Source organism: Mytilus trossulus, chromosome 11, assembly GCF_036588685.1.
Source record: "Mytilus trossulus isolate FHL-02 chromosome 11, PNRI_Mtr1.1.1.hap1, whole genome shotgun sequence".
Taxonomy (NCBI): Eukaryota; Metazoa; Mollusca; class Bivalvia; order Mytilida; family Mytilidae; genus Mytilus; species Mytilus trossulus.
Window position 1 is genome coordinate 9,102,232 of NC_086383.1, and position 63,812 is coordinate 9,166,043.

General features: G+C 31.4%; 1 protein-coding gene across 5 annotated transcripts; it reads left to right on the forward strand.

The window, feature by feature from the left end:
- Positions 1-3,318: 3,318 nt before the first annotated feature.
- Positions 3,319-49,670, forward strand: LOC134690711 (neuroglian-like). 5 transcript variants are annotated; one of them, XM_063550738.1, is made up of 15 exons: positions 3,319-3,448; positions 15,734-15,850; positions 16,831-16,942; positions 18,641-18,819; positions 19,709-19,894; positions 26,094-26,225; positions 33,236-33,335; positions 35,673-35,869; positions 36,350-36,508; positions 37,137-37,319; positions 38,471-38,827; positions 39,817-39,948; positions 40,234-40,312; positions 42,281-42,441; positions 44,691-49,670. In XM_063550738.1, exons 2-15 carry the CDS (start codon positions 15,787-15,789, stop codon positions 44,705-44,707), a joined length of 2,058 nt encoding a protein of 685 aa, XP_063406808.1. In that variant the 5' UTR covers positions 3,319-3,448; positions 15,734-15,786; the 3' UTR covers positions 44,708-49,670. The 5 variants fall into 5 exon arrangements, with proteins under 5 accessions (XP_063406808.1, XP_063406803.1, XP_063406806.1 ...); XM_063550733.1 differs by having other exon boundaries at positions 42,281-49,670; XM_063550736.1 differs by lacking the exon at positions 3,319-3,448 and adding an exon at positions 3,501-3,844 and having other exon boundaries at positions 42,281-49,670.
- The last annotated feature ends 14,142 nt before the right edge of the window (positions 49,671-63,812 follow it).

Genomic DNA, 63,812 nt, shown 5'->3' on the forward strand with positions numbered 1-63,812 from the left:
TTTCTTTAGTCAGAACAGAAAAAAAAAGATTTATGGAAGGACGTCTTGATAGTATTATTTCCTTTACAATTTTACCCAAAACTAAAAGAAATATAGTGATGAACAATTAAAAAGGTGTTTGATAGGAATGAAGTCCTTTATTTTTTCGGACTACAATGTGTACCGTATGTGTGATGGATTTGAATGTAATCAATAACTTTGAAATGTTTTCTCAAATGTATACACAAAAGGGACTGGTATGTGTACTTCTGTTAGAATATGTCTTCGTCCGTTTCACATGCCAAACTTTTTTCTAGTACAGTTTAAACAGGAAAATTTTGTTGAGAGTCTTTTTTTATATGACAAAATAACGAGCAAAACTATTTCTTGCAATGGCACACACAGAGAATAATTTGTTTAGTAAAAATCAGTAAAAAAAAATCTCCAAAATATACCATGGCCAGGACCTGGCAGTTTTTAGCAGTGTACAAATGAAAATCGTCCGGAAAACTCCGCTTGCTGTCATTTTGAGGGATCATGCAACATTTCACCTATTACCCATAAACAACATAGGTTCGCAATTACTAAAAAATATCTAAACTGAGATAATTTCAAATCAGAGTAAACATATTAACTTCCTTATATACAGTCGAATTTGTCTAAAGGTTACACAAAGATGGTTCTTCAAACGTTTGTATTGGGGAAAACATTTTTCTTTGACTTTTGAAACATATAATATTCCGTATTTCTGACTTTTTTGTTCGATAACGTAAATTATACGACTTTTTTTATGACTACGTGAACTTGTGCCATTTATTTTTGCTGGTCTTTAGGAAGACAATTTACAATTGTGCAGTGAACGGAGGCACTTATACATAACCTTATAATTCTGTTTGGAAGCAAAAATAAATTCCCAATATATAAATATACATGTATGAATATACAGGTATTATATGTTATGTTCATGATTGGATTTTGTAGATATAACTACCGCACAGAAAAAGTATCATGGATTTCGAGGCTTTCATATTCAAGGTTTTCAACCCTTGTTGAAAACCTGTGGAGACCAACATCAATATTTTTTTGGAAATTGAGTGCCGTCTCCCTGAACATGCTAACACTTAAGTCATATCTTTTCATTTTCATATTTTTCCCCCTGTTTGTCTCTGTTGTCTTGATTGTTGGAACGATTAGTGGTATCTAACAATATTTACGAAAACTTTCTGAGAATTATTCTTCTCTGTCAGATATGGACAATTACCAATGATAAAATGAAATGCCGTACATCACATCTTATAGAGGTTTAAATTTCAAATATTCGTCAATAACTTAAGATTTAGAGCAATTTTGTCTTCAACATTTCAAAGGTTAAAGGGTACATTTATATATTTTTACTTCGATTTGAAGGAAATTTATTTCATTTTTTTCTGCGACAAAGTACAAGCATGTCGGTATTGCAACAATGTATGATTGGGATAATCCCGGGGACATAATACAGTTAGGTATGAAAAAGAAAAGATATTGGATATTCTGTATTAGACGAAAGAAAAACTATTACAGTGTTGAATCCCATAAATATTCAGAGTGCAAGCAGTATATAATATCTACATTGAGAAATATTATCTTTACTGTTAAAATGAAAATGCCAATGACAGAGGTTGATTATAAAAAATGTTTTACTGTGTTAAAAAAACTTCGACTTAAACAATGAAATCTTACACGTTGGACATGAACTATTTTGTCGATGAAGAAAATTAAATTATGTCACTTCTGAAATAAGTTTGTCGATAACGTAACTTATTTTGACGGTAAAGAAACGCGAATTCGATCACTACTCTGTTACGGGCTGTATAACCAAATATTGCCTGTTGTTGTTAGCTTGCTTTCAGCCAGTCGTAACGGTTTTGAAAAGTTTCACCACCTTTGCACCACCATTGAATATGTTGAGTAACAGGATGGTCTGAAAATACTTTATTTTTAAATTTAATTCCTTTACTATCCGTGATAAAAGCACTGGAGTATTTATAAGCTCTTGTATTTGATGGAGATATTTCTGGCTTGCTAAGCCAGGCGCGTAGCTCCCTATACGCCAACACGCAGTTGCGTGCACATCGGTTCGGCATGCAAAATATTTTTTTGCAAAATTAAAACTTTATAAATCAAATTTTAAAGGAAACACACATGTTGTCACTTTTTTGATTGATGAAATGTCATTAAATAACGGCATTTGGTTTCAAAATAGAAGTTTTATTGGAGATCATGCATGACAAAATCGGACACTGTAACTTGTATCTTTTACACGATTTGAATTTGTTATACTCAGTCTAGTACATGTAGTTTCGGAGCACATTTTACAGAGTACGGTTTATCTGTTTGGAATGGGATGTACCGTAGGTCAATCGGCATTAGCTTTGAACCCTTCGATATCGTTGAAATTATGCCACGGCGATGTGTTCGAGGGACTATCAGAGCCACTCATCCTGAAAACACGCAAAACATTATTGGAAAGTCTCATTTTATTTTGCGTTTATAGACCATATGATAATGGAACTGGAGAGTGGAGTCGCGTCTGGTATTATCAGAAAATCGCTTCTTTGTGCCGTATCTGCTTCCTCGTGTTGTAGGAAATATAACAAACGAACAAATCTCAACATTGTCTGAGACATACAAAACTGACCTGGTATGTAATTTTGACGAATTCAATTGGGAGGTCGCTCGATGGCAAACACGTACACTGGTTTATAACATCTCGCGAGTGCTACCGTGGTGGTCTATCAGTGTACTACGTCTGTTGAAATCAAATGTACGATCAACAATGAACAATGACAGGTTATCATCGCTAGCATTACTGCATATTCAACGAGATTTCAGTCTGAATATTGACAAATAAATAGAGAAGCTCGTTTCTGCCTAGACCCGAAGAGCAGATTTTGGACAATTTTGAGTAAATTATGTATCAGAAAAATTTGTAGTTCATGTTTTCAATTAACCATTATTTACTTTATTCAGAAGCTTTATGAATAGTTTTACAATCATAAATTTTATTAGTCCTATCTACATGTAGCTCCTCTTTCAACTGTCCTATGACCGAAAACCAAAAAAAAAACCATTTTCCTGCATAAAAGGGTCCCAAAATTTTTTCAAAAGTTTCTTTCTAGCTACGCCCCTGTAAGCTGTTTGTGAATCCTTTCATATCTTATAATATGTGACCGTGAACAATACTAATTAAGTTCATTTATTAGTCCCACTTATTACTAATGTATAATTATATCATTATTTGTTTTGAGGATCAAGACTTGAAGTTTAGCCTTAAAACTCGGATTTAACCGTCCCTTTTTACGTGCCTCTCATTGATTTGTGAAAAACGTCACAGATTTTGGACTACCGGAAATACCCGGATATTGCAAGGTGCGAGAATACCTGTGAGGAAAGATGTTTTGAATTCAACTTCCTTTTGTTCTTTAGACAGGTAAATAGTTTGAATATAAAATACTTAAATGGAATATTGGTATACATACTTACGTCCATGAACAAATGCATTTTCTGATTTCATCTTTGATGATCGAATCGCCACATGTTTGAAAAGTTTATACGGATTTACCTGTATACACAGGTACGCGGCATATTTGATTGAACTTAGCGTTCCCTATTCTATACACAGGTTATAATTAACAGTACTACAATTAGCAACTAAAGGAATTTGACAGCTTTCGCTTTTAATAGACTAATTGAGTTCACTCCACCATTGTCCAAATCAATACTTTTATCATATATAAATCAACGATTTTAGTGAGGATCTGCAGTACACAAGGAAATATAGACATTTTATTTAGAAATTTTGTTAGACTTGAAGGGTTCAAAAAAGGTAAATATTTAAAAGTAGTTATATTTATGTTTATGAATTTATGAATGTTGTCAAATTCATTTTCAAAATTAAATATTGAAATTATGTTTCTGAAATAACTTTTTCAAACTAAATTTTTCATGTACTTAAAAAATTTCCAAGTGAATCGTCTTTTAGTATTAATTATTCCATATGTCTAAATACTATGTATATGAATATTTACAGGGGTGGATCCAGACATTTTAAAAGGGGGATTCCCAACCCAGAGTAAAAATGAGGGGGGGGGGTTCAACTATATGCTCCTTTTCAAATGGATTGATCTTTAAAAAAAAAAGGGAATTCCAAACCCTGGACCCTTCCCCCCTTGATCCTGGATCCGCCACTGATATATATATAACTTAATTTACAACATATCAGAAAACCAACTGTGCAAGGGCTGTATAGCCAGTCAAGGTCATTAAAACCTTCCATTTGTTGTATATCAGAAATTTATTTCTGGTCAGCTACAAACATGCATGTGCATGGTTATTGCATACATATGTAGACCTTTTACAAGTCCCACTCATAATATTGCCTTGTTGATTGGATCCCCCCTCTTTTTTTTTAATCTTTTTTTTTTTATCAAACTCTGGATTAGAAGTAAAATGTAAATATAAATATCTTGTCAATTTAAAAATTACAGACTTAGAACTGTAAATTGTAGACTAAAATTCTAAATCACCTGTTAATGGCTCTCACCTGTTCGCCATAACAATCTAACAATCATTCAATATCCAACATAACAATCATTCAATATTAAATTATGTCATTTTATGGATAAAAGTAAACATTGAATTAAACAGATGTGAAATAACATAGAGTTATGTCCCCTTAGGATATTGTACATCAATCAATGAATTTAAAAGAGATTTGACTTGTCATATAATCTGATAATTTAATGAACTTTATGTTTCTTTTGTCCTTCATTGACTTGTCTAATGCATTGAATTTGATCAAAATGATTGAAAAACATTCAAAACTTGTGGATTGAGTTGCTTTAAGTACAATTTTCAAAGTATAAACTGGTTGAATATTTTTGAAAATGTAATCTACTGTATTTCCCACAAGGATTTGTAAAATGTCACTACAAAAATCATTGATTACCTATATTCTGGTGGTGAAAAAACCAAAATATAATGTTAATTTGAAATTACAAACTCCGTAACTGACTATAATTGCTATATTATGTAATATCAAATGTCATTTCAAATGAAGTGGTACATTTACTGCAGAATATAAAACGTGAAATATGTGCAATTTTAGCTGTCTTTTTGTTTTTAATGAATTCAGCTTTCTTTAATATGAAGTACTGTCAACCAACTTATTTTCATGAGTAAAAAATTAAAGCTTACATAAGTCATCATGAATATATGTATTTCTTAGATCCTTCCTTATTCTACTTTTTCAAGTCAATTTGTAAATTCGAGAAATTAAATTGCTACAAAAATGGATAGAGAGGGCTTAACACGAAATAATCTAAGTATCTGGGAAAATAAGTTGGTTTACAGTAAACATAATTGGATGAACCACTTTATTGAAACTGAACTCCAATTTTTTTTTAATGTTTTTACATTTGTTCTATATATACACTGATAGACCAATTTCATAAATTTAAAATTGATTGCACATTTGTTAGTATGAAAGCATCATACATATCCTTTATTCAGTTGAAGCTCAACGTGTGAACTCTGCTTCAAGTCACTATTTTGGACTACTTTTCTAGTCCATATAAGATATACAACAAGCCAATCATTTCATAAAGTCAAGGTTAAATTGTTGTAAAATTATCATCAGTTTTGTTATAAAAACAAGCCAAAATTTGATAGGTGTAATTGTTATTTTTGATGGTTATACAAACATTTTATGTTAGAAATGTCAAACATTAATTTAACAAAACATAATGATTCAAATTCAAATTTGATATTTACAATTTTCTGATTCACGGTTTTACAGTATGCATTTGAATTTGATCTAGGTTTATTGTACTTCAGGAGAACTCATTTGCTAGCGTGAGAATACTCCTAGATATTCAAATATATCAGTGGCTCCTGGAAACAGATTAAAAGATTTCCATAAAATCATAGCACTTTTATGTTACATACCAGCACTGGACCATCAGACAATCTTTTAAGATCATGCACTGTGGCATTGCGCTAAAATGGCCTTGGGAGAACAATAGGCATAGACTATTTCCAAACTGCTAAAAGTACATGCATGCAACCTTTTAAAATTATTTTCTGGCATTGCACTATAATGGCCTTGTGAGAACATCTTAAGGCATAAACTATTTCTAAACTGCTAAAAGTACATGCATGCAACCTTTTAAAATATTTTTCTACCATTTACTGCTTTCTGGCATTGCATTACAATCAGGCCATGGGAGAACAAAAGGCATAAACTATTTCTAAACTGCTAAAAGAACAAGCACGCCAGACTAAATGGGCACATTTAAAATTATCTTCTACATTTGTATCATTTGTATTGTTTTTGCCCATCGCATTAAGGAAGTTTTAGAATTTAGCCTTAGGAAAGTCTCTCATTACATATACATGTATTTTCCTGGCCCAAACATAGTAATTGCACATTTACGTGTAGGAGTATATCGGCATTTAAGTCTGAATATTTTACTGGTTCCAATGTTTATTGTGAAAGCCATAATTCCTTTATACAATTTAAGAGAGATGAGAGGACAGTGATCTTACTAAATTAATAACATTTAATACAAGAATTGAAATAGAAAAAGGAGACTCCACGATTGTACAGTCAATGGATTTTAAATAGACTATAAATTTAAACCTAGTCTTTTGTTGCCCTGAGATTTATATTTAATTTAACAACAATTTGATGCTCCGATGACATTTTGATGTCCAATATAATTAGCATCTAAATATTTGAACATTATATAAAGATAAAACATGTGAAACAGGCAGATGATTTCCATAGAGTATAAATGGTATGTAATGAAATAGTTTTACAAAGATCAAATTTAATTGAAAACTATCATAATTGAAAGGATCCAAATATATCATATATATATATATGTGTGTGAAATTGGGAGTGTGTCAGATATTCTCGTGAGAATTCTGGGAAACCATCGTTGATTCATTGATTGGATAAGAAGTGACGTAGTCGACATTACACTACATTGTCTTATTGTGAAGATTCCCTCAATTGATATTTACAATTTTCTAATTTATTTCCGCAAGGAATAATTACTGGATTACGACTGCAAAAGGATAATTCTAATTTGGTGAGTTTAGTAATGTGTTCATCCTTTGTAGAATATTGTTAATTGTTTCAATCATTGTTCAGAGACTGACACATTACTGGTTATGACTTTCAATTCTTACTATTTCTTAATTGAATACCACATTTTATTATGTAAATCCCTAAAATGATTCAAATTGAACACTTAAATCAGTACCTATGTCTCTCTCTTATTGATCTGATTTCAACAGCAGTAATGGTTTTGAAAGAATTCTTAGTGATAATTAAGACCACATAGAATTATATATATAATGTAGATGTGATTTAGGAAAGGACTTCAAATAGACCAAGAACATTGGTTAGGATAAGGATGATAGTGTCCTAAGTATGGTCTGTGAATAGGGAGACCCTGTATTTATTAAAAAGTTAGTGTCAATGTAACAAGCGGTTGTCATTAGTCTCACTGTTATTCTAATTGTGCATTAAGTGTTTGAAGTGGAGAGATTTTTTTGATTGTTTTTGAGATATATTTATTCATACACATTCAGTGCATCGATTTATTGTTGAATAATATTAACCTCTATATGTCTTATGGTTTGTTGTGTAACTCACTGGTTTGGTGTCTTATTGATGTACAAACATATCAGGGGGGTTCCCAACCCAGGACAAAGGGTTCCAGCTATATGTCCCCATTCAAATGTATTGATTGGCCATAAAAAAGGGGGGTGCAACTCCCTCCCCCCCTGGATCCGCCAATGCATTCATGTATATTCATATATCATGTATATTACTTAGATCTTTTATTTATTTTATACATTACTAAGGTTTTTAAGTACATCTTTAGAGGCAGATTTGGGGGTGGGTGATAAGTGGGCATGGTCAATAAATGATGCTCAGTGACATAAAGAATGAATGCCGTCAATTTTTAACTAGGATTATTCCTAACAATGGTCTTTCACTGACACCCCTTTTTCAAAATTTATTGTGGGATTAGTGCATGAATAATTGATACCTTTTCTATCTTTTATTAAAATAATATTAACTGTATTTTTTTAATAATTATGTAATTGTTTCTTCGCTATGTCGAACAATTGACAGGAAATTGGTTTGTAAATTAAAAAAACAAATTTTATTAAAACAGAAAAACAGACATTGTTTTCTTAGTCCACTGCTATATCCAGTATAGAATGAGATATAATTAACACACTAAATTACTGGAGATAATTTAATAGGAAATAACTAGTCCATATTTGTCCAGTAACTTCCTAGAATTGACAAGTACGATCTGACTGCCTACAGGGATAACGTAATTACGGTTGGTATATCTAATTACTTCAGTAACTGTCTATCTCCATATCCCTATCTATCTACACTATCCATAATTATTTTTTAACTGTCAATTAAAGCCCATCATTGCCCAAGAGGAATTATTTTTCAAAAAGTAGAAAAAAATAAAAAGATGAGTCAGGGAGAATATTTGAAAAAAGAAGTTTAGAATTGTCATAATTGACAGGTTTTAATTATTTAGGAAACAGATTTGTTTTTTGGATGTTGTGCAGATGGATATTTTGAACGGGTCAATTATAATATGGTAATTTTTTTGTTAATTTGAACACTGTTGAAGTCACAAAACATCCACATCTTTTCAGTTGGCCTTTAATTGAAAAAAATGATTTACTGGATTGGTAACGTTATCAAATTAGTTGTCCACCAAATATTATACAAAAAAAAGTAATACAAAAATAAATTTGTTGTACTTTTCCAAATTGTCACTTCATTTTGTCTAAGTTATTGAGTAATAAATATTAAATTTGATAGAATTTGACTGAAAAATTCATTGTTAAAATCCAGAAAAGATATATATAGATAATGTCTGAAATATGAACCTACTGTTGTAATTAAGGTTGTTAAACACCCCCAAGTATGAAATTCAAAACATTTGTGCTGGCTTCAGCAAAGGAGAACAGCTCCATTAGCAAATGCTTTTCTTCAATCCTGTTTCTAAAGCTCGTTGAAATATATTTGTGTATATATTTTCTGACATTTATTGTATCAACTTTCCATAGAGACCATAATGGACCAGAAAATGAACTCTACAGTTCACAGAACGGTCATCCAAAAGTAAAGATACAAATGAAAAAACAAATATGCTGATCACTATATCTGAAAATAATTAAAAAATAGACTTTTCCTGAAACAAAAGTGCATGTGAAACATAATTTGATATTTTATCGTCCCACCACTTAATAATTAACAAACCATTGATTGATTCATATGAATTAACTTTAATGGCCAATTTGTAGTGTGCATATGCCCTATAAATTAATATTGCCAGATACCCCTTTCATACTCATCCATTAATCACCAAGATAGAACAAAAATCTGTATTCATCTGACAATCTAAACTTGATTTACAATAAAGATGATTAATTCAATGGGCTCAGTTTCTATTATTATAATTGAAAATTTGATGATTAAAAGACAATTGGAGTAATGAATGAGATATGATTTGTTAATAGATTTATTGCATGTATATATTGGTAAACAGGGGAGGTGACATGAAGAGTTCAAGGGGAGATAACCAGGGAAGGTACATGCAGAGTTCAAGGGGAGATAACTTTGTTTTCAAGTTCATAAAATTATTGTATGACAGATTTTAATCTTTTAAAGTAATTTATTTGTACTTTATGTTTTCCTCAATATTCCAGACAGACATGAATAGGGACTGCACTTTTACAATGTGATGAAAAAAAAGGTTTGATACATTAATTTACGACAATATGTGGATGCTACATTTGCAATTCAAATTTTAAAAAATAACATATGTACATTGAGTGGGAAAAACAAAACTGTTTAGCAGTAACAAATACCCAGAATTCCTATATTATATATACGTGGGACAGTATGGGGATTTATTTGGGAATGTTAGGTCCTTTTAAAAAAGTGTATGTAACCTGGATATTCTGACATTCATGAGGGGGATAGGACCTTTATTGGGACTCCGGGATTGGGTGTTTTCAAGCTCTGGATTTCGGAATTGACCCTTTCAGGATCCGGGAATTTCTTTTTTTTTGGAATTTCAGGACCTCTGGATTTCAAGATCAGGTGTATTTTAGCCCGGGATTTTGGGATCAGGACCCCTCCTACCCCCTCTCATTCATTTTGGAATAATGAAAAATAATGTCTTGTAAAATCTGTAAAAGATGCACATGTATTGTGTATATCCATAACATGCATATAGGACTTGCAAAGGGAAATTTGAATTAGAACTAACATTTAAAACCATAAAACACATATTTGTAATGGGACGTCGACTACGTTTATATTAGTATTAAGATTTTAAACCATAAAACCCATTTTATTTGTAATTTAGGTTAACTCAGGTTTTTTTTGTCACTAAGAACTTATATTGGCTTGTCACATCTATCAGAAAATCTATCCAATTATCAGCCGGTCACAAATTATTTCACCCTTACCAAAACTTAACACATAATTTTAACATTATCTGACAGGTTTGTGAAAGACGCCCACATCTAATTTGAATTAAAATATATTGAACAATTTTGACATGCTGTTAAAGTGGAGAAGTGACACTGCAGCCATAGAATTCCCTTTACATGGCACTTTGTGTCTTTTTCATTGTGACAAATTATTGATCTATACATTAGGATAATATATTGTCTTTGATATAGTGTAATCAGCTTATACAGTGAAAGTCTCCCCAGTGGGTAGTATAGTGGCTTTAAAACATTTTTAAAACTTTTTTTTGAAATTGTCATATAAATCATAAGTGGTTTGTGACTTAATGCACTTTAATGCACTTCATCTCAAAATATGCCCCTTTGCCCTTAAGTCATAGCTAGAACACTGAATAAATCATATGCAATCAATCTCTTGCATTTCAATACTGTGAGGTAACTTAATTAAAAACAAAACAGGTATATGACAAATAATTTTAAAAACTTTTAACACAACTTTCATCTCAAGCCATTTACCTCAAAAGTGTTAAAAGGCTTAGGGTTCTTTAGCAAGCAGGCATTGAAGAATTGAGGGCAGGGGACTCTTAATTCCTTAAAATTATCATAAAGACTATTATGCTTTCATTCTTTTACACTTTAAAAACAACAACTACATGCATTATCAATATTTATCACTGTCAAATAAAGAAAATTTATACTGTCACATTGTATTGGATTCTGACATTAAAATTTGTCAGAGCAGTGGCAGATCCAGGGGGAGGGTTCCGGGGACTATCAATGCATTTGAATGGGGACATATAGTTGGAACCCCCCCTTTTGTCCTGGGTTGGGGACCCCCCCTTTTAAAATGGCTGGATCCACCCCTGGAGAGTAATTTTGAGTTTCTGTATTAAATATTTTCTGCTTTTCCTTTCTTTTCCATATATCTTTTGGTTTTCAATTCTAGTGTTTATATTTCATAACCTTAGATATATTTTGTTACCTGCCTGGGTTTTTTTTATATTTAGTTGTAGTATCACCAGGACCAAAATGGAGAAAAAAAATAATTGAAGACGAACGGCCAATAATTTTTTTTGGGTGGCAGCGATTTTACCGGGTCGGTCTGGGGAGGGGAAACTAACAATACTTTATTTTTGGCCTTATTGTATAGTGACTATACTTTGTTGTATTGTATTAATTTTCTTGTTTGAAAAGGGAATATTTTACGATGTATAACAATAAAGAAATGTAAAAGTTAATGTCTTTTTGTGTTCACAGCTTTTTCCAGATTTTAATGGGATTTATTTTTTTGTGCTTAAAAATTATTTCTTTTCCTTCGATCAGTATTAATGCATTGTGCAGAGCTTATCACTATAAGGGCGTAGGTTAGAACATTAGTGCAGAGTGGAGCGAAGTAAAGGACAAGGTGGGAGCTTTTAAGGCTAGCTTAAGGACCCTGTTATTGTTTTGTAAACACTGCTTTAGGCTCCTTCAAATCACGATACACAACTTATTATGAAGACAGCTAGATATTTAGAAAATGTATTTAACTATTGGATAGGAAAAATGTAAAGCATTCATAAATTATTCAAAGAAAACAGTTCAAATTGAAAAAGAATCTGCAAGTAGGCTTCAGATTTGAAAAAAAACTGTCACATATTTATTGATTTTACCAAACACACTCTTCAAGTTTCCAAAAGCCATACATGCCAAATAAGAATTATAATTAAAATTGCCCCAAGGAAATTGATTTTTTCACCCTTAATTTTATCGTATTTGTCAATTTGGTGTTTGCAGCATGGCCATGTTTGGCATATTAATCGATACAGAATTGTTTGTCTTGAGAATTATTGGATAAACTATGATAATGAATATTCATGATTGTAAATATGTGAGAGTTAATAAACAATGCCTTATTAAGTACATGGGATGTCAAGGGTATGTATAGATACACGGAAGATTTACTGAACTGCATGTCATACTTAAATGTCATATAGGTATTTATTGTGCATATATTTTGGATAATATCTTGACTGGTTATTATTATTGTTCAGGTGCCCGGTGGTGGTGTTATTTAAGGTCAGTAATTTTATGATTTCTTTTGATGAATGAAAGTATCTTCTAAAAAAACTTTTATTAATTTTAAGTATAAATTGAGAAAGGAGGGGGGAGGGTATGTTAGTAGAAATTGATTTTAGTGTTTTTTTCACTTAATGTTAATAAGAATTAAACTAGAAATAGAATATAATCTGCAACTACCAATTTGCAGATCTAATATTTAGTTTTTGAGAAATTTTAAGTATTCATAGGGAAAAAATCATAATGTTAGTAAAATTCTTGCAAGTGTTTTACCAAATATAAAAAAAAATGTTCTACCACACATTTACAGGTCTGATATTTTTGGGGCTTAGTTTAAGCGACTAGCCCAGTTAGTATAAAATATGTATTTTTTTCAACTGTGTCTACTCAATCAGAACATTCAAAATGGTGATTCAGATGAATGGTTTTATAAATTGATGTATGAAACTGCTAAGTCAGCATACAAAATGTAGCAAATACTTGTTTAAATATTAAACCTGTCAACAAGATGAAAGATTTTTTTAAAAGCCTAGTTCATTGTCAGATTAGCTTTCGAGTTTAAATCCTCATTTGAATATTGAATTTAAATGTAAATTTATCTTAAAATTTAAGATACAGCTCTAGTTGGAGAGACCTTTTCATTGATTTATACCACAAATCTAAAAAGTGATTTAATTATAGATACACACACATACATGTAAGAGCCTGCTATTCAGTGGTGGTTGCCTGGATCTCTATCTCTCATATTTGTTTTTTGATTATAGTTATGTACATAAACCAGACTAGTGTGTTTTTTGTATGAATTGTTTTAAATTTTGTTCATTTCGTATGTTTTATAGCTTAATATAATAGGTTTTGCTCATTTTTGAAAGCAGTACAGTGACTTACATCAGTGTCACATATGGTCTTAGGAGGATTATAGTTCATAAAGAAACCCACATTTTTGCTGTTTAAAATATCTCCTAAGATGTTGTGAGGTCTTTAAAACAAACCAAAAAACAGCACCTCACTGTATTAGTTCAAATTGGCCCCCAGTATCTGCACTGGTTTGAGAGAAATTATTTGATAGACATTGTCAGTGCTATAATCTGTGTATTCATACCCATTTATGGCCATATTAAGGGGGAGGGGGTCGAGTGTAGACAGACAAAGAAATGTGACCAAGTATTATCATTACCATATCTTGCCTGACATTCTCACTATAAATAAGAAGAATGGCTTACTTTAGTGCCAATGAGTCAACCTTATATTTAGAAACAATACAAAACTGCCTGAAACCTTTTTCTTTATTTATATCTAATACAACCATGAGGCACATTATAATCTTTATGACTTGGTTTGTTAAAATTAAGTGTTAATACCTGACTGTGACACTTTTACATATGATGTCCAGCTGGTAGCCTCACTGCTATAACATTCACAGTAGTATAGTGTATAAAAGCCTTAATAGGATTCTACACATACCACTACAGATACAGATAGTAGACATCAGTAATTAAATCACTGAACCAGAAGTTTATCAGATAAAAGAAACAATAAATAAAAAAATATTGATTTAAAACTCTAATATTGATGATCCAGCATTTGAGTTTTGGAATCAAGTTTTTTTTTATATATAAATGACAATGTAATTGAAGTTATTATATGATACACAATTGTTAAAAACTACAGCTGATTAAACAATAACATGATTAACTAGGTTACTCATCCAGGAGTGCTTTGACCGGAACTTTACATGTAATCGTCCTTATACGGAATGTTTCATTAAATAAGTAAACACAATTCTCTGAAGTGTCTATTGATTTTTAGTGTATTTATGAAGGTCCTTTATTTCTTATAAACATTCTAAAAAAACAAATAGTTCTTATTTTTATTACAACTTCATTATCAGAGACTTAAACAAAGAAAGTAGATTTAAATGTTGAGACTAACTTATTATAACCCTCTAGAGATCCTCAGGTTATCTCAGGTATTCCTTTATTTACCTGGATTTTGTTAACCAGGTGTATTAATCATCTTTACCTCTCTGACATTTTTGAGTTATTGTGTACAATGCATTTTAAAGTATTATAAGAGCGGATAATTAGTAAACCTTAGAAGTAAGTTGAAAATTTAATTTCAGCTCTCATTAGAATTTGTTATGACTCGATATCTATAGTACATGTAAAAGTAGATACATTGGTAAATACTGATTAAGAAGATAATTGTAGCATTTTGTACTTTGATAAGTATACATCAATACTCTAATAATGTGTTTATGAGTATAATTGAAAGGATGTTTGTGTGATCTTAAAGCCAAATTAGTTCAACCACATTTAATGCTAGTATCAAGTCTGTGATTCTGAGACTTTACCCTTCAGGCTATGACCCCACAGCTGCTTCCTGGGTTACAAAAAAAAATCTACTTTCTTTAGAGTTTCCCCATTATTTTAATCTTATTGTTCTTCTTTTGACATTTTATTGTTATAACAATCACTGGAAGCGGTTCATTTATGACAAGTTAATAGTAGAACACGTTAAAATAAAGGGAGATAATCTTGTATTTAAAAAATCAATTCCAATACAAATTTTTATTGTAATAATATAAGAGCCAGAGCATGAGACAAAACATAAACATGAATCAAAATCAGTATAGAAAATGCAAGTAAATATGACCCCTGTCCTCATTGATTATTCATGGAACTTCTTACATAAGTCGCACTACAAAAATTACTCTAGTTTATAGTGAAAAGTAGTATTTTTGCAATGATATTGAAGTTGTACTGGTTTGAAATGGTAATGTGTATTTTTAAATAATATTTAAAAGTAAAATAGGGGCGAAAGATACCAGAGGAACAGTCAAACTAATTGTGTTTAACTGTTCCTCTGGTATCTTTCGCCCCTCTTTTACTTGTAAATATTATAATTGCAATGGTTGAAAAACAGACAAATGGAAGTTCATAAGAAACAACATAGAAAAATAAAGACTGAGCAACAAGAACACCACAGAAACTGGTGATGATCTCAGGTGCTCCAGAAGGGTAAGCACATCCTGCTCCACAAGTGGGACCTTAAGCTTTCATCAGTTTTCCAATTTGTTATGAGTTTATTATAAAAATAACTATATTTAAATTTAATCCATTTTCAGATTTATAAACTGCATTTGAAAAGAAAATAGAAGCAATAATATTAAAAAAGAAAATGAAGACATTAGTAACAGTAATACTTTTTGTTGCTATTCTATCGATGATACAATGTGCTGATCGTAAGTATAATTGTTATTTATTTGTATTTTTGTTAACATGATAATTAACATGACTAAAGTGCAAAGCTTCAAATTGGGGACAGAAGTATGTTTTACATTGCATACCTGCAAAGTGTCACTATTTGCTGGGGATTCCCCCCATGGAGTCTCCCAAATTGAAATTTGCAGGTGAATTCATCGCTTTTCACGTTTATAACAGAAAGGTAAAAATTATCCCCTGTTTAATTGATATTTCACTTGTAAGTCCATGCAATATAAAAATCTACTGCGGCTAATATTCATGCTATAACCATGTTGTTACTACTTTTAAATTAATTCACAGTCCAAAACTAATTTAACCATAAAAGAGGGTCGAAGATACCTAAGAGGACATTTAAACTTATAGATAGAAAAATAAACTGACAACGTCATAGCTAAAAAAGAAAAAGACAACCAGACAAGTAACAGTACACATGACAAAACATAGAAAACTTATAATAGACTTAGCAAAATGAACCCCACCATAAAGATGTGGTATGTTTACGAATGTTACATCTATCTACCATAGAGATCAAATGGCGTAGACTAGTAGATGTTAACTATTGTATGAATTATCTCTCTTTTGAATGTCATGATAAAATTTTGAAGAAGCCCCTACAGTCTAAATGGGGAATATTTTGCCAGACGTTAATCCAAGTACTGATCACTGTATTAAAGAGGTATTGGGGAAAAGGTAGAAAAAGATCAGGGAAATTATGAATAAATAAGTACAGTTTGTTTGAATATGTATGTAGAGTAAACAAAAAATGAACTAAATTATTGTTATTGTTATTGTTGTAAATTTAGACATTTTTTTCTTTATTTTTTTAACATGTTTAAGGTTTAACAAAATATGTGTTTTGCATGCAGTATTTCCAAACAGGATTTTTTTATGATTTTTGTCCATTGTCTATCTTAATTTAATGCATGCAAGCAGAACTGAGAATTTTTGTTTATTTTAGCTGAAACACCACCACAGATCACAAGTCCATTCCAAGATTCATATTATATGAAAGAGGAAGATGATACGCCAAAAATGTTCAAATGTAGTTCTACCGGAAACCCTGCCCCAACGTAAGTTTTAGGTTTAGTTCTACAGGCATTCTTGCAACAACATAAGTTTGAATATTTATAGAGTATCATTGGTCAGTTCAACGAGATTGAATTTCTCGCTTGAGACAGTACGGCGAAAGTGAGAAAAGCCATCGCGTTGAGATGACCAATCATGATCTGTTCATCTCTTTTTACCCTAGGTCGACATGGCTATTTGATCCTTTAGTTTCTTGCAATAACTTTTAATATCACTCTACTATGCTGAGGATGGAAATAAGCGGTCAGAAGAAAGGAAAATTTCGTAAAATAATGACAACTGTCAACCAGTCTTATGGGTGAAAATCTTCTGTAACTAAAATCATTTTGTCAACATTTTGGATTTTTAACTCAAAGCAGTGTTTTATTACCAATACTACAAGTATATTGACTTAATATACAACATATATCAAAACATAACAATGACAAAAGAAATGGAAATGATGTACATGCATGTACCCTAACTACTAATGAATACTAATAACCTTGTTCAGAATAAGGAAAATTACATGGAATAGAGGATGGTAAAGGGTTATTTTCATGCAACATGTTTTACCATTTTATTTTATATCCAGCCATGAAAAAGGTTTGTTATTCACCGTGTTCAGGGAAATCGGTAAAAAGACCAACGTGCAAGAAAAATTGTTCGTTCATCGTAAAATGGCAATTTTATTTGACATTCTTCTGTGCAGATGCCTTCCTATATGCCCCTTGATAGAGAAAAACTAAAAGGAATTAGTAAGAGAGGCTTTCCACCAGTCTCCCCCTATGAATACAGGGGACAGAATTCATTCATCACCAGAATTTGTACAATTTAGTCAACACCATAACCATAAATAACCAATCACAGACCAGTAATGTATGATATTGTGGACTTTTGAACATTTGAAAATTTGTCTTGCATCCTTACTTAATTTTAATTTTAATACAACTTCGTTATATATCAAGTCATGAAAAATATATATTTAAGTTATTTAATGAATTAAATTTATATTATCTCACACACACACACACACACACTGTATTCACCCTTAGCATGGCCTTTCTGATTGATATATATAGGTGAAGTATTAAAAAAGGCATTTAAAAAAGAAGGACGAAAGATACCAAAGGGACAGTAAAACTCATAAATCTAAAACAAACTGACAACGCCATGGCTAAAAATAAAAAAAGACAAACAGACAAACAATAGTACACATGAGACAACATAGAAAACCAAAAAATAAACAACATGAACCCCACCAAAAACTAGGGGTGATCTCAGGTGCTCCAGAAGGGTAAGCAGATCCTACTCACATGTGGCACCCGTCGTGTTGCTTATGTGATAACAAATCTGGTAAATAGTCTAATTCGGTAGGTCACATTCATGAAGGGGAAGGGGATTGTAGTTACGACGTAAGGAACATATCCAATATCATTTGTGAAACGTTTATTCCATAACGGTCAACCAAAGGGATTTACAAAGGGATGATTTCAACTTCACCATTTGGAACTCTTGGTCTAATAGCTTCCTTGTGAGCAGCAATCATGATAGGAAATGCAAGCACAGGAATATCGTATCAATTTGGAGATATATACCCTGTATGCAGGTGCTGCTGGAATGTTGCTACTTTGAAATGGAAAGTTCACAATTGGAAAGCTGAAATCATCCCTTTATTTTGTAATATTCTCTATTTCTTACAGATATGAATGGCGTAAAGATGGTAAAGTCATCGTTAACAGCCTACAGATAACTTCGAACACAATGACAGGAGAATTGACTATAACCAAACCAGAGGTAGTTGACTTTGGAACCTTTCAGTGTTTTGCTTCTAATAAACATGGGTCGGCAATGGCTGCACCATTCAAAGTGGAAAGAGCAGGTCAGTTTTTATACTCATATAACTGGGGATTTATTTATTTTTATGGATTGAAAAAAACTTCCACTATTGTTGATTTTAGATTTCATGGATTTGCTAAAGTCTGCATACAACTTTATAGAAATTGTGTATTTTGTTGAACATTTAAATTGGTGGTTTCCCTGTATCCACAACATCCATGATTATTGGTACCCTGCGATTAATAATGAATCTTCAGTACCGGTATACTATAACTGTATCAATAAACCAAATTTTCATGACGTTTCGGCTATTGGCCTTTTTCAGTTCTTTATTTTTCCTCTCAACTACATGGCTGACATTACATTTGTATTTCCTTTTCAATCATTGAAACAATGTGTTCATATATATATAATATAGAGTTTGCTAAAATGTATTCAATCAATTTAATATAAATTTCCTTGATATCATGGCAAAACATGATGTCTTTTACATGAAAACTCTTAAGGTAAAGCATATCTCGTTACTTGTAGGCTCAAAATTTATATGACATTTCATAAAAAGGAGTTCTTGGGGTATGTGTTGTTTCATTATAAATTGTTTTGCATTTAAATCAAACATTTATTGAGTTAAGGTTATCAATGTGGCAAACTCACTCCATAATTACAACTTGCCAACTGAGGATTTGACATCTTATGGAAAAAAATGTAAATAAAAAGTTGCAAATGTTTGTGAGAAGAATTATTAGGTCAAAACAGATGATTTACAGAAGTTTTTCATGGGCAAACTTGAGTCCTACAGGTTTTTATTCAATTTTTGAGCTAATCAGTGCAGTTTACACATCAAGAAAGAAGGTGTTTAATCTTATGATAAAATTTTGATTGTTTTTCATGGTATTGGCCTCATGTGTTTTTTTTAAAATTTATCTTTTCAGTTATTTTGAGCTTTAGTGATACACAAGAAATAAGCGTAGATGCTACTCAATACAAGGAAATGTCGATACAGTGTAAGGGTAAACCCAAATGTGTACCAGGTAATGAGTGCAAGATAGAATGGAAATTAGGGGAAGGAACCAGTAATACAGTGGAAGAATCTAAACGTATAGCTGTTGATAAAGACGGTAGGTAACTGTGTAGTCATCATACAGTAAAGGAAATATAAATAGAAATGTTTGTCTTGTCTCGAAGAAATTGTGATGGTAATACTCACCATTTAAATTTCATTGCCATATATTGCTAGCAAAATAGATTAAAATAATAAAAACTATTAAAATTAACTATGTTTTAATGTAAGTTAAACATTTTGGAAATGTTCAAAGTTCATTATTGCTATCTGTCGTCTATCTTGTCTTGTATTTCTTACTTGGCTTGGACAGATGGTTGATGATCTTATGGACAACTTTCCATTTCTTTCTTATGATGCCTAAAAAAAAAGTTACCATACATTAATTTTTGTCGAGCCTTCGACTTTAGTCGAAAAAGCGAGACTAAGCGATCCTACATTCAGTCATCGTCGTCGGCGTCCACAAAAATTCACTCTGTGGTTAAAGTTTTTGAAAATTTAATAACTTTCTTAAACTATACTGGATTTCTACCAAACTAGGACAGAAACTTGTTTATGATCATAAGATAGTATCCAGAAGTAAATTTTGAAAAAAAAAAATCCATTTTTTCTGTTTTTTACTTATAAATGGACTTAGTTTTTCTGCGGGGAAACATTACATTTACTCTGTGGTTAAAGTTTTTAAAATTTGAATACCTTTCTTTAACTATTCTGGGTTTGTACCAAACTTGGACAGAAGCTTGTTTATGATCATAAGATAGTATCCAGAAGTAAATTTTGTAAAAAAATTAATCCATTTTTTCCGTATTATACTTTTAAATGGACTTAGGGTTTTTGCCAGGAAACAACACAATCAACTCAGGGGTTAAATTTTTTTTTAAATTTAATAACTTTCTTATACTATTTTAAATTTGTACCAAACTTGGACAGAAGCTTGTTTATGATCAAAAGCTAGTATCTAGAAAGTAAATTTTGTCAATATTTGGTACCTTTGTATCTGTATTTTACTTATAAATGGACTTAGTTTTCTTCCAGTTAATTTTACATACAGTCTGCAGTTAAAGTTTTTCAAACATTTTTTTTCAAACATTTATTCGATTCATAAACTATCCTGAAATTTTCACCAAACTTGGACAGAAGCTTCTTACAATCAAAAGATAGTTTCAAGAGGAATATTTTTATTGATTGTTTTCCTTATTTTTGTTGAGTCTGGGAGTTACAGCAAAAGTAGGCGAGACACTGGGTTCCGCGGAACCCTTACAAATTTTTTCCATATTATACTTTTCAATGGCATAGGTTTTCTGCAAGGAAATAACACATTCACTCTGTGTGTGGTAAAATGTTTTAAAAATTTAATGACTTTCTTATACTATTTTAAATTTGTACCAAACTTGGACAGAAGCTTGTTTATGATCAAAAGCATGTATCTAGAAAGGAAATTTTGTTAATATTTGGTACCTGTGTATCTATATAAATGGACTTAGTTTTTCTTCCAGTTAACATTACATATAGTCTGCAGTTAAAGTTTTTAAAACATTTATGTTCATAAACTATCCTGAAATTTTTACCAAACTTGGACAGAAGCTTCTTACAATCAAAAGATAGTTTCAAGAGGAATATTTTTATTGATTGTTTTCCTCTTTTTTGTTGAGCCTGGGAGTTACAGCAAAAGTAGGCGAGACACTGGGTTCTGCAGAACCCTTACAAATTTTTATTCTGAAAAATATCATATATATACTAGTGAAATAAAATTAACCAAAAATGTGTTTGATATTTTGCACTGCTGGTGTTTGGTACTCTTATCAAGAAATAATGTGTGTTAATTATTTAAAAAATTGGAAATCTTTGTAAGACACACATGTAGATGCTCTGTAGAGCACACAGCGATTTTTCAACAGCTACATGTATCATGTCACGCATTGAAGTACAAATTAAATATAAAAGTTTATATAGCTTTCTATACTTGTTTTGGTCTGTTTTTCTTATACTGTATGCAGCAGGTCTACTATATTTGGTGTATGTAATGATTGTAAGGTGAACATGTCTAGCTTACAGGTGTCATCTGACCTTGACCTCATTTTCATGGTTTAGTGGTCAAAGTTAAGTTTTTGAGTTTTGGTCTTTTTTTCTTATATTTTTTTTCTATATGCAGTATGTCAACTTTAGTTGGTCTATGGAAATGTTTTATGATCTATATGTCAGTTGAGCAGGTTTTATTTGACCTTGACCTCATTTTCACTGTTTATTGCTCTGTGTTAAGTTTTAGTGCTTTAGTCTGTTTTTCCTAAACTATAAGCAATAGGTCAACTATTTTTGTTGTAAGGAAAAATTGTTAGCTGTACATGTCTGCCTGGCATGGTTCATCTGACCTTGACCTCATTTTCATGGTTCAAAGGTCACTGTTTAGTTTTCTTGGTTTATGTTAAATTTATGTGACAGTTGTAATAAAGCTTTATATTTAGGGCTATCAACATAATATCAATGATTAGTAAAGAAGGCGAGACATTTCAGTGTGTACACTCTTGTTCATAAATTCTTGGGGTTCTTATTCAATATGCTAAATGTTACTATGTATTAAGTTTTTGGAAATTGGGCCCCATTTTTAAATTGGTACACATTGTGGTCCAAAGGGTCCAAAATTAAACTTTGTTTTATTTCATCAAAAATTGACTTTGATATGCCAAATCTAACTGTGTATTTTAATTTTTTATTTTTGGTCATGTTTTCAAATTTGTCTACATTAAGGTCCAAAGGGTCCAAAATAAGACTAAGTATGATTTCATTAGAAATTGAATTCTTAGGGTTCTTTGATATGCCAAATGTAACTGTGTATTTAAAAATTTAACATTGAGTCCCGTTTTCCAGTGGGTCCACATTAAGGCCCCAGCGTCCAAAATTAAAATCAGTTTGATAATTACAACAAAAATTTAATTGTTGGTGTTCTTTGATATTCTGAATATTAACATGTATTTAGATTTAGATTTTTTTATGGGCCGACTTCAATTTTTAAGTTGGTTCATTGTGACCACATTAAGCTCCAAAATTGAAATGTTTTGTTTGCATTCAACAAAAATTAAATATAAGGAGTTCTTTGATATGCTGAATCTTACCATGTATTTCAATTTTTGATTTTTTGGACCCGTTATCAAATTGGTTTACATTGAGGAGTTCTAAAGGGTTAACTCAAAATTAAACTTTGTTTGATTTCATAAAAAATTGTTTCCTTGGGGTTCTTTGATATGCACAATCTAACTGTATTCAGATTTTTTTATTTTGGGTCCCATTTTCAAATTGGTCCTCATTAATTAGATTAATTTAAACAAAAAATAAATTCTTGGGGTTCTTTGATTTGCTGAATCTAAACATGTATTTAGATTTTTGATAATGTTTTCAGTAACTTTTTATGTTTCATATCATCAAAATATTGTAAGTCCAATTTGCCTTTGTTTTCAGATTCTAAGTGCTGCTTTTCCATCGTTTGCATTCCTTAAAAATTTCAAAGTCCAATTTTGCCATCGTTTCCATCCCCCCAAAAAGTTAAAGTACAAACTTTGCCAACTATTGACAGAGATTTTCATCCTTTCCATGAAATTTCTTGCATGGCAAATATGAAAACGATGTCAATTTTTGCCATGGAAAATTTTTGCCATGAATTTCATGGAATTTCATCACATTTTACATCGTTTCCATTAATTCCATTAAAAAATACCAAAGTAAGACAAATAAAGAAAAAGAATACCAATTTCAACAAGCAAGATTCCATAAGTTCAGAAAAAAACGTAATTTCAGTAACCAAGGATGAATTACAAAAGATGTTTGATCAAATGTACCTAGACAAGAAAAGAAAAATCGATGGCATAGATGGAATGCCATGAAAATCCCAGGGACGAGTAATTTATGCACATATTAAAACACATTGGTCATGTGGACATCACTGTCCATTTATAGAGTTAAGTTCAATTTAAGAGACAAAATTTAAGTGTTTACTGACCAAGAATACATTTTTATGTAGGATGAGGGCTTTTATGACTGAGTTTCAGATCCAGTGGTGGCATTGGGCTGTTTCCTGCTCTTTGATCAGGTTGTTGTCTTTTGTTGGTGTGCTTGTTAAGTGTTTCTTGTATTTTGTTTCTTGTACACATGTACTTATATGACCGCAATGATGTTTTTGCGGTTGTACATTGGTATCACGTTGTTGTTATCTAGGTTGGTGTCAACGTAGTCGTCAGCATCCTCCAATGACTGATGGTTTCCGGATAATAACTTTCGTACAAGAAAATAGAAATGAATAAAATTTTAACACAATGTTTATAACCACAAAAGGAAGCTTGCCTGGGATTTATTTTGGGGGTTATGGTCCTTAAAGGTTTATGAAAAAGGGGCCCAAATCAAGCATTTATCTAGTTTCAGGACAATAAGTTGTGTATAAGTATTTTAATTGCTTTGAAATTGTACCACAATGTTGAATACCATAAGAAGGTTGGGACTTATTTTTAGGGTTATGGGACAAACAGTCTAGGAATAAAGGGTCAAAACGGGGCCAAAAACAACCATTTTTGTAGTTTCAAGACAATAACTTGTGTAAACATGTGTATAAATCTTTCTGAAATTATAAGGAAAGATTCCATACTACTAAGGGATAGTTTATAGAATCGACTTTCGGGGTTTTATATATGGCTAAAACCATTTTTGGATTAAGGCCAAAAAGGGGAAAAACAAGTTTTTTTCTGGTTAATACAGTTAAGACAATTTGAAAGCAGTGTAAGGGAGGTAATTCAAAGTTATGTTTCAACTACTTCACAGAGCTTTTAAATATGTGTATTTGAAATTTGCCAATATATATAACTTCAGTATAATAAACTCCATTGGAAATTTGCAAATAACTTCAATATAATAAACTCCATTGGAAATTTGCAAATAACTTCAATATAATAAACTCCATTGAAATAGTTATCAAAGGTACCAGGATTATAATTTAGTACGCCAGATGCATAAGACTCGTCAGCGACGCTCATATCTGAAAATTTGCCAATAACTTAAGTGTAATTGGAAATTTTCCAACAATTTTAGCATAATGGTAGTTTGCTAATAACAAAATTAAGTATAAGTAAATATAAATCTTTGAAATTTAAACACAAAGTTTGAAACCACTAAAAGGAAGGTTTGGTTTGATTTTGGGGGTTATGGTCCCTTTGGTTTTGGAATAAGGGGTATAAAAGGGGCCCAAATAAGCATTTTTCTAGTGTCCAGACAATAACTTGTGGAACAGTTTATAGATTGCCTCAAATTGTATCACAAGTTTCAATACCTCAAAAGGATGGTAAGGATTGGAGTTTTGGAGTTATGACTTAATCTGTTTAGGAATTGGGAACAAAAAGAGTAAAAACAAAGGTTTCCTGGTTAATTGCCGGACAATTACTTTAGCTTTGTTTCTTTATGTTGGTACTCTTTGCTATTTGTTTGCTAGTTCTAGTATGAAATTTTTAAAACTGTTTCTAGAAACATCAAATACAGTGATTTAAATACATATATAATAGTTAAGAAATTGTTATTGTCTTGAGATCTTAGCTGTAAATTTATTTTTAGAAGTATTAATTTTAACCATGATTGTATTATTATGTCATTTTATATTTAAAAATTTTATGATGAATTTAAATCAGTAGTTGCTAACTCCATTAGAAATTTGAATTGAGATTATTATCGAAATCAGGGAAAGGAGCAGGTGAAAAAAAAGGGGGAGGGGAATTTTTCTCATTTCAAATTTCAGAAATTTAAAAGAAAATTTCTTCAATTATTTGTTTTGAGGCAATTAATATTCAACAGCATAGTGTATAGCTCATAAGCAAAAAAAAAAATGTTAAGTTTATTAGACCACATTCGTTCTGTGTCAGAAACCTACGCTGTGTCAACTATTTAATCACAATCCAAATTCAGAGCTATATCAAGCTTGAATGTAGTGTCCATACTTGCCCCAACTGTTTAGGGTTTGACCTCTGCAATCATATAAAGCTGCGCACTGCGGAGCATTTGGTTTTTATATAGATAGTTAAGACCATTTGTTTTCCTGTTTGAATTGTTTTACATTAGTCATTTGAGGCCTTTATAGATTGCTTTTCATGTGAAGGCTGACTTTGATCATAATTTGTTTACTCATTTTACACATTGTGACTTTGATCATAATTGTTTACTTTTTACACATTGTGACTTTGAAGATGAGTTCTCTCATTGGTTCTCATACCACATCTTTCTAATTATAGGTAGACTACATTTCCTGTTTGTTGATCTTGGTGACGAATCTACAGCAGCAGATCCCTATGCATGTGGTATGAACAATGAACTGATGAAAGCTTTCTACAAGGGTGGCAATGTCATCATGACAGTCAAAAGAGGTAGGTTGATGAATCTGAACTTTCTGTCAAAAATAATTGTCCAAATCTGCAAATGTGGAGACAGATTTGCAATTTATAGGTTACACTGTTTATTTATTTTAAGAAAACTTAGTTATTCATTGCTTTATCAAAAATATTTTATCAAATACCAAGTTATTGTGTGTTTAGAATTATTTTTTCAAATAAGTAATTTAAAGAGAGATAACTCTTTTAGTACAAAATTTATACTGGACATATAGGGAAATTTTCATATTTTACTTGAAGTAAAAGTTCGGTGACACCGTTTTTCTTTTATTTTCTTAAAATATATTATAAACCTATCTTATAATTTATTTCAAAATTCTGTCTCATAGATTTCTTTTATGGACAAAAATGTATGTTTTCATGAACAATCTAAGCAAATTTTGGCAATCTTGAAAGATTCGTACCTTGAAAAATAGCACGGTGACCCATACTTTTTATAATTGTTTTGAAAAAGGCATAGTATTTGCTATTTGGTTTATTAGCTCATAAAAAGTTTTCTTAAGAGCACTTATTGCATCAGAAGAGAGGCCTTTTAATGTTAATAAATGTTGTCACTGTGCATGCACATTCTTAACAGTCAATGCTTAAAACTTGACAACACAGAATTATATAGTCAACCCAGGTTTATGGTATTATAATCATTAGTTTTATCACAATTTTTTGAAACATTTTAGAACTTTTAAGTTCTAGTATCAAATTAGATAGACTTGCTGAAAACTGTACCCTTTGGTTGGGTTTGAGTTTTGTTGACTTATGTTTAATTTGTAACATTTTCTGGTTTGTTGTAAAGTTATGGGAGTTTTTACAATCAAATTTAAGACATCAGTTGAACATAAAAAATATCTTCATGCAAGTTATTCTTCAATGCCATTCTTCTGGCTTTTGAATATTCAATAATACTGTGGATTCATTATTATTCGTTGGATACCAATTTTAGTGGATTTCGTGGGTGAAGGTGAACCACGAAATTAGAAGTTTAACTAATGGCAAGTTTCCTTTAGGATTGTATGCAAACAATGGCAAAACCACGAAATTAGATATGCATTAAAATGTAAGATTTCCTTTATCCACGAAAATTGGTATCCACGAAAATAAGTTAATCCACATTTTTGTCCTAAAAATTTTCAATATGAACAAGATGGATGAATATTGCGCACTCTTGGTGCAGTTGTTTTAAATTGACTAGACATGTCATTACTGAATGTAATTTATTGTAACAGAGAGACCAGGTGAGTTAAAGAAATATTTGTTTGGGTTTTGGACTTATAGATATTGGTGATGTTTTATCTCACAAACATATAGACTGGTAGTAATATTATCTTTATTTACCGTACCTTAAATAATTTTATTAGTTCATGCCCTCGGCTAGTTTACACATTGGAAATTGGATTGTATATTGCTATGTTTTTAATGATGGTCCAAACAAAGGGGGGATTCCAGTCCAGGAACCCCCCTCCTCAGGATCAGCCACTGCTATTTTTGATTAATGTACATGTACTTTCCTGTTCGAAGCTCTGACTTCTGGTTTTTGTAAGGTATATTTACTTTATCTATACGAAAGCGTTTTATTAATAACAGATAAATAATTTCAAATGAATTCATCGAATTTTAATAATGGTGATTCCTGTTTTCTATTTCAGGACAAAGTAAATACATTTTGATTTTTTCCACTTCACCTGGTTCCAATAACTTCATTCTTTTATTTCCTCAACAGTTTATCTCCCTTTTAAACATTTTCTTAGCACCTGAGTTTTCTAAACAACCTACTTATAGCACGGAATTAGTCCTTTAATTGTTTTAAACTCAGCCAATTTCATAACAAAAAAAATACTTGACATGAATATATGTTCTATTGTTGCTGAGGAAATTGAATGTGCCGACTAAACATGTAAACAATAAAAAAAATCACCCTGTAGTAAAATTAAATCTTGTGTGAGGTTACAGGTACACAGTACTGGCAACACATTCACCAAGTTGCAGTGTTATGATATGTGTTTCATTTCCCCTTTTCTTTCCTTAACTGTGTGCTATACCATGGAAAGAGATGTAAGATGATATATATTAACTCTGTAAGCTTGGAGAAAGAATTAACTTTTTGTATACTTAAGTGTTTATTCACAAGTAAAAATATGATTTGTTTGTGTTTTTGGTTAAAAGAAAATTCATTAAATTTTCCAATTTTCTCTAATTTGAATAAATTGGCAAATAATTTTAAGAATTAGAAAATGTTTTAACGTGGGTTTATTACTTATCATGGAATACTATTTTTTAGCTCACATGGCCCGAAGGGCCAAATGAGCTTTTCTCATCACTTGGCGTCCGTCGTCCGTCGTCGTCGTCGTTAACATTTTGAACTTCTTCTAGAGAACAAATGAATGGAATGAAACCAAACATGGCATGAATGTTCCTTATGAGGTGCTGACCAAGTGTTGTTACTTTGTAGCCAATCCATCATTCAAAATGGCCACCAGCGGGGGACTTAGTTTAACATAGGACCCTATGGGAAATGCATACAAATGACTTCTTTTAGAGAACAACTGAATGGAATGAAACCAAACATGGCATGCATGTTCCTTATGAGGTGCTGACCAAGTGTTGTTACTTTGTAGTCAATCCATCATTCAAGATGGCCCCCAGCGGGGGACTAAGTTTGACATAGGACCCTATGGGAAATGCATACAAATGACTTCTTTTAGAGAACCACTGAATGGAATGAAACCAAACATGGCATGCATGTTCCTTATGAGGTGCTGACCAAGTGTTGTTACTTTGTAGTCAATCCATCATTCAAGATGGCCGCCAGCGGGGGGACTTAGTTTAAAATAGGACCCTATGGGAAATGCATACAAATGACTTCTTTTAGAGAACCACTGAATGGAATGAAACCAAACATGGCATGAATGTTTGTTATGAGGTGCTGACCAAGTGTTGTTACTTTGTAGCCCATCCATTATTCAAAATGGCCGCCAGCAGGGGACTTAGTTTAACATTGGATCATATGGGAAATGCATACACATGACTTCTTTTAGAGAACCACTGAATGGAATGAAACCAAACATGGCATGAATGTTTGTAATGAGGTGCTGACCAAGTGTTGTTACTTTGTAGCTGATCCATCATTCAAGATGGCCCGCAGCGGGGGACTTAGTTTAACATAGGACCCTATGAGAAATGCATACAAATGACTTCTTTTAGAGAACCACTGAATGGAATGAAACCAAACATGGCATGAATGTTTGTTATGAGGTGCTGACCAAGTGTTGTTACTTTGTAGCCGATCCATCATACAAGATGGCCGCCAGTGGGGCACTTAATTTAACATAGGACCCTACGGGAAATGCATACAAATGACTTCTTTTAGAGAACCACTGAATGGAATGAAACCAAACATGGCATGCATGTACCTTATGAGGTGCTGACCAAGTGTTGTTACTTTGTAGCGGATCCATTATTCAAGATGGCCGCCAGCGGGGGGACTTAGTTTAACATAGGACCCTACAGGAAATGCATACAAATGACTTCTTTTAGAGAACCACTGAATGGAATGAAACCAAACATTGCATGCATCTTTTCTTATGAGGTGCTGATCAAGTGTTGTTGCTTTGTAGCCGCTCCATCATTCAAGATGGCCGTCAGTGGGGGACTTAGTTTAACATAGGACCCTATGGGAAATGCATACAAATGACTTCTTATAGAGAACCACAGAATGGAATGAAACCAAACATGGCATGAATGTTCCTTTTGAGGTTCTGACCAAGTTTTTCTACTTTGTAGCTGATCCCTCATTCAAGATGGCCGCCAGCAGGGGACTTAGTTTAACATAGGACCCTATGGGAAATGCATACAAATGACTTCTTTTAGAGAACCACAAAATGGAATGAAACCAAACATGGCATACATGTTCCTTTCTTAATGAGGTGCTGGCCAAGTGTTGTTACTTTGTAGCCAAATTTAAGAATCTTTTTTTATATGATTTCAAAAACCCAGGTAGAATCAGGTGAGCGATACAGGCTCTTGAGAGCCTCTAGTTTTTTTATTTGGTTGCTATGGTAATCCACTAATCTAGATATTCAAGTTCAACAACTGATGAATCCTATGTTCTTTTTTTGTTGTTAGCAAACTATGGCATAACCATGAAATCAAAAATCTGTGATATTATAATTTCCCTAATTTCATGAAAATTAATACTAACAAAATAAATGAATCCACAGTTGGATGATATCTTGTCGCTGGAAGAAATTTCAAGCATTATCTGAAGCAGCAAGGAATTCTAAACCTGTTCATTCTTATTGATATACATATGACAAACTGATCTTTTAAAATATAATCTCCTTCATGCAAGTCAGTCTGAATTTAGAAGCCACCACTCTTGTCATACTGCTTTACTAAAACTTATTGATCAGTGGTTGAAAGCAATTGATGATGGAGAAATTATAGGTATAATCTTCCTAGATTTAAAAAAAGCATTTGATCTGGTAGATCACATTATCCTTCTTCAAAAACGGCAGTGCTACAAAATATCAAATTTATCATGTAACTGGTTTAATTTAATCATATCTATCTCATAGATTTCAACAAGTTGAAAATGAGACCATCACGTCAAGGACACTAGAAATAAAATCTGGAGTACCTCAGGGCTCCATATTAGGCCCCCTTTTTTGAAGGGCCAAGTGAGCTTTTCTCATCACTTTGCGTTCGATGTCCAGCTTGGTTGTCGTCCGTGGTCGTTTACTTTTACTCTGAAACTACTGGGCCAAATGTAAACATACTTGGCCACAATCATCATTGGGGTATCTACACTAGATAAAATGAACCTTTTAGTGCACGAAAATCGGAAAAGAAAAACTTATCCCTTGAGTTGTCTCCCATCTCCAGATGGTCGTAACTTTTAGTTACGACCATCCGCTTACCACCAGTGATCTAGCAATAAGGTTCAGCAAAGTAAGATCTACAAATAGGTCAACATGACCAAAATGGTCAGTTGACCCCTTAAGGAGTTATTCCCCTTTATAGTAATTTTTTACCAATTTTTCGTAATTTTTTATAATCTTCTCTGAAACTACTGGGACAAATTTAACCAAACTAAGCCCCAATCATCATTAGGGTATTTAGTTTGAAAAATGTGTGTGGTGACCCAGCCAACAAACCAAGATGGCAGCCATGGCTAAAAATAGAACGTGTGGTAAAATGTAGATTTTGGCTTATAACTCTGAAACCAAAGCATTTAGAGCAAATCTTACTGGGGTTAAATTGTTTATTAAGTCAATATTTATCTGCCCTGAAATTTTCAGATGAATTGGACAACTGGTTGTTGGTTTGCTGCCCCCAATTGGTAATTTTTAAGGAAATTTGCCATTTTTGGTTATTATCTTGAATACTATGATAGATAGAGATAAACTGTTAGCAGCAATAATTACACATGATCAAAATGATCCGTTGACCCCTTAAGGAGTAAATGTCCTGTATAGTAAATTTTTTAACACTTTTCATTAATTTAGTAAATTTTGGTTTTTACAAAATATTTTCCTCTGTATCTAAAGGGCCAAGTTCATAACAGATAGAGAAAATTGTAAGTAGCAAGAACATGCAGTAAAGTTAAAGATCTGCAAACTCATCACCATCACCAAAACACAATTTTGTCATGAATCCATCTGTGTCCTTTGTTTAATATGCACATAGACCTAGATGAGCAACACAGGCTCTTAAGAGCCTCTAGTTATTGTTCCTAAATGATTTGCCCCTTTATATAACCTCATCTCAAGCAGACCTCTATGCAGATGATACTACCAGTCACTGCATAGGTTGTAGTCTCAATACCATCCAGGACAGCATTACAAATGATTTAGACAGAATTGAAGAATGGTGCAAGGGAAATAAGATGTATTTAAATCCAACAAAAAGTATACATCTATGGTTATTGGTTCTAGACAGAAACTAGCAAAAACAGACCATGTTCTTCATTTGACTGTTGGTAACTCACACATTAGAGATGTTTATTGCGAAAAGCTCCTTGGGGTTTTTATTGATGAAAATCTTGAGTGGACAGCCCAAATTGACACTTTGCGCACATAAATCAGTACTAGGCTAAAACTTTTGTCTAGGATAAAGAAATCCCTCCCCCTAGAAACAAAAAAAAGTTATACTTTAATGGTTATATTCTCCCTATTTTGGATTACTGTTTTACAATTTTGGGAAACACCAGTGACCAAAATACAAAAATACAAAAACAAGCTGCTAGAATTATTCTTGAACTTCCTCATGATACCCCATCTAATAATTAATGTTTAAAAAGTTATCATGGCTTCAATTTACTGGTCTTGTAATTTACTACAAGGCCTTATATGTTCATAGATGTTTATATGGATCTGTCCCAGAATATTTGTCTAACAAAATCTCCTATGTTACAAATAGAAATGGAATGCAACTTAGATCAAATACTACCTAATTACTTGATATACCAAAGGCAAGAACAAACACATTTAGAAGATCTTTTTCATATTCTGGCCCAACTTAATAAAATTAACTACCAGAAGCACTAAGACACATGTCAAACATAAATACTTTTAAACAAACTGCTTTAAGGTTTTACTTGAAAATCCAGGAATTATTTAAGTTTTATTATGTTTTCTTATGTTTATCATTGTAATGAAGAAATTGTGTGATGCATTGTGAGTGGAGTGTGAGGGCCTCAAGGGAGAATAGTGTTTGTACTAATTGAGCATACCCTCTTGAAATAAAGATTTTCAAAAGTGTTTCAAAATGCTTTATATTATTTAAATGTCTTTTCTCAAAAATAGTTGTACACATAAAATTGATCCCTTGGTTATAAACTTACAAATTAAAGGTATGATGTTTTGTTATAATGGACAACAACCTTAACAAAGGAACATATGTATCTATGCCCTGTGTATGGTAATTTATCTTGTATGAATGCACAACCACAATACTGTTTGTCTATTTATAGATTTGTATACCTTCTGTTTCAGTTACTAATCCTGTTCAGCTTAAACCAAAGGTTCAATTCAGCCAGGATGTGAAAGGTTTACTAGGGGGAGAGGTGGAACTGCAATGTGTCTTTTCTGGATAGTAAGTATTCCTTTGCTATTAAAAAGGATTTTGAATCAGAAAAAAAATATTTATGCCCTATTTATGGGCATTCTGTTGTCTTGTCTGTGATCCATACATTTATTCGTCGGTTTATCCGTCTTTGTTTATCCATTCATTCATCTGTCAGCCTGTCACGCTTCGTACTATGGACACATTCTCATTATACCTCCGCTTTAAAAAAGGGGGGGTATACTGTTTTACCTCTGTCTGTCCGTCAGTCAGTCCGTCCGTCCGTCCCATGAATATTTTTCGTTGCATTTTTCTCAGGAACTACAATACAAGGATTTCTGAAATTGTGGTTTATCTAAGTCAGCTATACCGTGTGATGCGTTTTCAGATTGATCACTTGACAACTTCCTGTTTACCGAACACTTGTATGATTTTACACATGATAGCCAAGTTGAAATTTTTCGTCACATTTTTCTCAGGAACTACAATACAAGGATTTCTGAAATTTGGTTTCAGGATTAATATAAGTCAGCTATACCGTTTGGTGCATTTTCAGATTCATCACTGGACAACTTCCTGTTTACCGAACATTTGCATATTTTTACACTATTAATATTATCCACTTGCGGCGGGGGTATCATCAGTGAGCAGTAGCTAGCAGTTTCACTTGTTTTTCATGAGCTAGCTTGTCTTTTTAGCTCACCTTAAGCTGGCCCAAAGGTCCATTAGTGAGATTTTCCTTCGCTTGGCATCTGTCGTTTATTCTCCATCATCCATCATTGTCATTATAAGTCAATTTAAAAAAAAATCTAGTCAGTCGTTGTCAGACGTTGTAACGTCCAATGTCATTAACTTCTACAAAAATAGAACATAGGGGGAAAATGCAGATTTTGGCTTATATCTCTAAAACCAAAGTATTTAGAGCAAATCTGACAGTAAAGTATTTAGATCAAATCTGACAGCGGTGAAATTGTTGATCAGGTCAAAATCTATCTGGCCTGAAATTTTCAGACAACCAGTTGTTGGTTTGCTGCCCCTGAATTGGTAATTTTACGTAAAATTATTGTAATCTATGACAAACATCTTCTCCTGTGAAACAACTGGTACAAATTTACCCATACTTGGCAATAATCATTATCAGGGTATCTAGTTTATAAAGTGTGTCCTATGACCCACACCTGCCAACCATCATATCAGATTTAGCTGAACCGTAAAATCATTATTAGGTTAGGTAAACTAGTATTTCCTCCTTTATGAGTAGACTAGTCTGACAGATAACTAATCTATCTGTCTGTAGGACTAGGCTACTTTGAAAGAAGGACAGTATACTCTCACTAATAATGACTTCATGGTTCAACTAGCAAGCAAGCTAACCAAAGATATTACCTTTATCTACACACTCAATACAATCAGCTGTAAAAAGTAAAACAAGGTACCCACTGTGAAATTTTTTTTGTCAGATCTATTTAAAAAAAAACCTTTTTATACGCCCGTCAAAATTTTGATGGGACGTATGTTTTTTTACAGTATACAAATGTCCAGTGTCCGTCCGTCTGTCTGTCCAGTGTAAACATGTCGCACCGTAACTTGAGAACGACTTATCTAAATTTCATGAAACTTAATATAGTTGTTTCTTATGAGGGTCAAATGATCTGTAGTACTTTTTGGTGAAAATAAGATTTAAACTTTTTGAGTTAAAACAGTGGTGTTTTTTTTCACATGTCGCACTGTATCTCAAAAACAATTCTTGATTCTTGCTTAAAACTTTACACAATTCTTAGTTATATTAATCTAAAGATCTGTATACTTTTTGGTAATGATTCAAAATTTCATTTTTGAGTTATTGAGTATTTTGTGAAAACGGGGGAGGTTTTATTTACATGTTGTGCTGTATCTCAAAAATAATTTATGATTATTGCTTGAAGCTGTGCACACTTAATTCTTTGTTATATTAATCTAAAGATCTGTATACTTTTAGGTTTGATTCAAAATTTTATTTTAGTGATTGGGGGGTTTACATGTCCTGCCGTGTCTCAAAAACAATAAATTGTTAATGCTTAAAACTTTCTCAGAAACTATTTATGATTATTGCATAAAACTTTCACACAAGACGTCGGGCGTATCATGTGATCATGGTGCAGCTGCTTATTATTTTTATGATGAATGCTTTTGAATTGGGACATATGATTGGAACACCAACTTTTAAAAATAGCTGGATCCACCCCTAATAAGTTGGCTTTTAGTCTAAAATATGCACAAAATATTGATCATAAGTTCATGCATAGCTAGTTTTTTTCTATTGGACTTTTTGTACAAATAAAGTATTTTCAAATTTCATTTTATTTAATGTTAATTTATGTATTCCAGTCCATTACCAGATATTGAGTGGTATTCACCTGAAAACACCATTATACAGCCAAGCAGCAAGTACAGTTTTAGGGACGGATCTATTAGGAGAAATCTTAAGATTAAAATGTTAAGTGCCAGTGATGAGGGAACATACACCTGTGCAGCATTCAACATAGTTGGTAGAGTTGAAGCCAGGTTATATCTCAATGTTACATGTAAGTATTATACCAATTTGGGAGCTTCTATTTTATGGTGTGAGTGTGCATGTGTGTGTGTGTGGGGGGGGGGGGTTGAGGATGGAATTTGAAAAAAAAATCAATGCAGGATAACAATTTTTGTGAAAAATGTCAGAATAAACTAATAAAAAAGAGGCAGGACAGAGATAAGAACTAAAAAAATGCTAGACAAAAATTTTCATCCTAAGCGTTTGTTACAGTGCAAAAAAAAGATTGTTTCAGTGTTTTAAAAATAATTTGGAAATGATTTTTTTTTTCATCATAATTACTAATGTCTAGATGTCTAGGCAAATTCATACCTTTCAAGCTATATTGCTTACTTATATATAGTTAGTTAAGGATAGAATAATGAATTTGTATGTTAAACATTTGAAAATTAGTTTCATTATTTCATCACTAAAGCATCAGAGTGTATTTGTGTAATATTATAATGTGAACTTTTTATTATTTTAACAACAGCGAAGCCTAGATTTCCAGAAGGTCAGATTTTTGAGTCTCAAGTTGTCCCAATCGGAGACAATGCTGTGTTCAGATGTAATATGGAATCCATGAGAGGAGAGAATCCTCCATCTAGGCCAACTTGGAGAAGGAATGGTGTAGTATTGAGCCCTAGTCAAAGTAAGTTGTCAGTCTTTTAGATATAGGTATATATATTATCATTTCTACTTAGTCATAATAGAATTGAGTTATTTATCTATCAAGATGGGTACGATTTCAAAATCATTCAGTACCTAAAAAGAAGTAGTGATGTACTTCTTTATTAAACTTCTATATTGATGCTGTTGCCCAGATAGAATTAAAGGCTTCAGGGGCGTAGCTGTTTTAAACTGAGAGTTAACACATATTCTTGTTTAAAAGGAAACTACATAGTTGTATGTTTGGATAGAAAATTGAAATATATATTAAAAATTATAAAGTAATGTGTATTTTCTGGAATTATTGTATTGTTTGGTTGTACTAAATATGATTTTTTTCAGTGAAAAATATTTTTTTTTCTCCAGAAATAGACTATAAGAGAAAAGAGGAGTTGTACCCCTCAATTTGTGGAAAGCTAAAAAAAAATTGATGAATACTAATTTTTTTACATGATTTTTCTGTAAAACCTGATTTTCTTGCTATTTTGCAATTCTGATTTGATAATTTTTGGGTGTAGCATAAAATTTGATGGCCACCAATTATTGAACATATTTCATCTAAAAAAAATAATACTCCTTTGTATTTATAGTATGATCTTTGATCTTTGTAGTTGGCAGCAGTTCTTCACAGAAGTATCATTTAAGTGATGATGGAACAATTCTCACCATAAAAAATGTACAGAACCCAGGTGACTCATGTAATATAATGTGTCAAACTTCAAACGTTATAATTGATGTAAATGGCGCTGATGCTGAATCTACAAGTTACGCTGATGCTTTTCTACGGGTTATAGGTAAGGATAATCATATATATACAGTGTAACCTGCCTAATCAGACACCTGCTTTTATTCACATTTGTTTCTGGTCCAGAAGGATGTCGGATAACACAGGTTACATTGTTTGAGGGAATTTGAGTGTTGTGGCCTTGGGCTAATTCATCAGTCAGGTTGTTGTCTTTTTGACACATTCCTCATTTCCATTCTCAGATTTACTGTAGATTCAGAGATGATTGAGTCATTATTATTGTGTTTTTTTTCAAGAATAGATCAAAATGACAGATTTATGTATATGACTCCAGAACAATATGTCTTTATTAGTTATCAGAATGCTTGTTCTAATTATTGTGATAGGAAACCATCGATGTTGCATTATTGTGAATTATAGAAACATTGCAATAATTTTAGAGTTTATGGTAACCTTTTCACTTGTTTACAATGAATTAAAAATGATACATGCTTCAAAATAGTAATCAGTTTTATGAAAAAAACATGTAGCATATGTTTGATGTTTTAATGATAGAAATAACAGTTTGTATAAAAGTTTGTGGATTCATTATTTTTATTATTTTTGGGGATTCCATATCATATAGATTTCATGGGTGCAGATATTTAAATAGGGAACAAAATTGTTAATAAATTTTTTATATGCTTGTATACAGAATTTGGCCAAAAAATATCCACTTAAGGTGGTACCTAACATTACAGGGAGATAACTCTGTAAAGTCAGCAGAACATTTTAATGACATTGTGTTGTTAAGGGAATATTAAGCTTCTCCATGATCAAAATAAGTGTTTGTCAAACTGCTATATAACTAGTGTAATTTTTCTGATTAAACAGTTGGTTCAATTTGTTTGCCAAAGGATCAGAGTAAATACTTTGTCCACATTTTTAGAAAATTAAAGCAAATTAATTTTAGTCAAGGTGTTGGGTACCACCTTAAATGCATTTTTTTTAAATCAAGAAATTTTGCACCAATTAACAGAAGTAAAAGTGAAATAAGAAATAATTCCTTCATATTATGCTCTATGCCTATTTTAACATTGTTAGGCATTATATTTGTCAATATTATACACAGAGTTTTTTCAGTTATTTGGTTTATTATTAGACGAAATTGCGAAATGAATAGAAATTTTAAACTGTTCATGCTTTTTTTTTGTATTTCAGATCCAATTACTGTACAACTTCTTACACAAGCTCAACTTGAGATAGATGCACCTGAGCCATTTAGTATGGCGTTTAGTGCTACCACCGATCCATCTGTACCAAAACTAATCTATAAGTGGTCACTACTGGGAGCCAATAATGAGACTTATTACGATCACAACACACTGATGAATAAGCCATTCGTTAGCTTTAATATAGACATGACCAATCTGACCATTGATCCAGCCAAGGTTAACATGGACAATGATGATGACAAGGTTCGAGCGGTCATCGGAACGTACCGAGTCAATATTTCACATACACATGACTGGGAAGCGAGAAGCTTTGAAATTACGAGTAACATTAAACCTGCAACTAGTAAGTGTTATTTATTAATAAACAAGGCCCCCTACCTTGACCTATACTGGCTTACTTTTGCAAAATATGACTTGGATGGAAGATTGCCTCATATATGTGCAATGAAGGAAAACAGATTTAACCTATAACCATATATAACGATTTGATCATGGATTGAATCATTCAAATTAGAAATATTGTAGAGGGGGAGGACAGGGGGCACCCTTCTCCCTTCTCCCACCCCTCTTCTCCTTTCTCCTACCCCTCTTCTTATTTTTTTTTTTAATTTACCGGAAAAAAGAGATATTTTATTTTTTCATATTTTATTTTTTTCTCCAAATTTTTCTCCTTTCTCCTACCCCCTTTCTCCCTGTCTCCCTTACCCCTGTCCTCCCCCTCATTGTATGTATCCTAAATTTAGGGGGAAAAATGTTATACAATATGACAGAAAAAGCAAGTTCTCTAAATTTAATTATTCAAATGTGTCTATCCTCCTTAGTAGGTGACAAATACACTGTATATTCATGGATATATTTCCAACCCTAATATTTAGAATGTAATTTTATGTTTTATTATTTCATACATTGTTTTCATATCATTATATGTTTAATTTGACACTTGATTGACAATTGTATTGACAGACCAATCGAATCTGACTATTATTTTCTTGCCTTTAATAAACGCATCATTGCATGTTGATGTATAGGAAACAGTTTGAGGTAAGCTTCTATCAAATGAACATCAAAATATTTGAAATGTGACAAGTTTTAATTTATTCATGTGTGCTTTACAATGTATTACATTACAATATAAGAACTTAATATTTTGTTAACCCATTAGTGTTTATAAGTAAAAATGTTTCATCCAAAAATCTTAAAAACTATATACTATAAGAGAATTCAACTTTTAAATAATTGTTTGTTTAAAGAAACCCCTTTGTAACTCATTTGATTTACCTTTTTTCTATTTATAGAAGTCATGGTGTTTTAACACAATTTTCTATTTTTCAGAAGCCCCTATTATAAGCTCTGCTGGTTTTGACCTGTGGATCATAGGAGTTATTTTAGGAGTAATAGTTCTACTCATTGTTGTCTTCTTTATCATCTGCACCTTGTACAGAAACAGAGGAGGAGAATATCCAGGTCAGTAAAGGAGTTACTTCCCTTTTATAGACCTCTCCACAGCAGGAGGGTTATATATGCAGTTTCTGTTTTAATATTCTGAATGTTTTTCTTCAGCCATGCTCCTTAAGTGATGGTTCATTGACTTTAAATATTTGTACGACTTATATGTTATATTAATTTCAACACCTGCATTATCAAAATTACAAAAAGGCGAGACATATATCTGTGATAACAGTTTATGTATTTCCATATATGTGTTTATTTCTAGTGGTCATATTTATAACTTTGTATGTTTCTTTTTAGTTGATAAGAAGGAAGTTGCAGCTGGACACGATCCAGCTCAAGAATTAAAGGACAGTGGCTTTTCAGATTTATCTAGGGCGTAAGTTGTTTTATTTCTATTTGAGATACTTAAAATATGACTTTAATCTTATAGTTACATCCATGGCGATTTGACTTTAACTGAAATTTTTTATGAGGTTCACAAATTTTCTTCTGTACAATTTAGGTTCAATTGAGTATAAAGTTCAAAAACAGGATAATTGAATATCTTCTGATTTATATTTTATTGAAGAAATGTCTAAAAAACATCTATAACAGTAAATTGAAATTCAGAAATTATTGCTTTGTTTTTATTTTAAAAAATTGAAAGATTCTGAAATGTGTACAGATCTGTTCTTTGCTTTGTTTTTTTATTTTAAAAATTGAAAGATTCTGAAATGTGTACAGATCTGTTCTTTGCTTTGTTTTTATTTTAAAAATTTAAAGATTCTGAAATGTGTACAGATCTGTTCTTTGCTTTGTTTTTTTATTTTAAAATTTGAAAGATTCTGAAATGTGTACAGATCTGTTCTTTGCTTTGTTTTTATTTTAAAAATTGAAAGATTCTGAAATGTGTACAGATCTGTTCTTTGCTTTGTTTTTTTATTTTAAAAATTGAAAGATTCTGAAATGTGTACAGATCTGTTCTTTGCTTTGTTTTTATTTTAAAAATTGAAAGATTCTGAAATGTGTACAGATCTGTTCTTGTTAAGTTAAAATATTACAGTAACTTTTGGTACATTGATGGCTGTATGTTCTAAAGTTCAACTACTGTATCACTAGCCTGCATACCAGTCAACTGACCCGTTTTCTGCGGGTGTGACCCGAGATTTTCACAATTCTGAGGGATCACCCGGGACACCCGCCGGGTCATTGAAATCACCCGGGAATTCCGAAAATGACCCGATTTCACCCGTATTTCTTAGCCTTGCGATTGATTTCATAAGTAATATTCTTTTGAAATACCGGCAAATTCGTAATTCTTCCATGAACAGGAAGTTCATCTAGCTATGTAAACTGTCAATTTAAGTGACCCATTAAGTGCATGGCTTTACTTGACAGCTTTGGTGTCAAACACACTGTTAATTAACACCAATTACCTTAGCTTTAGGTCGTAAATAAACTGCTCTACATTTGTTTACAAATAGAGTTAGAGTTACTTCCCCTAATTTGTCACCATTCAAAATTATTCCTTATATTTACGTTTTATGGGTGAAAAAGATAAAATGATAAAAAATTTAGAATTCAAATACATTTTGAAAAATAACTTTTCATTATTTTAATACTTTTATACAATTTAAAAAAAAAAATTGAAAATTATTTTTTACATTTATACTGCCTTTAACTGTATTACTATATTTTATCTTAGTCCAATTTCCTACTTTAATCAGAGTTTTTACCGACCGTGCAAGGGCTGTATAGCCAGTCAAGGTCGTTAAAAACTTCCATTTGTTGATCAGAGTTGCTGTGTGAGCCAATAGTCTCAAACATTTTAAATTACAATTGAAAAAAAATTCTAGTATCTGATAATTACAAAAAGTAAAGGACATAAAACTGTTTTACACAAATTTACTAAAATCTTTAAAAGTGCAATGAAATAATAATTAATTAGAATAAAATGACTTAACCAAGTGAACATGCATTGATGTTTTGGTATTTTCCATATACATAATAAGAAAATGTACCATTAATACTGAAATTCAGCTCGAAAAAGTTCATACGCGTTATGACCTGAGATTTGATTCTTCAATGCAGGTCATGACCTGCATTTTCATCGTCACAGGTTGACAGGTATGAGCCTGTCAACACTCAAGTTGTGAGTTACAAGTCATATGTGGTAAGTGCATTCCACTCCAATTCTTATTGACAGATTGTCAGTTTTCCTACATTGGTTCTCTCCATGCACTCTGGCTTGTTCCACCTGAAACAAAAGTCTATCATGAAATATCCAATAGTGCTAATGGTGGTGTTAAACACCTGTTAATCAATCAATCAAACAATACAGTAATTGTTTTATTTTTTTATACAGGGACGGAGAAAAGACTCCCTTTGATAAAGTATCGTTATCCGATGATGTGAAACCCTTGGAAAGTGACGAAGACAGTATGATGGGAGATTACGATGATGATGCTGATATGACCAAATTTAACGAAGATGGGTCATTTATTGGAATATACATGGACAAAAAAGGTCAAGATCAGACTCCTGTACATCAAACTCAGTCAACTGTCTAAATATATATATATGTATAGATGTTAGATAAAATGTTCTAAAATCAAAGTGCTCACAGTACTGTAAGAACAGGTCTAATGTGAAAGTGCTTGAAATTCTGTATTGAAAGATTTTGAAATGAAAGTTCATGCAGTACTATAGGAATAGGTTCTGAGTTTAATAAAAGTACTGGAAGTGCTATAAGAGTAAAACTAACAGTACTCTTAGTTTTGTTTTACATTTAAAATATCAATTGAATATCTGAGTGTTGCTTCCATAAATTAAATTAAAAATAAAATTGATGTTAAGATTAAATGAATTCTGTAACTCAAATTCTATCAGGAAGTTCCTTAAACTTTAAAAATATTTTGGCAGTTTAGAAGACTTTCAAATAATTATAAAAGTATTGATTAATAATTCGTAACACATTTGTAGTTTTAATTGATTTTTATCAAATTATGTTCTACTTTTTCACTGTAATTTAGTAATTTAGTAAGTGAAAATTATTTGAAAAAACACAAATCCATTTGTAGAAATTTAGTGATATTTGATGCAATAATTTCATATTTTAGAGGACTATGATCTCATTATAATTCATCTTCATTTCATCTTTCATTTCCATTTTAATTTTGACAAATATATGTGCCATATGATAGTTCATCTTGTATATACATTTAAATTTATATAAAGTAACTTTGAAAAAAGTAATAACGAATAGTATGTCATTTAGGGGTTAGCAATACAAATTATCATTTCATTTTAATAAATGTGTATTGTATTATGTGATTTATTAAAACTATTTATGAAAAGTTTGAAGATCATGTTCAAAGTCAATATTTTGAAAATTTCAAATAACCTTTTTGACATTCTTAAGAATTTGTTTCATTGGTGGAGGATTATCCCTTTGTAAGGTCTCTTAAAAATTCTACTCGATGTACTAGTGATTGTAAAAAACTCTTTCAATTGTAAATCCAGAAGGACAATCAACAAGAAGTAATGAGCACCTTCCTGTACATTAAATAATTTGGTGTTGTCTCCGTTTATTGTTTATCCATTTGTACATATCTTATTTTGGAATCCAGGGAAGAATGTTTTGTCTCATTATTCTCGGTGATGGGAAGTTTCATATATAATAAAACAACATTTTCTAATTAAATGGCAAATTGAATTTAACTGGAAAAAATATTTTCAAGATGTATATACTTGGACTTTTAAAAGCTGCTGTTCACTTTCTTTCTAGAAATTTATAAAGAAAATATTTAATTTTATTTATTTGTAAAAGTTAAGATTTCTATGATGTTGTTAATTTTTATCTGATTTAAAAGTATGAATTTTTGTATTTACAGATTTTCATCACCTAAGCTTGTCATTTTTTATTTGATTCTTTCTTTTTTTGAATATTTGATTGATCTAAGGTGGTACCCAACACCTAAACTAAAATTAATTTGGCTCGTTTAATTTTATTAAAATTTTGTCAAAGTATTTACTTTGACCCTTTGACAAAAATATAAAAATTTCAAATAATTTGAACCAACAGTTTAATCAGAAAAATTACACGGGTTATATAGCAGTTTGACAAACAATAGTTTTGATCGTTTAGAAGCTTAAAAATCCCTTAACATATAACGTCATTAAAACGTTCCACTGAGTTTACAGAGTTATCTCCCTGTAGTGTTAGGTACCACCTTAAAGCCACAAAAATCCTTTCAATATTCTAAAAGGAAGATTGCAAATTAGAAATCATGAAAACACCAGTTTTATGAATTCTACATTACATACATTATTTAATTATTTCTAATATGCTTGAGAGGTACGATTTCCATGATTTTATTATTTTGACTTATGATTTGGCTATCTGTAATTGATAAAAATATCATGTGACATTATAGGAATCATAATTTAATATCCATTCTACTTACAACCACAAAGTGTTATTCACAACAAGACACAAATGATATTAACCAATTATCATAGGTCAAAACTTCAAAATCCTAAATCTCCCACTACTTTATTTGATGTTTAAGTTTTGCACCTTTTAGTTTGTTTATAACAAGACTATTGCTATATTATACAAGTATCCCATTTTCTTTGATATTTAAGTTTTGCACTTTTTATTTAGTTTACAAGGTGTCTATTGCTTTACTATACCAATCTCCCATTTTGTTTGACATGTTAGTTTTGCACATTTTATTTTTAGTTTATAATGAGACCATTGATATATTATATAGGGTTACTCCATGGTTAAAATTCTTGGGAATGGAAGTTGAGATGCTGCAGACACCAACAAGATGATGAAAGAATTTTGGTAAAAAACCGAGAGCTTTGTAACAAACCATGTAATCTTTTACTAATCTGTCATCTCCATACCATTTTCCAAAAGCAATACCAGGTACCTGTGTGTTTTCTCCTTTGTTTCATGTCTGCCCTGTGTATAGTGTATTGCACACAAAAGTAAATTATTTAAAACGAAAATCAGATTTTCCTTTTTAAATTTATTTCATTTGGCACTTGATTCTTGTATCAAAAATCTTTTCAAGGAAATCTGAAATCTTAAAAGTCTGCCATTTAAATAATTTGATTTTCTTTTTCAAATTAATCACTTCATTCCTGCATCAAAAATCTTCTAAAGAAAAAATGAAGTGTTAAAAGTCTGTCATTTGTTTTTCTTTCCATTAGATATTGAATTATTGTTGCCATTATTGCTGTGTGCTGCATACCAAATTCATCTAATACAGTTTGACTTTTCATTAATTGCTTCTTATTAAGATACTGAAATGAATGACAGTAAATACAAACGAAACGAGAGTTTTCCCCTGCACATTACCTGGTTTGTTGAAAATCTTCACTGTAGCTTAAAATGGCTGAAATATCGTAGAAATGTAAAAGTGATTACACATTTAGACAATTTTGCTAATCGGGAAATTTTGAGTATGATGCTAGTTTAATAGATTAAATAAATGGATATTGAATTAAAATGGAGCTGGATTTTAATTTGTCAGTGGTTCAAAGATTATTGGAAATTAATTTGCCTATGTGAAAACATAAGAGTATTGACGAAAGTGACCATTTCTTGTTGCATTGTGTGTTAAACTCCACAAAAATGAATATCAGTTTTCTTTCAAAAATTTACACACTCTACTAAATAAATTTGACCTAACCACAATGCATCAGCAATATGTCATCTTGATCAAATGAAACACTGACAATTAGAATAGCTCCTACATTACAGGTGATAGGCTTAGTGTATAAATGTTATGAATTTGCAGCATCTCTGCTTTGCATGACCCCACATGGTGCTTACTAATTATACAGTAAAGAAGAGCCGTTCTAATAATTATTATAAGGATTCATTATGAGTCTATTTTGTCATTTTTATTGATTTCATTAGGCAATAGGTATAACAAGGCCTCTTTTGGATTCCTACATTTTAAATTTTACAATTCTTTCAAAATAACGAAAAAATCTCAGGAGTAAATAATTTTTTGAAATTTGTCTTAAAACATTTTTAGAACAAGAATTACTTTTGATTCAGAAGTTTTTGTGTGGATTAATTATGGCCGTTATTGAATAGTGATCAAAACAGTGAGATTAGTAATTGAGATTGCAGATGATGAGGCATAGAAATGATGCTAGCAAATATAAATGCTAATTTCCATATTCACAAAACTAATGCCGTCACAATAGTTTTTTTGCTATTATAAAAATCACCACAAACATTTCTGAATAAACAGTACTTATACCTATTAGATCCATAAATATTTATGTACGATCTTTATTCTTTTACACTTTATTTGCAATTTCAGGGATGATTTAAATTGTTCTTATCATACCTAATCCTATAAAGATATTGAGATTTGAATGTTACCATAATAACAATGAGATATGATGTTGATTTCATAATACATAACAAGGGAATTAACTCTATAGAAGTTATAGAAATGCTTTATAAGCATTTCTAATCATTTGTATATTTTAATGGCATGGTAATAATAAAGCATCTTAATTCATTAACATTGCGGAAAGTAACATTGGATACATTGTAAAAATTGTAATTGCTAATTAAGCAATGAGAAAGTTTTAAATTGATTCAGTTGATTTGTAATTTTTTCTCCAAATGAAAAACATGAACAAAGAAACAATAAGAATGTCATTTACCTTCTAGTAGTAAGTCTATTGAATGTTTCTTAAATGTAGTAACTCATGTAATTTTAAGTGACAATTCTGTTAAAAAATCAACTTTTATATGTATTCACATATCAAATTTAATGGCGATTATTTTATAAATAAATTTTTATTTAGAAGCATTCCATATCTCTATATACTATCTGTTTAATGTCTGCTCAGGTCTCAAACTGTATTGTCATACATGTTTTCGAACATAGTTTTGTTTTAAGAATTTCTTTCAGCTTGTCTATTGTATTTACCAAATATTCTTATTTTACCAATTTAATTAGAGTGAGTTAAATATAATTATTATAAGCAGTATATATTCACTTGTAATTTATGTTGCGGTTATTATTTGTACATTGATACATGAATACTATGCCTACAAACGAACATAAACATCAAAGTAATTCACAAACTAACAATGTTATCTATGATATATTTCTAATGTGTATCACTTTAATTTTACATTAGTTTGAATGAGAAGAAAGTTATAAATATTGTCAGATCATTTTTTATGTAAATAAATTTTAATTAAAAGAGAAAATTAGAAAAATACACATTATAATGCAATTTGTTGTACCTCTGAATTTCCTAAGTGTATAAATTTTTAATCGTAGAAAACATAGAGCAATAAAAGTCAAATTATGTATGTAACTTAACAGAAAGTGAGAAAATTACCATTTATAATGTTATCCATTGTATTTCTCATTGTGTACAATGTATTTCAAACACCTAAAATGTTTGGAGAAAAAAGAAATGAATACTAATTATGACTTTTATACACATTACTTTTCTTCAGACGTATATTTCCTTAATATTTGCACAAATAACACACAAATATACACATAAGGTTATATAAAAAGGTTGTGCTTCTTTACATTCTCAGATATATACATATTATTTTTACTGTTATAAGTTTATTTTCTGTAATCAGATATGTGATTTTTTAAGTCAACTTATGTCATTCCAAAATTCTATTTACCTTATTGTTTTTCTGAAGCAAGGATATCCTTTTCTTGTTCCAAGTCAGAAGATTTTTTTCAGCAAGTTTTGAAAGGTTTATGTGTTGCCTTCTTTACCAATTAGATATGGTTAGATTTATATGTACCACCAAACGTTGATTTGCATCAAATACTTCATGTAATACATTCTGATAGAAAGACAATGATTTACCATTTAATAGCACAATATTAGTTTTTAAAGTAATTATTGTAAAAGTTGAAAAAGATAGAGTTTCTTATTGATTTATAAGCATTTTTATTCTTAGAAACATTGTAGTATATGCATTTAAAGTAGAATCTTTGATTGTTATTATATATTCCCATGAAATAGAAACAATTCTTATCAATTGTCTATGAAATGTTTAGTTGTAGCAGTTTCATATAACCAAAACTAATTTCTGTTCTTTCCTAATTTGAAATACTACATACAACATGTATTGCTTTGTGAAAGGTGATCTAGAATTAAGCTAGAATGTCTTATTTTTTCATCTCTTTGCTTTTATATTTTTAATGAAAGTAGTGGGTAGGTGTCAAAGTGTAAATGTAGGTTGTGTAATTATTAGTAGAAATGTAGTTTGAAACTTTCCCTTTGAAAAGTATAAGTAGGGCCATATGTGACATTATATGCCCTGCGTGTATGTTCTCATATTATTTTTATTTGTACACGTGTGAAAGGTGGTCCATATGGTCGTATGACTTTGAAAAAGTCTACATGATATATTGTTTTCTTTTTACTCTTTATTTTTTGTGAACATTGAATGTGTCCAGTCTGTGCAATTTGTTATTGCCAAGGCAAAGTATTGTTATATTTTTATACAAAATAGTTCTACGCTGTCTCTGATCTAATCACTATTAACATGACAAAAGTGCCCTAATCTGATGTCTGGTGGGGATTTTATGCTGCTCTGCCACCTTCAAGATGTCCATTTCTTCAGCATTAGTGCCCAGCCAGTTTGTTATTTGTTATTTCTGGCTTGCCAGGTCAGCTGTAGGAATGGCCATGTCGAGGGTTGTATGACAACATTAAATATCCAATCAGGTTGTCAGATTTGCTAGGACAGTCATGTGAGGGTGTCTCTAGTCGCTATGACAACAGTGCCCTAACCAGTGACTTTTGCTGGTTTGCTAGGTCAGTCATGTGACTGGAGAGTCTGTGGTTGCTATGACAACAGTGCCCTAATTAGTTCTTAATTACTATGTAGACCAGAAGGTTTTGTCACATTGAAATTTTTATGTCATAGCTTTACAAATCTGTTTAATAAGGAATCAATATTCAACAATGTGACACAAAGTAAGGTAATCTAAAGGTTAATCAAATGTGAAGTATAAAAATTTAATAAATGTCACTTTTTCAGTTTGATTTTATTTTGCAAAGATAATTTGACAAATACATTGATTTTTCCCTGTCAGTTAATTGCAACAAATGGTTTCCCTTTAGTGAACCTTATGGGTCCAGATCTTCTGCTTTACAGTAATTTCCTGATTTGCTAGGTCAGTCATGTGATCACAGTCATTGGGTCAGGGACAGCAGGTATTGTTTATATATATATATTTTGAAGTAGATTTTTATAAAAATATTTTTTTTTGAAGAAAAAATGGAAAGACATTCCAAACTCCTAACTTACAATGATTGTAATTAGCGCCAGTATTTCTGTTTTAGTTTAAAATTATATGCTACAGAAAAGAACTGTAATACGATATCTAATACATTAATTGTGTTATTTTAAACCTTATTCCTACGTTAATATTGCACATGGACTAGTTCAGAAAGGGAAGGAACTGTTTGATATGGATGTTTAAGTTGAACCTGTCTGTTTACCAGTAGTTTGACTGCAGAGAGTATTTACATTATAGAAGGCTGAACCAGTAATTTTAGACATGTGAAAGACATGTTAAGTGTTCATGAGATGGAAGTACTTCTACTAGTATATGTAGCATTATCTTAATGTTTTAGTTTTACATTGGTAAAGTTGTAAACACATGAACTTGATATGTTCCTTCTCATTTTCTGGATTGTCTTGATAAAATAATAAAAGCTTTTATACAAAACATAATATATTCTTTTATACATACATATAAATACAACAGTGTGTTCAAACGTCATAAATATATCAAGAGAAAATAAATCCGGGTTATAAACTAAATCCGAGGGAAAATTATCAAGGTGTAGAGGAAAACAAAGAAACAACAAAAACACTGAAGTGCAACATACATACACATATAGACACAAACTATTGGATAATAACTGCCATATTCATGACTTGGTACAGAACATTTAAAGAAAACATGGTTGATTGAACATGGTTTAATAGCTAGCCTCCCTCTTTATGATAATGTTAAAAATAAACAGATTACTGAAATGACAACACTGGGTGACATATGCCTGCTGGAAGTAGTATGTCAATCCATATTTTGGTTTCCTAACTGAGTGATGATGCTCTGACTAGTGCAACATGTGTAACTTGGATTTAGTTGATTTTGTTTGGCATGTGGTTTGTCATACATCAAGTTAATTGAGGAGGTTTAGCTTACTATATGGAATTGGATTTAAACAAACTGATATCTATAGAAAATGCCATTTCTAAGGTATATAAATAAAGGCAACAGTAGTATACTGCTGTTCGAAACTCTAAATCGATAGAAAAGGAAAAAAAATCCGGGTTTCAAACTAAAACTGAGGGGAGTGTATTAAATATTAGAGAACAACGACACTACATTAAAATGTAACACACACAGAAACGAACTAATCATTGGACAAAATCCGATGAGAATAACAAATATAACAAAACTAAATACATGAATTTGGGATAGAAAATTACCGTGACAATTCTTATAGTAATGTGAATTCACACTCAATTAAACAAACGACACAACAGAAACACAACGTTGAAATGTAACACACAGAAACGAACTTTAATATAACAGTGAGTCATTTGTTTTCTTTCTATTCGTTCTAATGGTTACTTAGTTTCGCGTCAGGTTTTATTGATTTCCCAATTTTCAAATTTACCTTGGAGTTTTGTATTTTGGGTTATATATACTTTGTTTTACATGTGTATAATTTGAATTGATTGGAAGTTACTGATAGATTGAAAAGAAAAAATATTTCCTCCACATGCGACAATAATAGTCGTTTCGAGATACAGACTAAATTTTTGTCCCAAGAAACCATGCCTGAATGTAAGAAAATTTATTAGGACAGTATTTTATCATGTTTATGTTCAACAATATAGGTTGGCGTTGCTTTTCTTAGAATAATTTGTACTTATCTCTCATCAACTTTGAACTTATACATACGTGTCTCTTCCTAGCGTTTAAAAGACATCTCAGTTTTCGTTAGGGCTAAGAAAAATAATTGATTTGGCTTTTGGCATAATGCAGAATGCACGAAGTCTCCAATAAAAAAAAAAAGGCGTACGTATCAACCAATCAGGATTAACTATACTCTTAATTCTGAATACCATATTATGCTCATAACATGGTTGCGCCAATGAAATCTTTATGGTTATTTAAAAGAAACAATTGCTTGTCCTGGTTTTTTTATACCTCATCGTGTGTCCGACACAAAGGTTTCAACAAGTCATATGTACAGTTTAAATAGTCCTAACTCATTTGTTTATCTATTGTCCTCATTTTGTACATCATTTTGCTTCTTCTCCAGTAATAAAACTAATTATTCAAGGCCCAATTGCTGTCTTAAAGTGTGTTTTTTTCTGTAAGTGTGAAAAAAAGAAAACGGAAAAGTATGATCTAACAACAGAAGAATTATATGGTTTAATCTGTTTTTGTCTTGCTTGGAGTTAATAAGCGATACATAGGTATGCTGTTTCCGGCGCCGGTGGCGGCGACGGCGACGTCAACAATGTATTAGTTTATGATTATATCTAGTTTATGGTGAACCATTAGTGGTAAGTCAAAGATATTTGGTTTGAAGTATACGTATTAGCACATTGCATTGTCATGGAGATTATTCTGCCCCGCCCCTTCGATTATATGGTCTATTGAGTTTGAAATTCTGCTTTCTTTTCATTTATTAGTGTTTGATTAGGTTAGTAGTTTGAAGATTTTGTATGATTAAAAAAAAAAAAAATTGAAAACAACACGTTTAGTAAAGCCATTTAATGTCTAGTTGGTAGTTGTCTCATTTGAGATCATACAAAATCTTTATACACCTATATAAGACACAAAACAAGAGTGCACACGCTGAAATGACTCTCCTTCTTTTCTAACCATTGATATTATGTTGACAGGCCTAAATGTAAAGCTTTACTACAAGTTATCACATAAACATAACATGATAAAAGAAAATGAGGTCAATGTCAGGTTAACCAAATTAGAAAAACATGTTCACTTTCAAATCATTCAGTACACACAATATAGTTGACCTATCGTTTACAGATTAATAAGAAACTTAACCAAGAAAACTATCATTGACCAGTGAACCTTGCGAATTATGTCGAGGTTCGATGAACCATGCAAGACAGACATTAACACCTTTAAATTAATCTATGCATTACATATAGTTGACCTGTTTATAGTACCTGAGAGAAAAAATGAACCACGAAAACTTATCATGACATATGAACCATCAAAATATCAAAAGTCAAAGTCAGATCATACCTGCAAGACAGACATATACAGATTGCACTCAGTACATACAACAGATAAGGTTGACCTATTGCCCATAATAAAATAGATCAAAACACAAAAACACTGAGCAATGCAACGTGAAAATAAGGCCAAGGTAAAAAAAAACATGCATGACTGACTTGTTCATCTTGAAATATTTGTATACATCAAATATAGTTGATCTTTTGTAAAAACTATGAAAAAAAGACTAAACATTAAAAACTTAACTTTGATCACTGAACCATGAAAATGAGATCAAGGGCAGATAACACCCACCAGTTAGACATGTTCACCTAGGAAGAGGGACGAAAGATACCAAAGGGACAGTCAAACTCATAAATCGAAAATCAACTGACAACGCCATGGCTAAAAATTAAAATCATTCCATACACCAAATAAAGTCGTTTATTGCATACAGTATAAGAAAAACAGACCAAAATATAACAATTTTACTATAACCATGAAAATGAGGACAAGGACAGATGACACCATATTTACACCTTACAATCATTCCATACACCAAATATATCAGACCTATTGCTTATAGGATCAGATATTTGGACGTGACCACCAAAACCTCACCTTGTTCATTAATCCATGAAATTAGGTCGAGGTCAAATGAAAACTGTCTGACAGACATCATGAGGACCTTGCATGGTTCGTACATATCAAGTATAGTTATCATATTACTCATAATAAGAGAAAAGTTAACATGACAAAAAAAAAACTAATTTTTTTCGAGTAGTCTACGAACCACATGAAAGTGAGGTTAAGGACAATGGACATGTGACAGACGGGAACTTCGTCACATATAACATCTATAGACAATGTATGAAGCATCTAGGTCTTCCAGCTTCTAAAATATAAAGCTTTTAAGAAGTTAGTTAATGCCGCGGCTACCGGATCCCTATCCCTATGTCGATCTTTCTGCAACAAAATTCCTAGGATCGACAAGTAAAATTATACTCAAGTTTTATCATCACACCATGCCTATAAAGTCAAGGCAGACATCATCTGCCAAGTTATCAGCCTACAAAACATAGCTTTTCTTGCATGCTTTATACCATTTACCTTTAAAACAACCATTCTTAGGTTCTCTGTAATAACTTATTACTAACGTAATTACATCATGCAGGGTCGAAATAACCACATCATCAATTATAAATAGCTTATAATAGGACGAGAATATGGTCAGACAAGGATGAGTATATTTCTTCAACATAGCTATATAACTTGTAATTCATTAAAAAAAGAGATAGGTAATTTGAAAGACTAAGGAATAATGGATCAATGTCAAAGAAAAAAGTTGAAAGATTTAATAATATTAAACAAAATAAAAAATAAACTGTTATCACAGATATATGTCTCGCTTTTTTGTAATTTCGATAATGCAAAGGTTGGAATTAAAATAACAACACTTGAACATGTAAGTTTTGCAAATATTCAAAGTCAATGCACCATTACTGAAGGTACATGATTAAATAATCTCCATTGAAATAAGATCTGCCATTTCTAATACAACTGCATACCAAATACAACTGACATATCATAAGTAGTTCCCTTTCAACAAACAAAAACACAAATAATCACATGTAAACAAGCACAATTTCAAAGTCAATAAACCGTAACTGAGGAACGGGGTCAAATAGTTTGTATGAAAATGAGATGTGCCAACGATGGTTCCCCGTCAACCAACCTATTCACAAACTGATACATGAAAACTTAACAAAAGTTTTAAAAACAATAGACCAAGACTGAGGGGGCGGGGCTACATAAACTTCATAGAAATCTAATATGCCAATGCTTATGCAACTGCATACTAAGTACCATTATCTTACCACTAGTAGTTTCCCATAACCTGACCTAATCACAAACTTATACATGAAAACTAAGCAAAAATTCCAAAGTTAAAAGACCATGGCTGAGGGGGCGGGGCATAATACACTCTAAAGAAATGAGATATGCCAATGCTTATGCAACTGCATACCAATTAGAATTAACTCCCCATGAGTGGTTTCTCATAAAATGAACTAACCAAAAACTAATACATGAAAAATAAGCAAAGTTTCAAAGTCAATAGACCATAACTAAGTTGGTGGGGCCAAATAATCTCCATGACAATGCGATGTACCAATACTTATACACCTGCATACCAAATGTATTTGTTTTACCAATAGTGGTTCACCATAAACTAGACCTAATCACAAACTTATACATTGTTAACGCCGCTGTCGCCGCCGCAGACGCCGGAAACAGCATACCTTTGTCTCACTTTTTGACTTTGCCAAGCGAGACAAAACCAGATAAGACCATATAATTCGTCTGTTGTTAAGATTATTATTTTCCGTTCTCGTTTTTTTCATTCTTCCAGAAACCAGTGCGCTCTTACATGTAATGATTTTTTTTGTTCACATCAGACATAATTATGTAAAGAATTGACATGAATAGGTATGAGCGCTTGAATTTGCAGAATTAAAAATACTAAAAGAAAGCAGTTGGGCTTTCAATGATTAGTATTATTCTTTATGGAAGAAGCAAAATGAGGACAATAGATAAACAAATGAGTTAGAACTATTCAAACTGTACATATTTACTTGTTGAAACCTTTGTGTCAGACACACGATAAAATAAAAAAAACAGGACAAGAGATGGTTTCTTTTAAATAATGTAAAGTAGTTAAGTCCAAACAGATGTAAAGGTTACAATAAACCATTAGATTTTATTGGCGCAACCATGTTATGAGCATAATATGGTATTCAGAATTAAGAGTATAGCTAATCATGAACGGTTGATACGTGCGCCTGTTTTTTTTTATTAGAGACTTCGAGCATTCTGCATTATGCCAAAAGCCAAATAAATTATTTTCCTTAGCACTAACGAACTTGAGATGTCTTTTAAACGCTAGGAAGAGACACATTCGTATAAGTTCAAAAATTGATAGGCATGGGAGAAAGGTACAAATAGTGCTTAGAAAAACAACGCCAACCTATATTTTTGACCAAAACATACTGTCCTAATAACTTTTCGTTAAAATAATAAATTTTCTAAAGTCTGTATCTCGAAAAAGTCTATTATTGTCGCAAATGGGGAAATAAATTGTTTATTTCATTCTATAGGTAAATTCCAATTCTACACATGTAAAACAAAGTATATATTATCAAAAATACTAAACTTCAAGGTAAATTTGAAATTGAGGAATAAATAAAATCCGACGCTAAACTAAAGTAACCAATAGAACGAATAGAAAGAAAACAAATGACATATACATTAGAAATGGCATTTTCTTAAGAAAACAGTGGGTTATAACTTATTCCATATAGTAAGCCAAACCTCCCAAATTAATGTGATGTATGACAATCCCCATTCACACTCAAAATTAATTAAAATATATTAAGTAACTAAATACAAATTACACTAGTCAGAGCACCATCACTCAATCTGGAACCCAAAATATGGTTTGACATGAGTATGCAGGTATATGTCACATAGTGTTGGAATTTCAGCAGTATATCTATTATTCTACATTGTCATAAAATTGGAGGGAGTGGCTAGCAATTAAATCAGGTTCAACCCACCTTTTTTTTCCCTTAGATTTGTTCTGTACCAATTCAGGAATATAGCAGTTTCGTGAATATTTGATTCTGTGGTTTTGTCAATGTCTGCATGCAAAACCTATAGAAAATGTGTAATTCGCTAAACATTTGAATTCGTGACTCCAAGAAACCCACGAAACCCACGAAAATTGGTATATAACGAATAATGATGAATCCAAAGTAGTTCTTTCTATTTCTGTTGGCTGTTGGTTTTTGTTGCATAGAGTTTCTGCTGTTTTTTTTAAGTTTACGTGTGTCCTTGGGTTTAGTTTGTAACCCGAATTTCTTTTCTGTCAATCGATGAATGACATTTAAACACCGGCACTGTTGTTGTATTTATATGTATGTATAAAAGAATAGAACATGTTTTGTAAAAAAGCTTTTATCTTTTTATCAAGACAATCCAGAAAATGAGAAGGAACATATCAAGTTTATTGGTTTACAACTCTGCCAATGTAAAAAAAACCATTAAGATAATGCTACCTATAGAAGTATTTCCCTCTCAAGAACATTTAATTTTATATTTCTTTAAATGTTTAAAATGACTGGTTCAGACGTCTAAGCTTGCAATACTTTCTGCTATCAAGCTACTGGTAAACAGACGTGTTGAACTAAAACATCCAGATCAAATAGATCCTTAATTCCCTTTATGAACTAGTCCATGTGCAATATTAACGTAGGAATAAGGCATAAAATAACAAAATACATGTATTTGTTATCGTATTGCAGTTCTTTTCTGGTCAGAGACCACAATTATTTCTTAGTGCAGTTCTTTAAGAACATAAACAGAAGCCTCCAGTACATGCATAGCATCTTCAAATGTTTGTTTCTTTATGAACACATAATATGAACATGGGAGTTCAGCTCCACCACCAGGCCTGTCTCGTACACGAGGATTGTTCCTTTGCTGAAATCTTTGATGTGACGGTGGATTTGAACAGAGTTGTGGTGGACCTGTGATCTTGCATAAAATCTTGTTAACTAGGTTTCTCTGGAGTAGATTTTTAAAACCTGAGCACAAATTTGCTGGGACCCTTCCAATCTGTCTTCCTGTTTAAAAAAAATTAGTATTAGCTGACAACTGCAAATCGAATATTATAACATCATGAAAATGTTTGTTGATAAATAAAGTAATTCAAACTAGTATGCATGATTAATTAAATGCTTGACAGTACGTGGCATTGAAATTTTTCGACATCTACAATTTACTGAATATGTTTGTTCATTGAAATTCAAAACAATTTCAGTGAAAAATTTGTCATTCCTTTCACTCGTACTGATATATATATATATAATGACTATGCGGTATGGGTTTTTTCATTGTTTTAACCATATAGTGACTGTTGATTTTTGTCATTTTGTCTTTGATAGGGCATTGTCTCATTGGTAATATACCCCATTTTCGTATTTATTTATAACTTAGAACAAAACATACCTGCAATATTTCTCATTTGTTGTCCACCATGTTGACCTGCAAAATCACTCTCTGCATTATGCAGATATGTTGGAATATTTACTAATGATGGCATAACAACACTCATAGCATCTGTACTGTATGGATTATTTGGTTCCTCAATAACATTTAGGCATATGTCTGAATGTGGTTTCAGACGGAAAGCATGGTACCCTTTTACTGACCAATCAATTCTAATTATTCTTTCAGTAATGTCAGGTTCCATTGCATTAAAGAATTGTCACAAATGAAGTTCAAGTTATTTTATTTAAAAATATGAACTTCCACATGTGAAATCTCCAAGAACTGGATGAAAATTCCTTCCAAAAAGAGCACTTGAATTTTGGAAGGGATTTTCATCCAATTGGTAATGGATGGCATGGCCATCCAATTCGCCAGTGGATGGGATTACCATCCATTTTGCTTTGGATGGATTTTCCTTCCAAACAGCAGATTTTGAAGTTGGGATGGTTTTCCATCTTGTAACTGACTGATAAATGAAAATTGAAAAAAATCTTACCTGCGCTTTCTTAGTGAAATTTTTACAGTGTGTTGTACTACTTTTGGGACAAATTATATCAAAATTATAGAAAACTTCATAAGCTCTTACTCAAAATATGGACAATTTTATGTTTAGGGCGTCTTGAAATCTTTTGACAGCTTCTGAAGTGCTAATTTTCATCCATTTTCAGTTGGACCAAATCACTACTTTCCTTCAAAATTCGGGACCCAATTTTTTTTACAGTGTAATTTCATCCCCTTCTTCAATTTGAAGCATTAAATATGGAGAAATGAATTTGGAAGGGGTATAAAAATTAATGGTAAGTAACCCACTGTCAACACTAGGGACTATATTCGTGAACAACGAAAATCAAGGGACGACAATTGTGGTCTCGGACCTTCTGTCGCATATAATGTTAAACATAAACAGAAATGCTGGCTTATTTCAATCATTGCAAGTTAAGAGTTTGGAATGTCTCAATTTTTTCTTCCCACAAAATATTTTTATAAAAATCTACTTCAAAATATTTATATATAAACAATATCAGCTGTCCTTGACCCAAGGAATGTGGTCACATGACTGACCTAGTAAATCAGGAAATAACTGTAAAGCAGAAGATCTGTACCCATAAGGTTCACCAAAAGGAAATCATTTGCTGACAAGGAAAAATCAATGTATTTGTCAAATTATCTTTGCAATATAAAATCGTACTGAAAATAGTAACATTTATTTAAAGCTAAAGATAACTTTATTTTTATACCTCACATTTGATTAATCTTAAGATTACCTTACTTTGTGCCACATTGTTGAAAATTGATTTCTTATAAAAAAGATTTGTAAAGCTATGACATGAAAATTTTAATGTGACAAAACCTCGTGTCTACATAGTAATTAAGATCTAAGTAGGGCACTGTTGTCATAGCAACCATAGACTCCAGTCACCTGACTGACCTAGCAAACCAGCAAAAGTCACTGGTTTTGGCACTGTTGTCATAGAGACTAGAAGCACCCTCACATGACGTTCCTAGAAAAAATGAGAACTTGATTGGATATTTAATGTTTTTACAAAACCCTTACATCATCATTCCTAAAGCTGACCTAGCAAGCCAGAAATAACAAATAACAAACTGTCTGGGCACTATTGCTGAAGAAATGGACATCTTTAGGGTTGCATAGCAGCATTAAATCCCCCTCAAATATCAGATTAGGGCACTTTTTGTCATGGTAATAGTGATTAGACGAGAAACAGCGTAGAATTGTTTTGTATAAAAAAATAAAAATACTTTGCCTTGGGAATTACAATGCACAGACTGGACACATTCAATGTTCACAAAAATAAACAATATAATGAAAGCAATATAGTTTGCAGACCTTTCAAAGTCATACGATCATATGGACCTTTCACACGTGTACATAATAAAAAGAACATGAGAGCATACACAGGGCATATAATGTCATATATGGCCTAACTTATGTTTTTTAAAGGGAACGTTTCAAACTACATTTCTACTTATCACTACACAACCCAATTTACACTAAGACACCTACTAACTAATTTCATTAAAAATTGAAAAGCAAAGTGATGAAAAAATAATTAGATATACTTGTTATGTATAGTAAACAGTAAAAACACAAAATAATGAACTCCAAGGAAAATTCAAAAAAGAAAATCCAAAATCAAAAGGCAAAATCAAAAGTCCAAACACATCAAACGAAAGGATAACAACTGTCATATTCCTGACACAGGCATTTTCTAATGTAAAAAATGGTGGATTGAACCTGGTTTTATAGCTAGCTAAACCTCTCACTTGTATGACAGTCGCATCAAATTCCATTATACTTCCAATTAGTATTATATAGGTAACACTCAAATCTCAACATCTATATAGAATTAAGTATGAAAAGAGCCATTTAAATCATCCCTGAAACTGCATAAATAGTGTAAAAGGATATAGACCATACGTTAATCTGTATGGACCTATAAGGAGTAAGTACTGTTAATTCTAAAATGTTTGTGGCGGTTTTTATATATGCCAAAAAACTTTTATATATGCAAAAAAAAAAACTATTGTGACGGCATTAGTTTTGTAAAAATGGAAATTAGCATTTATATTTGCTAGCATCATTTGTATGCCTCATTATCTGCAATCTCAATAACTAATCTCACTGTTTTGATCATTGTTCAATAACGGCTATAATTAATCCACACAAAAACGTCTGAATAAATAGTAGTTCTTGTTCTAAAAATGTTTAAAGGCCATGACAAATTTCAAAAATTCTGAGATTTTTCGTTATTTTGAGAGAATTGTAATATTTAAAACAAAGGGATCAAATTGAGGCCTTGTTATACATATTGCATAGGAAAATCAATAGAATTGACAAAATAAGCACATGAAAGATCCTTATAATATTAGAACGGCTCTCTTCAACTGTATCATTAGTAAGCACCATGTGGGGTCATGCAAAGCAGTGCAGAGATGCTGCAAATGCATAACACTTATACACTAAGCCTATAACCTGTACATGTCGGAGCTATTCCAATTGTCAGTGTTTCATTTAACCAGACTGACATATTGTGGTTAAGTCAAATCTATTTATTTGTGTAAAACTTTGGAAAGAGAATAGTACATTTTTGTGCAGTTTTACTAACAATGCAACAGACAATGGTCCCTTTCGTCAATATGCTTGTGTTTTCACATACTAGGCAAATCATATTTCCAACCCTTTGGTCTTTAAACAACTGACAATTTAAAATCCTGCTCAACTTTGATTCAATATCCATTTGTTTAATCTATTACCTAGAAACATACTCAAAATTTCCGGATTATCAAAACTGTCTAAATGTGAAATCACTTTTACATTTCCACCATATTTCAGCCATTTTAAGCTACAGTGAAGAATATTAACAAACCAGGTAATGTGCAGGAGGAAGAACTCTCTTTTTTGTATTAACTGTCATTCATTCAGTAGCTTAGTAAATAGTAGTTAATGTAAAGTAAAAACTGCATCAGATAAATGTTGGTATGCAGCAAAAGCAAGAATGACAACCATAATTCAATATTTCATGAAAAGAAAAACAAATGCCTGATTTTTAATGCTATTTCCTTACAGAGATTTTTGATGCAGGAATAAAAGGCCCAATGAAATCTATTTGAAAAAGAAAATATAATTAAACTAGAGGCTCTAATGAGCCTGTGTCGATCACCTTGGTCTATGCGAATATTAAACAAGGGAAGTAGATGGATTCATGACAAAAGTGTGTTTTGGTGATGGTGATGCCTTTGTACATCTTACTTTACTGAACATTCTTGCTGCTTACAATTATCTCTAACTATAATGAACTTGGCCCAGTATTTCAGTGGAAAATATTTAGTAAAAATATACAAATTTTAGGAAAATTGTTATAAATTGACTATAAAAGACAATTTCTCCTTAGGGGGTCAATTGACCATTTCAGTCAGGTGACTTATTTGTTAATCTGACTTTGCTGAACATTATTGCTGTTTACAGTTTATCTCTATCTATAATAATATTCAAGATAATAACCAAAATTAGCAAAATTTCGCCAAAATTACCAATTCAGGGGCAGCAACCCAACAACGGGTTGTCGGATTCATCTGAAAATTTCAAGGCAGATAGATCTTGACCTAATAAACAATTTTACTCCGTCAGATTTGCTCTAAATGCTTTAGTTTTTGAGTTAGGAGCCGAAAACTGTATTTTTCTCTATGTTATATTTTTAGCCATGGCGGCCATCGTGGTTGGTTGGCCGGGACACGACACCAATTTTAAACAAGATACCTCAATGATCATTTTTGCCAAGTTTGGTTTAATTTGGCCCAGTAGTTTTATAGGAGAAGATTTTTCTTAAAGATTACTTAGATTTACGAAAAATGGTTTTAAAATTGACTATAAAGGGCAATAACTCCTAAAGAGGTCAACTGACCATTTTGTTCCTGTTGACTTATTTGTAAATCGTTACTTTGCTTAACATTATTGCTGTTTACAGTTTACCTCTATCTATAATAATATTCAAGATAATAACTGAAACAGCAAAATTTCCCTAAATTACCAATTCAGGGGCAGGTGAGCTAAAAATGACAGACTTTTAAGAATTCAGATTTCCTTGAAAATATGTTTTATGCTAGAATCAAGTGCCAAATGAAATTAATTTGAAAAGGAAACCTGATACTATTTCAATTTATTGTTGTGTGCAATACACTTTAAACAGGGAAGACATGAAACAAAGTACATTGTAGAAAACACACATGTACCTTGTATTGCATTTGGAAAGTGATATGGAGATGACAGATTAGCACAATTTACTGACATGATTTAACAAACTTTACTAAATATTGTCCATTTATAAACTTTAAAAATATTAAGAAACAAGGTTTCAACTCCCTCAGGCAAAGTTGGCTTTAGATGAATTTGGCTATTTATTTTAGGTATTTTTGACATATAGCTCTTCAACGGTTTCGGTACTTATACATCCTCGGATTTCAAATGTTTGGCTTTGAGTGTTCCTGATGAAATTAAATCAAGAAAAGAGCTTCGGACGCAAGAAATTATTAAACGTGTTGTTTTTAAATCTTTGATAAAAAAAATACATGGTTTGTTACAAAGCTCTCGTTTCTTTTTACAAAAATTATTTCATCATCTGTGCAGTGTCTGCCGCATCTTAACTTCAATTCTCAAGAATTCAAAAAATAAACATCAAACAAAATAGAAGATTTGTATAATATATCAATTGTCTCATTATAAACTAAAAATAAAACGTGTAAAGCTTAAGCATAAAATAAAGTTGGAAGATTTGTATAATAAATCAATGGTCTCATGATAAACTAAAAATTAAAAGTGTAAAACTTAGACAAGTAGAATGGAAGATTTGTATAATAGATCAATTGTCTCATTATATAAAGTTAAAATAAAAAGTGCAAAACTAAAACATCAAACAAAATGGGAGATTTGTGTGACATATCAATGGTCTCCTTATAAACTAAAAATAACAAGTGCAAAACTAAAATGTTAAAAAAATTGGAGATTTGTTTAATATATCAATGGTCTTGTTATAAACAAACTAAATTGCACAACTTATATATCAAACAAAATGGGAGATTTTCATAGTAAAGCAAGGGTCCCATTACAAACTAAAAATAAAAAGTGCAAAACTTAAATATCAAACAAAATGGGAGATTTGTATAATATATCAATGGTCTTGTTATAAACAAACTGAAAAGTGCAAAACTAATATTTCAAACAAAATGGGAGATTTCTTTAATAAATCAATGGTCTTGTTATAAACAAACTAAAATGTGCAAAATTTAAATACCTAACAAAGTGGGAGATGTATATACTATATCAAAGGTCATGGTATAAATTAAATTAAAAGTACAAAACTTTAATATCAAACAAAATGGGAGATTATGGATTTCAAGTCTATCATATGATAATTTGTCAATATTGGTTGTGTCTTAGAAAAATAAGAATAACACTTTAAAAATTTGTGGTTGTAGGTAGAATGCATATAATTTAAAAAATGATTCGTATAATGTCACATGATCTTTCTGTCAATGAAAAAATTAGCTAAATCAGAAGTAAAAAAAATGAAATCATGAAATAGTATTCCTCAAAAAAAATTTGAAAAATATATGTAATTTTAAAATCATAAAAACTGTGTTTCAATATTTTCTAATAAGCAATCTTCTTTATAGATTTTTTAAAGGTTTTACGTGGCCTTACAAAAATTAGAATTTGAAAAAGGAAAGAATTAAATCAAAAGTGAAGAAAATCTATAAATACAAAACATTGTACTTTTAAATTCAAGTAAACATGAACAATATCATAGAAGTCAAAACTTGTATAGAAAATGAAAATTACATATTGTCTATATAGTTTCTGGACAGAAGGTGAACACCAGCTTTGCAAAGTCCTATTAAAATGGTTCTCCAGTTAAATTCACTTTGCCATTTAATTCGAAAGTGTTGTTTAATTATATACGAAAC

What these genes read in the sequence shown, in the direction of transcription:
- LOC134690711 (XM_063550733.1), top strand. Translation starts at nt 15,787, where the DNA reads ATGAAGACATTAGTAACAGTAATACTTTTTGTTGCTATTCTATCGATG. An exon ending in ACCGGAAACCCTGCCCCAAC is followed by an intron (nt 16,943 to 18,640) that starts GTAAGTTTTAGG and finishes TATTTCTTACAG; the next exon opens with ATATGAATGGCGTAAAGATG. An exon ending in CAATGTGTCTTTTCTGGATA is followed by an intron (nt 33,336 to 35,672) that starts GTAAGTATTCCT and finishes TATGTATTCCAG; the next exon opens with TCCATTACCAGATATTGAGT.